General features: G+C 46.0%; 3 protein-coding genes across 4 annotated transcripts; all 3 read right to left on the bottom strand.

Annotated features, from left to right (window-relative positions):
• Positions 1 to 5864: 5864 nt before the first annotated feature.
• EGR1 (early growth response 1) lies at positions 5865 to 9778 on the bottom strand. The gene is made up of 2 exons (XM_007517553.2): positions 9139 to 9778; positions 5865 to 8427 (listed from the first exon to the last, which is right to left on the bottom strand). The coding sequence occupies exons 1-2, from the start codon at positions 9446 to 9448 to the stop codon at positions 7106 to 7108; spliced, it is 1632 nt and encodes a 543-aa protein (XP_007517615.1). The 5' UTR covers positions 9449 to 9778; the 3' UTR covers positions 5865 to 7105.
• A 23175-nt stretch (positions 9779 to 32953) lies between these two features.
• On the bottom strand, positions 32954 to 41185 carry REEP2 (receptor accessory protein 2). Of its 2 annotated transcripts, XM_060184371.1 has the most exons (9): positions 41018 to 41185; positions 39302 to 39374; positions 38948 to 39024; positions 35289 to 35409; positions 35000 to 35113; positions 34511 to 34658; positions 34283 to 34413; positions 34084 to 34192; positions 32954 to 33240 (listed from the first exon to the last, which is right to left on the bottom strand). In XM_060184371.1, the coding sequence occupies exons 1-8, from the start codon at positions 41047 to 41049 to the stop codon at positions 34124 to 34126; spliced, it is 765 nt and encodes a 254-aa protein (XP_060040354.1). In that variant the 5' UTR covers positions 41050 to 41185; the 3' UTR covers positions 32954 to 33240; positions 34084 to 34123. The 2 variants fall into 2 exon arrangements, with proteins under 2 accessions (XP_060040354.1, XP_007517616.1); XM_007517554.3 differs by having other exon boundaries at positions 32954 to 34192.
• Positions 41186 to 43604: 2419 nt separating this feature from the next.
• Positions 43605 to 68882, bottom strand: LOC132536463 (lysine-specific demethylase 3B-like; the record flags this gene model as incomplete). Its single annotated transcript, XM_060184370.1, has 9 exons — positions 43605 to 45064; positions 48537 to 48671; positions 50153 to 50329; positions 50906 to 51045; positions 53814 to 53933; positions 63571 to 63701; positions 63815 to 63905; positions 64599 to 64770; positions 68574 to 68882. Coding segments are annotated over 9 exons (1356 nt in total), but the record flags the coding sequence as incomplete, so codon positions are not given.
• Between the last annotated feature and the right edge of the window lie 2012 nt (positions 68883 to 70894).

The following is a 70894-nucleotide window of genomic DNA, read 5'->3' as shown; positions in this document are numbered from 1 at the left end:
ACATGTCTCAAAGTGCAAGGACTGGCATAAAGATCCCGGTTGCAGCCCCTGGTTCCCCGCCTGCAGGGGGGGTCAATTCACAGGCAGTGAAGCAGGTCTGCAGGTGTCTATCTTTCTCTCCACCTCTCTGTCTTCTCTCTATTTCTCTCTGTCCTATCCAATAAAATGGGAAAAAAATGGTTGCTACGAGCAGTGGATTCATAGACCCAAGACCCAACAATAACCCTGGTGGCAAAATATATATATATATATATATATATATATATATATATATATATATATATATATATATATATTTGAAATTCAGGAAATACTTCTAGCCCTACAGCATCCATTTGTAACCTATTTTCTTAAATGTTTATTTAATAGGACAGAGAGAAATTGAGAGGGGAAAGGGATATAGAGAAGGAGAAAGAAAGACATTTTCAGCATTGCTTCACTGCTGGTGAAGTTTCCCCCCCAGCAAGGTCAAGGATTGGGGGCTTGAACTCAGGGCCCTTGCACACTGTGATATGTGTTCAACCAGGTTCACCACCAGCTGACTCCTTCTAGACTTTATTTGTTCCTAGAAGGACTTGAGTTGGAGGAGGAAAAGAACATACACCTTGGGAGTGGGGCGGTAGTGCAGTGGGGTAAGGGCACGTGGTGCGAAGCACAAGGACGGGTGTAAGGATCCCGGTTCAAGGCCCCGGCTCCCCACCTGCAAAGGCGTTGCTTCACAAGCGGTGTAGCAGGTCTGCAGGTGTCCTTCTCTCCCTCTCTCTGTCTTCCCCTCTTCTCGCCAATTCTCTCTGACCTATCCAACAACAATGGCATCAATAACAACAACAATAATAACTACCACAACAATAAAAAGGGCAACAAAAGGGAAAATAAATAAATAAATAAATAAATAAATAAATAAATAACATACACCTTTAGGGAGTCTGGCTGTAGCGCAGCGGGTTAAGCACAGGTGGCGCAAAGCCCAAGGACCAGTGGAAGGATCCTGGTTCGAGTCTCTGGCTCCCCACCTGCAGGGGAGTCACTTAGCAATCGATGAAGCAGGTCTGTAGGTGTCTGTCTTTCTCTCTCCCTCTTTGTCTTTTGTCTTCCCCTCCTCTCTCATTTCTTTGTCCTATCCAACAACACTGACATCAATAACAACAGCAATAATAACTACAACAATTTTAAAAAAAAGGGCAACTAAAGGGAATAATTAAAAAAAAAAAAAAGAGCATACACCTTTAAACCAGCCTGATGAGCAACTAACTCTGCTTTCCTAAGTGCTTAGGATGTGTCAAGTATCAATAACTGTACTGTAAAGTTAACCCACAATTCAAATAATAATAATAATACTTCAGAATGAACCAGACTGAATACTCCTGAAATTCTAAAGAGCAGAATGACTCTCAGATCTTAAGAGGAAGGACTAAGGGTTCTTCTTAATCTAAATCTGTCCTTAGCTAAGCACCATTCCCCACTCCCTCTTTCCTCTCCTATCCCACTCCTTTGTTCTGCTCCTCATCCCTGAAGCCCTAGACAATGTCCCCAGGTGGCAATCATTTGTTCAACATTATCTGGGTCCCTTCCCAAACCTCAGCCTTTATGATGATGAGAGCTTTTATCAGCACTGCCCTGTGCCCTTGGTTTCAGATTTCCCTCACAGGAGTAGGACTTAAAATGAACACTTTCTTTTTCTATTATACTATAGGAATGTAAAATGGGGCAATTTTTCAGTCTTGTCCTATTTCAGCCTTGCAAAGAAACTTGATTTGGGCTGTCAGGACCTAAAGTAACACTGGTGACAGGTCTAATAAAAAAAAATATCTAGCAGGTTTGGCAGAATTTATTTTTATTTATTTATTTTTTTTATTAATGCTTTACATTCAACAGTAAATACAATAGTTTGTACATGCATAACATTCCCCAGATTCCCATTTAACAATACAACCCCCACTATGTCATTCATCATCTTTCATGGACCTGTATTCTCCCCACCCACCCACCCACCCCAGAGTCTTTTACTTTGGTGCAATACTCCAATTCCATTTCAGGTTCGACTTGTGTTTTCTTTTCTAATCTTGTTTTTCAACTTCTGCCTGAGACTGAGATCATCCCATATTCATCCTTCTGTTTCTGACTTATTTCACTCAACATGATTTTTTCAAGGTCCATCCAAGATCGGCTGAAAACGGTGAAATCACCATTTTTTACAGCTGAGTAGTATTCCATTGTGTATATATACCACAACTTGCTCAGCCACTCATCTGTTGTTGGACACCTGAGTTGCTTCCAGGTTTTGGCTATTACAAATTGTGCTGCCAAGAACATATGTGTACACAGATCTTTTTGGATGAATGTGTTGGGTTCCTTAGGATATATTCCCAGGAGAGGAATTGCAGGGTCATAGGGTAGGTCCATTTTTAGCTTTCTGAGAGTTCTCCAGACTGTTCTCCACAGAGGTTGGACCAACTGACATTCCCACCAGCAGTGCAGTAGGGTTCCTTTGACCCCACACCCTCTCCAGCATTTGCTGCTGTTACCTTTTATGATGTATGACATTCTCACAGGAGTGAAGTGGTATCTCATTGTTGTCTTGATTTGCATTTCTCTGACAATCAGAGACTTGGAGCATTTTTTCATGTGTTTCTCGGCCTTTTGGATCTCTTCTGTGGTGAATATTCTGTCCAAGTCCTCCCCCCATTTTTGGATGGGGTTATTTGTTGTCTTGTTGTTGAGTCTGGGAAGCTCTTTACATATGTTGGTTATTAAACTCTTATCTGATGTATGGCATGTAAAGATCTTCTCCCATTCTGTGAGGGGTCTCTTGGTTTGGGTAGTGGTTTCTTTTGCTGTGAAGAAGCTTTTTAATTTGATGTAGTCCCATAGGTTTATACTTGCCTTAGTCTTCCTTGTAATTGGATTCGTTTCATTGAAAATGTCTTTAAAATTTATGCGGAAAAAAGTTCTGCCAATATTTTCCTCTAAGTATCTGATAGTTTCTGGTCTAACATCCAAGTCCTTGATCCACTTGGAATTTACTTTTGTATTTGGTGAAATACAGTGATTCAGTTTCATTCTTCTGCATGTTTCAACCCATTGTTTCCAACACCATTTGTTGAAGAGACTCTGCTTTCCCCATGTAATAGTCTGGGCCCCTTTGTCAAAGATTAGATGTCCATACGGCAGAATTTCTTATCAAGCCATCTGCAGCAGAATCACCTTGGGTACTTGTTATGAGGTCAGTTCCAGGATAGGGTCCTGGAACTGAAGGATCAGATGCTCTGGGAGTGAGGATTGAGCATCTGATTCTGATGCTTTAGGAGAACAGAACTGTTTTTTGCTCCTTCTTTCATATTTCATTCATACTTTGTTCTTTGGGAGTCAGAGGAAAAACTTAAGAACATGTAACAGGCATAGACTTGTGATCCTGAGCCTAGTGTGGGGTGAGAAGGGGTAGGTAGGGCTGGTGTGAGATGTACCAGCACAAATGTTACCCAATCATGACTTGTTAAAGTTGCCAAGAGGTTTACAGTGATATGGCCTTTGCTGGAGGATGTGTCTTGCTTCCTCCTGCTCCAGGCTGGAATCTAGTATCATGGCAAAGGGCCGAGAGAACAACAGTGTTGGTAGGTGAGGGCAAGAATTCAGAGAAAGACTTGGGTTGTTGTTTGAGGATTACTAGAATTCCTCTGGCCCCAGGAAAAGTGTGGGTCAGTGATCTGGAGATTTTGGGTGTCAGTCAGGGTATAATAACTATTTGAAGTATATGGGATACTTCATTATCATTGATTTGGGGTGAAGGGACCTTCAGAAGTTGGGAAGAACAGCCCAGGAAGTGGAGCAGAGGTAGAGTGCAGGATTTGCAAGTATGAGGTCCCCAGTTCAGTCCTTTGCACTATATATGCCAGAATAATATTCTGGTTCTCTCTTTTGTTAATATTTTTTAAGAGTTAAAACAGGGAGCTAGGTGGTGGCACATCCAGTTAAGCACACATAGTACTAAGTGCAATGACCTGTGCAAGGATCCAGGTTTGAGCCCCTGGTTCCCCACCTGCAGGGAGGAAGCATCACAACCAGTGAAGCAGTCCTGCAGGTGTCTGTCTTTCTCTCTCCGTCTCTATACCCCCTCAATTTATCTGTCCTATCCAAAAAATGGGGAAAAAAATGGCTGCCAGGAGCAGTGGATTTGTAGTGCCAGTACCAAGCCCCAGGGATAACCCTGGAGGCATGGAAAAAAAAAGTTAAAACAAAAATTAGGGAGTCAGGTTTGGGAGCTCCAGGACACCAAACTGACTGCATTCATCTGCCCAGTGAATGGTATTGTCTGACCAGTTCAGAAAAGACACACCTCTGGGTGTAGAGGCAATGTTTCCATTCAGTAATCCATCCACCCATCCATCCATTTTCCTTCCCAGACTCAATGAATACCCTTCTGCCTTATGCAAGTCAATCAAGGTTATGTCTATATACTCTTCCCAGCTTACTTTTTCCATCTTCCCTAAGTTTCTAGGTGGCCTAGGCACCCTCCTTTATCCTCTTATGGAGCCCCATGCTTGTTCATATTATATAATACAATACCAGGTCATCACTTTGTCTTAGTTCTCTGTATTCCCAACTAGCAGTCTGCACTTTTGTTGGAGCCAGTTCAAGACTTCAAATGTAGTAGACAGATGCTCATAAGCTTGCAAGGAATACTACAGCTGAATTCCTCTAAGGCTGGGGCCAGAAGAACCAAGCACCTCAAGTGTCCTACATCATGGGGATAGATTCATTCTAAATGAGAACTTTAGACACTCTGCCCTGTGTTCCAGGAAGCTGCCAAGGATCACAGCTCCAGCTGGCAAGTTAGGAGATTTCTTCCTGGAAGGATTCTTGGCTTGAGAACTGGATCTTGACTTCATTAGACTTCTAGGCCCTCAGGTTTCTGAGGGTAAGAAGGATGAGAAACAGAGGCTGTTAGTTTCACAAAGCCCTTGTGCCCATTCCTTATCTACCCAAGTGCACATGGCAAGGATTCTGAAGAACAGACTTTCTTAAGCTTGGGTAGATAGGAGGCAGGGCTGCTAAACTTTGGGGCCAGAATAACATTTTCTCTGGTCACACATGTTCTTCTCCTACCTCTGGTCTTCTTAAAGCTGTAGCCCACTAGATAAATAACAGACCTGTAGTGTGGTCCGGGAGGTGGTGCAGTGGATAAAGCACTAGGCTCTCAAGCATGAGGTCCTGAATTCAACCCCTGGCAGCACATGCACCCGAGTGATATCTGGTTCTATTACTCTCTCCTAGCTTCTTCATGAATGAATAAAATCTTAAAGAGAGAGAACAGAAAGAAAGGGCCCAGGGTCAAGAAAAGGAGACCCATATCTGGTCCATCTAACTTATTCTGGACTCAGGAGATAGCATAGTGGTTTATGCAACAGATATTCATGCCTAAGGCTTAGAGGTCACAGGTTCACTCCCCAGCACCACCATAAACCAGAGCTGAGCAGTGCTATGATCAAACAAAACAAAAAATCACTTCACTGTCATACAATGAGCATGGCTTTAGCTCAGGGGTGGGCAATATCTGGCCCACAAGTTGTATATGGTTCATAAAACCATTTGGTCTGGCCCTGCCAAGGCAATAGCAGACAGATATATTGAAATTCAATACATCTAAGAGTTTTTATCATGGCCACATGACGTGCTAATCTTTTTGTTGATAATTTTGTATGGTCCTTGAATAATGTTATAAATATCCAAATGGCCCTTGGCAGAGAAAAAGCTCCCCACCCCTGCTCTAGTTGGACTATCCTTGTCTCTGTAAAAGTATCTCACACCCTCCACAGGGAGTACTGCAGAGCCCTTCCCCTAGCCCAGGAAGCACACACCCAACCACAGCCATTTTATTTTCCTTTTAATTTTTCTGAAGGATATACACCACATATCCCATGGGCAATAAAGCGCATTCAATGTGTTTATAAGCCAAACAGTCACTTTGTTTAAACAAACACAAGTACAAAGTAAAATTAAACCACAAAATAATGAACAGCATGTTCATAACATACAAAAATCGCCGCCTACTCAGTAGGTAACTACAACATTCCAACTCCTGAATATATTTATAAATTTACATTTTCAGTTAAAAAAATAGACTTTTGAGAGTTCAGATTTTGTTTTAGATTGTGTTTTCTTACATTCTGAAGAGCCGAGGCTCAGCTCAGCCCTCTTCCTTATTTTGCTCCCAAAGCCTCCCCCCGAATCACCACTCCCTGCCCCCCTTAAGGCTAGAGGTGAGCAAGTCCCTCACAATTGCACATGTCAAGCCATCAGCAAGGCGTGTCACACAAAAGGCACCACGACGTGAAACTTCTTAAACCAAAAGGACAGAAATCAAAAGACTCCAAAAAAAAGAAAAAAGAAAAACCAAACCATATTTTATCACATGTGAGAGTACAGTCTAGCAATATTTACAAAAATGCTAACGGAATATCACTCTGACACATGCTCTGATTAATACCAAGGACTGCTGTTTCAAAAAAAGCTTCAAACTTAATTGTCACAGCATCATCACAAAATAAAGGATCACCATTGGTTAGCTTGGCTTTTCTTTTTTCTTTCTTTTTTTTTTTTTTTGCTTGTTTGTTTCCAAAGTGAGAACCTAACTCCAAATAACACAATATAATATGCAAATTTTCTTCACATCAAGAGTACCCCAATAAAAACAAAATCCATGGCACAGACACTGTACAAGGGTACAGGGTTGGGCTTTAGGGGCCCAGACCCTATTTTGCCAACTCAATTTTCTAGCACTGAAGGGCACAATGGGTCAGGCATACGATGGAGATGATACTGAAAAGATATATCCAAAATCCATGCAAATCAAGTTCTTTGGATAGAGGTGAAGAACTTGGACATGGCTGTTTTTCAGGCAGCTGAATTCAAAGGACTAGGAAAGGGACATGGACAGAAGAGATTGTTGGCCAACAGACCTTCTACTTTGCCCCTGGGGTCAAGTAGAAGGGGAGGATTTGGCTCTGAGAACCTCCATCTGATAGAAGAGGAACTCCCTCCTGTGGCCAGCTCTTCCTTCTATCCTTTAAGTCTCTGTGTTTCTTTTTCTCCATTTTCTTTTTCCCCTTTAGCAAATCTCAATTGTCCTAGGAGAAAAGGTTGTTGTCATGTCCGAGAGCCCTGTGGAGGCGCTGAAGGAGTTGGTGACAGCTGAAGACGGAAAGCTGCTGACTTGAGCTGGAAAAGCCGGAGGAACAGAGGAGTATGTGGTGGCCACTGAGGGTGAGGGGAAGCCACTGTGCACAGGAGATGGGTAGGTGGAGGAGCCAGGGGAGGAGTAGGAGGTGGGTACAGGTGAGGGGTATGAGGTGGTAGCTGGAGATGGGTACGAGGTAGTGACTGGGGATGGATAGGAGGTAGCCACCGGGGATGGATAAGAAGGGAGAGAGGAGGTGGCAGAAGAGGCCACAACACCTTTATCTGCTTTTTTGTCCTTCTGTCGCAAGTGGATCTTGGTGTGCCTCTTGCGCTCATCACTCCTGGCAAACTTTCTCCCACAGATGTCACAGGCAAAGGGCTTCTCGCCTGTGTGGGTGCGGATGTGGGTGGTGAGGTGGTCACTGCGGCTAAAGTTGCGCATGCAAATGCGGCACTGGAAGGGCTTCTGACCCGTGTGAATGCGAATGTGGCGGGTGAGCTCATCTGAGCGGGAGAAGCGTCGGTCACAGGATTCTACTGGGCAGGCATAGGGGCGTTCGTGGGGGGGTGTCTTGCTGGGCCTGTTGGGGTATTTGCGCATGCGGCTAGGTTTGATGAGCTGGGACTGGTAGTTGGTGTTGAGGGCCTTCAAGTCCTGAGAGCCCGACTGTGTGGCAAAAGCCTTGATGGTAGACAGTGGGGTAAGTGAAGGCTGCTGGGTGCGGCTCTCCAGGCCCTGGAAGGGCTTCTGGTCTGGGGTACCCAGGCCCAGGTCCCCCGGCTGTTGTGGAAACAGGTAGTCTGGGATCATGGGGACCTGGAAGCCACCCTTAGCAGTAGGGTAGGCAGGAGGTGGGTATTGGAGGGGGGTGCCTGCTGAGCCTGGGAAAGCTTGGCTCTGTGGCTCAGGGAAGAGGTCAGCATTAGGTGTGGGGAAGGTGGGTGCTGCTGAGTAGATGGGGTTGCTGTCATTGGACTGCACAGCACAGCTCAGGGGTGGGCTCTGGGAGGCAGACGAAGAGGCTGCTGGAGATGGTGCTGAGGATGAGGAGGCTGGTGGGTTGGTCATGCTCACGAGGCCACTGACCAAGCTGAAGAGGGGCTCAGGCCACAAGGTGTTGCCACTGTTGGGTGCAGGCTCCAGAGAGAAACGGCCAGTGTAGGTGATGGGGGGCAGTCGCGTGGTCTGGCTGGGGTAACTAGTCTCCACCAGAACCTTCTCATTATTCAGAGACATGTCAGGAAAAGACTCTGGAAGGAGAGAGAAAAAAGGGAGGCCTGGTTATTGGAGAGCAATCACTGGATGATGAGGAGGACCTGACTGCTAGGCAAGAGGTCAGGCCAGCTACCATTGACTCCAGGGCTGGTTAATAATTGATAGCAGCAGACTGCAATGTTCCTGGACCCGCTCCAGCAGCAGAGCCCATTTCAATAACAATTGACGCAAATACGGAGAATCCCCCTTTACTGCAGCTCCCAACGCTCTGCAGCGGCTGCGCAGGCGGGCGAGGGATTCCCGCCAGCACCCCCTTGGCGGCGGATAGTGTGCGCCCCCTACCCTGGGCAGCCAGGACGTACCCGGTCACAAATCGCAGCCCTTCCTAGGGAAAGGGAGGCAGGCAAGGCAAGCCTTTCTGGAGAGGGAGGTGGGGGTGCATTTCTGCTCATCAAAACAAGCCCTCCTCCTCTCTACCCACCCACGCAGCCCCATGGCTCTCCATCCAAAACAAAAGCTCGCTCCTCTGCGCACCGCTAGGAACCAGGAGTGTGGGGGTGGATGTCCCCAGACATCCATCTAACAGAGGACCCGGGGAATGCGAGCATTCGAAGGGGAACCCCACTTAGATCCCTGAGGTCCAGGAGCACTGCTGCGGTGAAGAGGGCGCTGCAAAGGCGGTGGGGAAGGACTGGAGACCAGGATGGTGGGATGGGGACTAATCCTCGTCGTAGGCCAGCACTTACCTGCGGTCAGGTGTTCGTAAGGCTGCTCGTTTGCTTCCCCCTGAGGGTTGAAGGCGCTGCTGCTGCTGCTGCTGCTGTTGCTGCTGCTGCCGCCCCCTCCTCCTGCACTGCCCCCGCTGCTGTTGCTGCTGCCACCACTACCCTCGGGAGCCCCGGCGGCACCGAGGAACTGGGGAGCCCCGTTGCTCAGCAGCATCATCTCCTCCAGCTTAGGGTAATTGTCCATAGTAGGCGAGTGCGGGAAGGAGCCGAACGGGTCGGAGATCTGCAGTGGGGACATCAGCTGCATTTCGGCCTTGGCTGCGGCCATCCCGAACCGGCGGACTGGAGAGCTGGTGTTGGGGCAGGTGGGCACAGCCTGGGGCCAGAGCTGCAGGGGACACACTATCGGGGGGCCTGGCCGGGTCACATGCGGGGCGCGGGGCACACTGTGGATGGAGAGCGCAGGCGGGGGTCTCCAGGCTCGCCCTCGCCGCCGGGCCGGCCGGTGTGGACGCGGCGCTGCTCCCGAGGCTGGGGCGGGGGCCGGTCCTGCGGTGCCGGAAGCTGGCGGCGGCGGCTGGCGGCGGCGGCGGCGGCGGCTCCCCAAGTTCTGCGCGCTGGGATCTCTCGCGGCTCCCCGGATCCGCCTCTATTTGAAGGGTCTGGCTCGGCCCCGGTCCGCCTCCGTCGTGACGTACATGGCCATATATGGGAAGCAGGAAGCCCTAATATGGCAAGACCTGCCGGGAGGACCCGGAGTGACGTGAAGCCCCCCCTTCCCGAGCGGGGGGCACTGCCTTTGCTCACCCCAGACCCCGCGCCAGCTCGCGCGCCCGGGACGCCGGGACCTCCATGCAGCCCGGGGCCCAGGCCGCAGCCGGGGACTCCCGGACCTGCGTGCACCAGAGTTCCCGCGCTGTCCCCGCCAATGCCCCCGCCCCTGCCCTCCTCCCGCCGCCCTCCTCCCGGAGCCGGAAGCGCCGGCCCATATCAGGCCGCTCCAAATAAGGCGCTGCCCAAATAAGGGCTGTTCCGGCCGGGGATCCTTCCTGCTCCTTATATGGTCTTTCCGGGTCGCGGCTGGCTTGCTCTCTGGCTCCCCCTCCTCCTCTCCCCGCTTTCCAGCCGGGAGCGCAAATGCGGGGGACGCCCGGGCGAGGAGGGCCTGGAGCGCGGAGCGCGGGCCACACGGCAGCTCCAGCGGCTCCCCGGCCGGGTCTGGGCTGGGGAAGCCCCACACCGGGGCGGGGGCGAGGGCGAGTCGGGCTGGGACTATGCCTCCCGTCATTCGGGGCCCGCCCGCCCACCTCTGGGACCGTGGGAGCGGGGAGGGAGCGAGGGGAGGAGCGGCTGGGCTGGCCGGGGCAGAGGCCGCCCAGGAAAGGCGGGGCCCTGACCCCAGGCCTAGATCCACGACCTGGTGCCTTTGCTGGTATCACTGGGAAAGGAGAAGTCAGCGTAGAAGGGCCTGATGGTACCTGCTTCTCCGCCATCGCTCAGCGGGATGGGGCTGTTGGCGCCTGGGGTTCCTTCTGAGCCACCCAGTATCTAAAGGGCTGTTCCCTGGGTGAGGGAACCCGATTGCCTAAGGAGAGACCAGAGTCCTGTCCCCATCAGGAGCTGGTGGTCCGGGGTGGTGCTGGGCCACTATCCGACCTCCATCCATAACAGGTGGAGGTGGGAGAGTAAAGAGGGAATCTGAAAGGGGGTTTCCCTGCGGGGTGTCCCGGGACCCCAGGCTTGTCTCGGAGAGGACCCGCTCGGCAGCTTGGTGCTGCCCCCTGGAGGTCTCGGCTCCAGTTTCATTGCCTGAGCCGCTGGCAGAACGGGCTCTTCCGCCGCCTCCCTGCACCTCCTTCCCGCTCCGGAGCCGGGCGCCGAGCCAGGCCCGGGGAGCCTCAGACGCAGTGAGCGCGAACTGGGCAGGCGCCGCAGCCCGGGCTCCCCCTGCAGTCCCTGGGGGGCTGCCACCGCCAAGGCGCCCGGACTCCGAGCGGGATTACACTTCCTTCCCAGAGTCGGGCCAAGGGCGCGGGGGTGGGGGTGCGGAGGGGTGGCGGGAGGGCCACCCGCGGGTCTTCCCGGAGCGAGCAGCCAGCGGGGAAGCCCTCGCGCCCCTCCCCCAACAGTCAAGTGCGCACCCCAAAGAGAGCAGGGATTCCGCGAGGGAGAAGGCTACGGCTGTAGCTCTGAATCTAAGGGAGGTGCTGTTTTTCTGAAAGTAAAAAAAGAAAGGTGTGGAGCTGGGGAGACAGGGTAATGGTTATGCAAAAGGCTTTCATACCCAGAGCTCTGCGATCCTAAATTCAATCTCCCCCCCGCACCACCATAAGCCAGAGCTAAGCAGTGCTCTGGTCTACTTTACCGATCTTTCATTAAAATAAACAGATTATTATATGAAAAAAACTTTAAAAAATAGAAGGTAAAAGAGAGGGCGGGGGAGGATGCTGACAGCACCGGGAGTGTGGGGGAGGGGCTTCATCTTTCTGTATCCCCTATGGACAGGCGGCTGTGCACACACTTTATAAAAATCTGCTTAAGTTGTTGATTTAAATATATATTTATTTATTATTGGATAGAGACAGAAAATGAGAGGGGAGATAGGGAGAGACAGAGACACAGAGAGACACCTGCAGCACTACTTCACCGCTCATGAAGCTTCCCCCCTGCAGGTGGGGCCTGGGGGGTTGAACCCAGGTCCTTGAGCACTGTTGTGTGTACACTTAACCAGGTGCGTCACTGCCTGGCCTCTCAGAGGCTGACTTTTATGCCTGAGTTTCTGGGTTTGGTCTCCAGCACTACAAGTATGAGAGTGATAATATCTGACTTGGTCATCTCTCTTTCTGTCTCATGTGAAATTCTCTCACATGCACTAAATAAATTTGGGGAAAAAGAAAGACTTCAAAACCATAGTAATGAAACAGGGCTTTCTTAGTCTCTAGCCCTAGCCATTCCACCCTAAGTGCTTCTGGCTGGGTGGACACCTCCTTCTACCACCTTTAGAAACAGGGGTGATAGGAGTCAGGCGGCAGCACAGTGGGTTAAGTGCACTTGGCCGAAGCACAAGGACCTGGTTTGAAGCATAAGGATCCTGGTTTAAACCCCTGGCTCCCCACCTGCAGGGGAGTCCCTTCACAAGCCGTGAAGCAGGTCTGCAGGTGTCTATCTTTCTCTCCCCCTCTCTGTCTTCCCCTCCTCTCTCCATTTCTCTCTGTCCTATCCAACAACAATGGCATCAATAATAACAACAATAATAACCACAACAACAATAAAACAAGGGCAACAAAAGGGAAAAAGCAAACAAACAAAAAGAAACAGGGATGATGCTTCTCCCCATCCTCCTGCTAGGCAAGATGACCAGGCCCTTTAGGGTCAGATAGTACTGTGTCTGAGTACAGGCTCTCTCTTTCCCCCATTCTCTGGTGGAGAACTTTGTATCTGATTTTATTTTATATATTATTTTTGTTTGTTTACTTTTTTCCACCAGGGTTATAGCTAGGCTCGATGCCTGCATGACAAATCTACCACTGCCGGCAGCCATTTATCCCCCCCCCCCTTTTTTATCTTTCTTTTATTTGATAGGACAGAAAGAAATTGAATGGGGAAAGGAAGATAAAGAGGGAGAGAGAGAGAGACACCTGTAGCACTGCTTCACCACTTGGGAAGTTTCCCCCCTGCAGGTGGGGACCAGAGGGCTTGAACCCTTTGTGGCACCACCAGGCCCCATCTGACTTTCTTTAACTGTAAATTGAGTTAATGTTACTCGTATGGAAGAATGATTGTGAAGACTGAAAGTTACAAGAACAGTCCTCTGTGAAGTCCCAAGGCAGTTGGCATTCAATAAACAATGACTATTGTTATTTTGGGGGATTTTGATCCCTAGGGACAACCACAGAACTGTCACCCACCCATCTCCAGTCTCCAAACAAACCCCAGTGTCCCTTTCTGAAAAGCTATACACAGAGAAAGCAGCATTCCAGTTCTAACACAGGGAACATTGTCTGGAAAAGTGTATGTGACCCCTCTTGCTTGCAGTAGGACATCATTTCCTAGAGCAGATTTTTTTGCAACCTTGACTCTGCAGCACCATCACCCATGAAATGCTGAAAAAGAAAAGTTCTACCTTAGACCACGGGAAGCCTATTTTCTCTATGCTTTTGAGTGCTAAAATTGAGCTGGCACCTAGGCCCCTTGTTCTGTCTTTGGGAAACTGCCCAGACTCTGCAATGGAAAAAGCAGATGTAGTTTTACCCTTGTGGAAACTACCATTCTGTGAAATAGATAGAACTAAAAAGCTGGGAGTCCCGCAGTAGCGCAGTGGGTTAAGCGCACATGTCGCTAAGCACAGGGACCGGCCTAAGAATCCGGGTTCGAGCCCCCGGCTCCCCACCTGCAGGGGAGTCGCTTCACAGGCAGTAAAGCAGGTCTGCAGGTGTCTATCTGTCTCTTCCCGTCTCTGTCTTCCCCTCCTCTTTCCATTTCTCTTTCCTATCTAACAACAACATCAATAACAACTGCAATGGTAACTACAACAACAACAACAAAAGGGCAACAAAAGGGAGACTAGATAAATAAATAAATACAAAAAATCTTTAAAAAATAACTTAAAAGCTTCCTAAGTAAATAAAAAGGACAACTTTGGATTCTGGTGAGAGAAACATACTAGAGAGGTGAAGGAAGGCGATGGAGGAGGTGGTGGCTTTGCAGAGTATAAAGGATGAGACAAAACCAATTCCACATACAGGAAAGCGGTGGGGAGAGAATTCCAGGCAAAGGGAACAGCTGTGCAAAGGCCTAGGGGTTGTGGAAGGTATGGTCATGATGGGTCTAGGACCTCAAATTAAGGTGTAGGCAGTGAGAATGTTTAAGGCTGAACCCCTCCACTTTCACCTTCCTGTTTTGCCCTTTATTGCACATGCAAAGGGGAAGGGAGCTTCCTCAGTCCTGTTCACCCTCTATGGTATGTTCCTCTGGCAAGTAGATTCTGTCCAGTGAGGGGAGCTGAGCTCAAAGTCCAAACATGCTGCTGTCTATAGTGGGCACCTACTGAGAAGGCAGGTCCCAAAGCCTCCTCCCCACAGGGTTCCGCTGCTGCTGGCCTGTCTCCTCAGTGGCAGGAATGGGGCTTCTGAGTCATCCCTCTCTCTCCTCTGAGTGTCGTTTGGCCAGTAGCATACTTGCTGTGACCTGGGGTGGGAGTGGGGAAGAGATATGATGAGAATTGTCCCCATGTGGTTTGTGAATGCCCAACTTTGACCAACAGTCTCAATGGAATAAAAGTAAGGTCTAAAGAAAACCAGTTTTGGGAGTTGGGCAGTAGCGCAGCGGGTTAAACGCTCATGGCGAGAAGCTCAAGGACCGAAGTAAGGATCCCGGTTTGAGTCCCAGCTCCCCACCTGCAGGGGAGTCACTTCACAGGGGATGAAGCAGGTCTGCAGGTGTCTGTCTTTCTCTCCTCCTCTCTGTCTTCCTCTCCTCTCTCCGTTTCTCTCTGTCCTATCCAACAACAATGACAGCAATAACAACAATGATGATAAATAACAAGGGCAACAAAAGGAGAAAATTAAAAATAAATAAATAAATAAGAAAACCAGTTTTGGAGTCTGCAAGGTTCTGAGTCCCTCCTGCACTCTGTCTTGAGTATCTATGAGGCCTTACTGGGTGCTTAGGGATGAGTCTGGAACTCTTAAATCATACCAACACCAGAAACCCAGGACAAAGTGAGAGGCCCTCAGTGTCTGCAGTCTGAGCTGCTGTCTGAGAGCACACTTTCCTGACAAATGGCAGAAGTGAGAGAAGTGAGCTCCTCGATGGCAGCCGAGGCTCCAGAAGAAAGCCAACAGAGACCATCTTGTCTCCAACACCTCAGCTAGGGCTGAGCGGGCTGCAGCAGCTCTCAGAGAGAAAACAAACCCCTTTTTCCATTGCTGCTTCCTCTTCCCCAGCCCTGAGCTACGTCAGCACCACATGTGCTGCTGAGAATGTGGTTTGCCAGGGCTGTGGCCGGCCTGGGGCTCAGGAAGTGACTCTTGGGTTCTATCTTGGGTGCCTGTCACACTTTCCAATGACTGGTGAGCTCTGCTGGAAACATGGAGGGTCTGGCCTTCAATGAGTATAGGGACAGCATGGGTCCCGACTCAGGGAAGGTCTTTTATTATTTTTAATATTTTATTTTATTTATTTGCCTCCAGGGCTATTATTGGGGCTCAGCACCGACACTACAAATCCACTGCTCCTGGCAACCATTTTTTCCATGTTATTGGATAGGACAGAGGGAAATTGAGAGAGGAGGGGGAGACAAAGAGGGCTAGAGAAAAACACCTGCAGACATGTTTTGCCGCTTGTGAAGCATTCCCCCTGCAGGTGGGGAGCCAGAGGCTCAAACCAAGATTCTTGTGCAGGTTCTTGCACTTAGTACTATGTGTATTTAACTGGAGTGCACCACCACTCAGCCCCCAATATATTATTTATTTATTTAATAAGAGAGATACAGAGAGAAAGATACACTCAGAAAGATAGAGACCACAGCACTGCTCAGTTCCGGTTTATGGTGGTGCTGGAGGTTGAACTTGGGACCTTGGAGCGTCAGGTATGAAAACCTTTTGCATAACCCTTATGCTGTCTCCTCAGGAAAGGTCTAGAGGGGTGAGAAGAAACCTGAAGAGGTCAGGTATGTGGGTCAACAAGGGACAGAAGGTGCTTAGAGAGGGTGGAAGACACAAAGATGTGGGGAAAGTTAAGAGAGGTAAGAGAAAATTGTCCCAAAGTAGCTGCATAAGAAGTCATCTTCTCTACTCTAGTCACAGATGGGGAGCTGGGGGCCGGAGAGACTTAGATTAGGTGGAACAGGGCAAGTCCTGAGAAGGGCCAGGTGTAGAATGATGCTAAGTACTAAGAGGCCTCAGGTTCCCTGGTGGTTGAAGAGGAGTGTTGCCCTGGTATGTTCTAGACAAGGTCCAAGAGTTGCAGGAAGAAAACATGGAAGATTTGACCTAGGTGGTAGGGTGGGGGGAGCAGGGGAGCAGTATCTCCTTGAGAGAGTTAGGGTCTGGGTTCCTGACCTCAGTCTGCTTGAAAGGTCAAGTGCCTGAGTCAGATTAAGTTTGAGGTGGAAGACACTGGGTCAGAACCTGGGGAGGTGCCACAGAGGGTCTATTAAGGAGACAGTGAGACAGTGGTGGGTGGAGGTAGGCTACTGAGGAAGGATTCTCCTGGTCCTTTCTGCCATAGAGTTCCCTGCTGATTCAGAAAGAGGCTGCAGTCCTTGGACCCTGTGCTGGGCAGCCCTTCTCCCAGGCCTAGAGTTGGATGGGGTATCTGGGGTATGTGGTGGGATGGGGAGTCAGGGAACCATCCAGTCTGTGGTGGCTTATTTGCCTCACCCCCTCCCCACCCCTGCTGTGTATACAGCACAGCCGGTTGCAGAAATCTCTGGAAGCTGGGCTGGCAGAGGGAGGGGAGTGTTACATAAGCAACCACTGATGTGCAGGAAGTGTAGAGCAGCCTTTAGATTAGAAAGGCAGTGTTCCCATCCAGCAGGGGAAGGCAGGAATAGCAACGGCAGTTATTTCTGGCCCCTCACCACCGCCCAGCACCGGGCTGCTCTGCTTCATGGTGGGTGAGCTTAGACTCTGCAGGTGGGGGAGGGAGGTGAGGGTGAGGGAAGGCATCCCCAGGGCTACCCCACTCTAACACTGACCTCACTGCCACCCCTAAACACCAGGAAACACCAAGATGCAGGGGGAAAAAAATGACATCAGTGCTGCTTCTTTCCTCAGATCTTAATTTCCAGATGCATTCTCTACCCCCACCCCCAAGACACATTTACAGTGTGACAGGTTCTGTGCTAAACACTTGACAGGCATTTGTCCTCACAATGCCTTAGGAAAAGTAGGTACCATTCTCACCCCTATTTCATTGATGAAGAAGCAGTCTGAGAGAAGGCAGGTGACTTGCTTAAGGTCAGAGAACCATTCCAGGGAGGCGGGATTCCAATTTAGTTGGAATTCAGAAGACTAGGACTGAACCCCTGAACCCCAGCTTTTACCAAGAACTGTTTTCTGGTCTGGAGAGATAGCTTACTGGATAGAGTGCATGCCTTGTCATGCATGCTGCCCCCTGGGTTTGAATCCTGGCACCATATATGGTAGTGCCACGGCATTGAGGTGGGGAGTGCTGTGGCATCACCTCCTCCCTTTGTCTTTTTCCCTCTGTGTGTCTCTCTCTGAATGACTGGGGTCAGGAGCAGGTGCAGTCTAGGAGCAGTGAATCAGACAAAACTTTTACCCTGCATGGGTTCTTCTTCTTTTCATTATTATTCTCCTTCTTCCTCTTCACCTTCCTCTTCTTTTTTAATTTTTATTTATTTATTATTGGATAGAGACAGAGAGAAATTGAGAGGAAGGGGGAGGTAGAGAGACAGAGAGACAACTGCAGCCCTGCTTCACTACACATGAAGCTTTCCCCCTGCAGGTGGGGACCAGTGGCTCAAACCCGGGTCCTTGTGTGCTCAACCAGGTGCTCCACCACCTGTCCACCCTCTTCTTCTTCTCCTCCCCTTCCCCTCTCTGCCCCCTCCTCTTCCCCCCTCCCCCTCTTCCTCCTTTTTGCCTCCAGGGTTATTGCTGGGGTTCAGAGCCTGCACTACGAATTCACTGCTCCTGGTGGACATTTTTTCGATTTATTGGATAAGATGGAGAGTAATTGATAGGGAAGGGGAAGGCAGAAAGAGAGAGAGAAAGATAGACACCTGCAGACCTGCTTCACCTCTTGTGAAGTGACACCCCTGCAGGTGGGGAGCCAGGGGCTCCAGCTGGGATCCTTGGGCGTGCACTTAGAACTATGTGCGCTTAACCTGGTGTACCACAACCTGCCCCCTGCATACGTTGTTAAGTTTAGGTGGATGGAGGAGAGTGACATGTGAATAGATCATTTTCATCTATTCAATGATTTCTTATCAAGAGCTATTCTGTGGAAGGCATTAAAGAAGCAAAGGGAAGTAAGGAGGGTATTCTCTCTTTTGTAGTTGGCAACCTAGTTGGGGGAAAAGGTAAGTAAACAATTATAGCAGTGTGACACCAGCTATCCTGGGTTAAGCATGGTAATTGTGCAGCCCCAAAATCAGCTGTGGTTTTTAGGCAACCAGAGTCAAGGAGTCATTTAAAAATAACTACTTAGGGGCTGAGCAATGGTACACCCAGCAGAGCACACATATTACAGTGCACAAGGACCCAGCTCCTCCGGTTCCCACCTGTAGGAGGAAGGCTTCAGAAGTGATGAAGCAGGGTTGCAGGTGTCTCTCATTCTCTCTCCCACTCTATCTCCCTCCCCTCTCTCTCTCTGTCTCTGTCCAACAATAAATAAATGAATTCATGAAAACTGCAGTCTGATGAGATACATCATTTGGATAGTGTGCTGCTTTTCTATGTGCATGACTCAGGCTCAAGTCCAGCCTCCACTACATTGAAGAAAGCTTCAGCATTGTGGGCTCTCCCCCTCTCTCTCTACCTCCCTCTCCCACCTAAAAATTTTTGTGGTGTTTCAATGAATAGAACATATAGGACTTGCATGAGGCCTCAAGCCCTGTCCCCAGAACCTCATATGCCAAAGCAGTAGTGTGCTCTGACCTGTCTCCTCCTCCCATTAAAATTATAAACTAAGGGTGAGTTGGGCAGTAGCGCAGCGGGTTAAGCGCTTGTGGTGCAAAGCCCAAGGGCCAGCCCAGTTCGAGTGGTCCGGTAGCTGGCATAGTGATAAAGCTTTGGACTCTCAAGCCTGAGGTCCTGAGCTCAATCCCTGGCAGCACATGTTCCAGAGTGATGTCTGGTTCTTTCTCTCTCCTCCTATATTCCTCATTAATAAATAAATTAAATATTTTTTTAAAAAAAGAATCTCAGTTCGAGTCCCCGGCTCCCCACCTGCAGGGGAGTCGCTTCACAAGCTGTGAAGCAGGTCTGCAGGTGTCTATCTCTCCCCCTCTCTGTCTTCCCCTCCTCTCTCCATTTCTCTCTGTCCTATCCAACAACAACAACATCAATAACAACAATAATAACTACAACAATAAAACAACAAGGGCAACAAAAGGGAATGAATAAATATATAATTTTTTTAAATTATAAACTAAAAAGACTGGAGACACAGCATGCTTGAGGGTCTGAGGTCCCAGGTTCAAACCTCAGCACCACCATAAACCAGAGCTGAGCAGTGCTCTGATTGAAAAAATAAAATAACTGTTTTTTTATATTTATTTATTTCCTTTTGTTGCCCTTGCTGTTTTATTGTTGTAGTTATTATTGTTTCCATCCTTGTTGGAGGAAGAGAGAAGATAGACACCTGCAGAACTGCTTCACCACCTGTGAAGTGACCTCCCTACAGGTGGAGAGCCGGGGGCTTGAACAGGTTTCCTTACGCCCGTCCTGGCGCTTTGTACCACATGCACTTAACCCCCTCCTCTACTGCCTGACTCCCATAACTTTTTTTCAAGAAATTTTTTAAAAAATATTTATTTATTTATTCCTTTTTGTTGCCCTACTAAGTGTTTTTAAAAGTAAAATTTAAAACAACTGTTGGGGTCTGGGTGGGGGAGGGCTGGTGGTGAGAACAATCAGGAAACTATGCTGTAGTCTAGGGGAAGGGAATATATAGGTCTGGACTATCAGCGCTGTCACAAAGATTCTTCTTCTTTTTTTTCCTCCAGGGTTATTGCTGGGGCTCGGTGCCTGCACTAGGAATCCACTGCTACTGGAGACTATTATTTCCCTTTTGTTGCCCTTGTTGTTTATTGTTGTTCTTATTGTTATTATTATTGTTGTTATTTCTGACATTGTTGTTGGATAGGACAGAGAGAAATAGAGAGAGGAGGGGAAGATATAGAGGAGGAGAGAAAGATAGACACCTTATGACTTGCTTCACCGCCTGTGAAGTGACCCCGCTGCAGGTGGGAAGCCAGGGCCCCTGAACTGGAATTCTTATGCGGGTCCTTGCGCTTTGCACCATGTGAGCTTAACTAGCTGTGCCACCACCCAGCCCCCGTCACAAAGATTCTTTAGAAGCCTCCCAGTCAGAGGCAGAAAGCAAGAAAAATAGACACCCAGATTCAGATAGGCAGCATCACCCAAAGGCACATCCATTTGCTGAGGAGCAGTGGGTATTTGAGCAGGTTGTACATAAGGAGCCTAGGGTATCTCTCCTTTTTTTTCTCAAATCATCCCCTGATCTGCTCATGTGGGGACTCTTGTCTGATTCAGGGCAAAGTTAAAATGAATGACTGAAGAGGAAGCTGGCTCCTAGCACCAAGAGGAAGAGCCTGCCCCCAGGATACCACGGTGACTGGTGATCAGAGGAAGGGTTAGCTCTGATCATGCCAGGAACACCAAGGGAGGCATTATACTTTATTCTCAGCAGAGTTAGAACTTCAGGGATCTTTGGAACTTAGATGGCTCAGTTTCACTCTGGTCCACAGAGAGAGCCATCAAAGCAGGATGATGGCCTTGAGGCTGACTTTAGATTCATTGTCTTCTCTCCCTTTCTTTCTCTTTTTTAAAAAACATATTATTCAAATTTTTTAATTATCTTTATTTTTTATTTTTATTCTCTTTATTTATTTATTGGATAGAGACAGCCAGAAATTGAGAAGAGGAAGGAAGCTGGAGAGGGAGAGAAACAGACACCTGCAGACCTGCTTCACCACTTGCAAAGCTTTCCCCCTGCAGGTGGGGACTGGGGCCTCAAACCCAGATCCTTGCATCTCTTTCTTCTTTCCTTCCTTCCTTCCTTCCTTCCTTCCTTCCTTCCTTCCTTCCTTCCTTCTTTCTTTCTCTGTCTCTGTCTCTCTCTTTCTTTCTTTGTTTCTTTCTCTCTTTCTTTCTTATTTTTATTTATTGGATAGAGACAGCCAGAAATCAAGAGGGAAGGAGGTGATAGAGAGGGAGAGACACAGAGAGACACATGCAGCACTACTTCACCACTCATGAAGCTTTCCCCCTGCAGGTGGGGATTGGGGGCTCGAACCTGGGTCCTTGTGCATTTGTGCATTGTAATACAAGCACTCAAGCAGATGCGCCTTCTTTCTTTCTTTCTTTCTTTCTTTCTTTCTTTCTTTCTTTCTTTCTTTCTTTCTTTCTTTCTCTTTGCCACCAGGGTTATTGCTGGGGCTCGGTGCCTGCACTACGAATCCACTGCTCCTGGAGGCTCCTGTTGCCCTTGCTTTTTTTTTTTTTAATCGTTGTTGTGGTTATTATTGTTGTTGTTATTGATGTCCTTGTTGTTGGATAGGACAGAGAGAAATGGAGAGAGGAGACGATAGAGAGGGGGAGAAAAAGATAGGCACCTGCAGACCTGCTTCATCGCCTATGAAGTGACCCCCCTGTAGGTGGGGAGCAGAGGGCTCGAACCGGGATCCTTATGCCAGTCCTTGTACTTCGTGCAATGTACACTTAACTCATTGTGGTACCGCCAACCCCACAATTCAGTAACATTAAATATATTCACAATGTTGTGCAACCATCAGCACGATCCATTTCCTGAAACTTTTCATCATTCCAAACAGATACTTTGTACCTAAGAAATAATAATTCCCTATTCTGCTCCCTCCTCCCCAGGCCCTGGTAACTGCCACTGTAGTTTCTATCTCTGAGTTTATCTCATCGAGGTACCTTATCTAAGTGGAGTCCTAGTGGGTTTTTTTGTGACCAGCTTTTATCATTTCACATAATATTTTCTTCTTCTTCTCCTCCTGCGGCGGGAAAGCCTCACAATTAGTAAAGAAGGGCTTCAGGTATCTTTCTATTTCTCTCCCTCTCTCTCCCTTTTCCTCTTAATTTCTGGCTGTCTCCACCCAATAAATAAAGATAATAAATAAAATTAAAAGAGGGACTTGTGGTGGCACACCTGGCTGAGCGCACATGCTACAGTGCTCAAGGACCTGGGTTTGAGCCCATGGTCCACACCTGCAGAGGGAAAGCTTCGCAGATGGTGAAGCAGGACTGTAGGTGTTTCTCTTTCTCTCTCCCTCTCTTCTCTTCTACCCTCTTGATTTCTGGTTGTCTCCATCCAATAAATAAAGATAATAAAAAAAAAATTTTTTAAAGAAAATTAAAAGAGAAAGAGGAGCACTACTCAGCTTTGGCTTACGGTGGTTCAGAGAATTGAACCTCAGACTTTGGAGCCTCAGACATGAAAGTCCCTTTTGTTATTTTTATTTTTTATTGTCTTTATTGTATATAAACACCCCTTAGTTGGTGGAGCATCTGACTAAGTGCTCACATTACAGTGCACAAGGACTCTGTTTCAAGGCCGAAGTCCCCATCCACAGGGTGAAAGTTTCATGGGTGGTAAAACAGTGTCTCTCTCCCTCTCTATCACCCCTCCCCTCTCAATTACTCTCTTGATTTTTTTTTTTTTTTTTTTTTTTTTGCCACCAGGGTTTTTGCTGGGCCTTGGTGCCTGCACTATGAATCCACTGCTCCTGGTGACCATTTTTCTTTTTCTTTCTTTCTTTCTTTCTTTTTTTTTTCTGTTTTATTGTATAAGACTGAGAGAAATTGAGAGGGGAGGGGAAGATAGAGGGAGGAGAGAAAGACAGACACCTTCAGGCCTTCTTTGCTTGTGGAGTAACCCCCTGCAGGTGCAAAGGTGGGGACTTGAACCATGATCCTTGAGTGGGTCCTTGCTCTTGGTACTATGTGCACTTAACCCCGTGCCCCAAACCTTGCTTTTTATAAAGAGAGAGAAGCTAAAGCACTTTGTTACTTGTGCTGCAGAAATTGAACCACACCTCAGGCATGAGTACAGTGCTTCATCAGTTGAGCTATTAGCCCAACCATCAGTTTTTCACTTTTGAAAAAAGATTTATTTATGTGAGAGAGAAAGAGTGAGGAGGAGAGAGAGAATGAGAGTATCAATCTGTTTTTGTTTGTTTGTTTTAGGCAGGGAGAGTGAAATGGACCACAGCACCAAAGTTTCCTTTAGTGTGGTGGAGGCCAGAGGTGAATGGGGATCAAGCACATAACAAAGCATTACACTATCCAAATAAGCTATTTTGATGACTTTAGAGTATCACTCTGGTACATGTGATGTCAGGGACCAAACAGAAGACCTTATGCTTGAGAATCTGATGATTAATCTATTACACCTCTTGGGCAATGAAATATCATTTCTCGGGAGTCGGGCTGTAGTGCAGTGGGTTAAGCGCACGTGGCTCGAAGCCCAAGGATCGGCGTAAGGATCCCGGTTCGGGCCCCCGGCTCCCCACCTGCAGGGGAGTCGCTTCATAGGCAGTAAAGCAGGTCTGTAGGTGTTTATCTTTATCTCCCCCTCTGTCTTACCCTCCTCTCTCCATTTCTCTCTGTCCTATCCAACAACGATGACATCAATAATAACTACAACAATAAAACAACAAAGGGAAACAAAAGGAAATAAATAAAAATAACAAAAAAATTTACTTGTTAAAAAAAGAAATATCATTTCTCTTTAAGGCTGAACAATATTCTTTTTAAAAATTTTTTCTTAAATTTTTTTATATTTATTTTATTTATTTATTCCCTTTTGTTGCCCTTGTTGTTTTATTGTTGTAGTTATTATTGTTGTTGTCGTTGTTGGATAGGACAGAGAGAAATGGAGAGAGGAGGGGAAGACAGAGAGGAGGAGAGAAAGACAGACACCTGCAGACCTGCTTCACTGCCTGTGAAGCGACTCCCCTGCAGGTGGGGAGCCGGGGTTCGAACAGGGATCCTTATGCCGGTCCTTGTGCTTTGCACCACCTGCGCTTAGTCTGCTGCACTACCGCCCGGCTCCCAAGGCTGAACAATATTCTACATATGTATATGCCACATTCTGTTTATTTATCCATGAATATTTAGATTATTTTTACCTTTTGAATATTATGAACATATAAGTATAGATATTGTAAACTCTGCTTTTTAAAAAATATTTATTTATTCCCTTTTGTTGCCCTTGTTGTAGTTATTATTGTTGATATTCTCATTGTTGGATAGGACAGAAGTGGAGAGAGGAGGGGAAGACAGAGAGGGAGAGAGAAAGACAGACACCTGCAGACCTGCTTCACCATTTATGAAGCAAACCCCCTGCAGGTGGGGAGCCAGGGGCTCTATCTGGGATCCTTACGCCAGTCCTTGCACTTTGCACCACCTGCGCTTAACCCACTCTGCTACCGCTGGACTCCCATAAACTCTGCTTTTATTCAGTCTACCTCAACCATGAGAGTTCAAATTAGATTTAAGGAGGGTTTCCTGGGGCTAGGGAGATATTATAGTGGTTAAGCAAAAGACTTTCATGTCTGAAGCTCTGAGGTCCCAGGTTCAATCCCTAGTTCCACTATTTTGAGAGCTGAGCAGTGCTCTAGTTTATATATATAGAAACAGCTGAGGTGGGCTGGGGAGATAGCAGAATTGTTATGCAAAAAGACTTTCACAGGGGCCAGATGAACCCAGGTCCTTACACATTGTAACATGTGCACTCAACCAGGTACACCACCACCCAGCCCCTTATTTGTTTGTTTATTTTCTACCACCTGGGTTATTGCTGGGGCTCAGTGCTGGCAATGCGAATTCACTGCTTCCAGTGGTCTTTTTTTTTTCTTATATTTTAATAGAGCACACACAGAGATAAATTGAGAGAGGAAGGGGAGAAAGATAGATACCTGCAGACCTGCTTCACAGTTTGTGAAGCATGCCCCTTCAGGTGAACCGTGGAGGTTCAAACCTGGGTCCTTGTGTTTGGTAATATGTGCACTTAAGCAGGTGTGCCACCGTTGCCCAGTCCCCATAGTTTCAGTAAGTAGATTCTTCCTTTTCCTTTAATCCCCACCCCCTGGTGCAGGAAGAGTCTTTAGAAGGGTCACCCTAGGGCTGTAGCCCTGGATGTTCTGCAGGTAGGAATTGAGTGGTAAGGTTTCCTGGTCTTCTCTCAGGCTCTGGGTCCATTTGTCACTTTGCGCCACACCCCCCCCGCCCCAGCCCCCCAACTTTCTCCTTTCCCTGGCAACATCTAGGCTGTCTCCCTTTTTTCTCTCCCAGCTAAATTGGGAGTGTGAAGCTGCTCTTCTTCCCAATTTAGCTTTTGAGTTAAAGTGAGAACTGAATGTGGCTGCAAAGCTGACTCCCATCTGTGTGTGTGAAGGAGAGGAAGGAGAGCAAGTGAGCATGAGCACACACAGGAGATCAGAGCGAGGGAGCTGGAGCAGGCAGACACCCATCCTCAGGTGCAAGCAGGCAGCTCAGCAGAGAGATTCTGAGGCGGGGAGGTTGCTGCTTCCCCCAGAGTAGAAGCATGCTGCAGGGACATCATCACTCCAGTCCAGCCACGCAAAAGATTGCTGTGTGGTGATCATGTCCCAGGCCCCCTTTGCAGAGGCTGAGAAAACTGTGAGCCTTTGGCAATGGCCCCAGGGGAGTAGAGTGATGAGTGCTGTCAGGGAAGAAGAGTAGCATGCCACAAGGGCCTGGAGGTGGTAAGGTGAGGAGTCCCAACTAAGCAGAGACTGGAAGTGCTGACCTGAGCTGACTAGGTAAGGCAAAAGAAGAAAAGCGGTGGGCTGAAGGCACTGCATACTCAAGGGTCAATCCCTTGTAATGTATATGCCTCTTTCTATTTCTTTTCTTTTCTTTCTTAGGTTATAGAAAGCTTGTTGGAATAAACAAATTAAGAAATAGTCACCAAAAGAAGAGGATGGCAGTCAATAAAAAGAAGCCATCTGCCTCTAAGGTGAGACAGAGGGAGGCATGTCAACATAGAGAGAGCCAACTGCCTCCCTCTTTCTCTTTCTTATTAATAAGATGTATTGTGTTTATTTCATGAGCTACAAAGAGATGGAGGAGAGAGAAAGGCCATATGCGATGCCGGGAATCCAACTCAGGACCTCAAGCACACAAGCCCCAAGTTCTGCCACTGTACCACCTACTGAGCTGCTAGACACATTTTAGAAGTAAAATAAAACACATGAATCATGTTTGAGCCTGGATCCTGCTGCATTAAAGGAAGTTTTGTTACTGTGGTCCTCTCTCTGCCTCTATCTAAAAGAAAGTAGCTTCCCTTTCTCCTCGTTTCCTTTTCTCCCCTTCTTCCAGGTGAGAGGGATTTGGGCCAGAGGACTCTAGAAGCACCTGAGTCCTTTCTGCTCAGACTCTAGGTAGTTGAGGTAGGGAAGCTGTGGGTCTTTCGAATCACTCAGAAAGCTAACTCTGGCAAGTCCAAGATGGATCTGGAACCAAGGAAATAGGAGCTTGTCACATCATAAGAGGCAAAGGTATCAGGAAGGGCCTCTGCTTGGAGCAGTTTTCCCCACCCTTGGCTGAGTGAGCCTGCCTACATTGCTTTGTGGGGAAACCCTCCTTACCTCATGGAAGTGAATCATGACTTTGATTGAGCTGGGAACAGGTAGAAATCTTGGCAAATAAAGACCCACTGTTGGCAGAGATAGGAAAGAGGTCTCTGGGGTGTCATGCATTTCTCTGTCAGCTCTTAGGTTCCCCAGTGGCAGGTGCAGCTAGGAGATGTTGGTGTAAAACTCACCATCAATATTTCAGGCAACATTATTTATTGATCACTTATCTGGCTGGGACAAAAAGAAAGGGTAGTTCATTAGGCATGCAAGGTTGGTGGGGGTCAGTTTGGGAAAGAGGTCAGGGAAAGGTGGATCACTGACGAGCTCCACAGGATTCCAGGGTTTGGAGATTAGGGTCTTTGTTTCCTCTTTCCATACCACTGTACCACAGATGAAAATAAGGGAAGAACCAGGGGATGGGGGACCTGGGACAGTTCTTAGGACTGCCATTGCAGCTGTCAGAGGAAGCAGATCCAGGGAATATTGCAGCTGGTGAGCGTTTCTCCTTCCAGATCCAGTGTGCTCCTACCCATTGCTGCCTCTTGAGTCCTTCTCCCAATCCGAGCCTGAGATCAGATCAGATCCAGCAGCTTTTCTTTTCTTTTTTTAAAAAAGATTTTATTTATTTATTCATGAGAAAAGTAGGAAAAGAGAGAGAACCAAACATCACTCTGGTATATGTGATGCCAGGGATTGAACTCAGGACCTCATGCTTGAGAATCCAATGCTTTATCCATTGTGCCACCTCTTGGACCACAGTCTGGCAGGTTTTCTAAGGGCTAATGAGAAGTCCAGGTGGCTGGCGAGCTAGCTCAGTGTGTTAGAGCAGTATGAAGACTTAAATTTGATTGAGACACTGATGTATGATAGATCTGAGCAGTGCTCTGAACTTCCTCTCTTTTTCTCTCATAAAAATAAATGAATGGGGAGTTGGGTGGTTGTGCAGTGGGTTAAGCGCAGGTGGCACAAAGTGCAAGGACCGGCATAAGGATCCCGGTTCGAGCCCCCGGTTCCCCACCTGCAAGGGAGTGCTTCACAGGCGGTGAAGCAGGTCTGCAGGTGTCTTATCTTTCTCTCCCCCTCTGTCTTCCCCTCCTCCCTCAATTTCTCTGTCCTATCCAACAATGACATCAGTAATAACAACAATAAAAACAACAAGGGCATCAAAAGGGAATAAGTAAATAAATATTAAAAAATGAATGAATATGTAAAAATAACAAAGAAGAGGGGGTAAAGGAGGAGGGAAAGAGGAGGAGAAGCTGCTGCTACTGCAGCTGCTCAGATAGGTTTCCTTGAGCTATAGGGCCCCTCAGGATCAGCCTGGCAAATTTCCTGCTCCCAGGAGGATGCCCGACCCTCACTCATAGGCAGTGCCATCCCTCTGGGTCTGATAATCTCCAGAAAAGTGGGCAGGGGACATCGGTTTAGGGAACCATGGTTTGCGGATCCATAGTAGTCCTGTCTACTGGCAAGGACACTTTCTACTTGAACCAGCCTGGAAATTCCAAATTGTCAGGAAGCTGCGCCACCTAGTGGGCTTTAATTTTCTTGCAGGTATTTCTCCCCCTCCCCCGCTCCCCCCAACTCAAACTGAAATGAGCTCTCTGGCAGGAACCAAACATCTCTAAAACTTGAGATGTCCTTCACCTCCAGGCAGTCCTGATGAAGCTCAGAGAGGAAACATCTGGGAGAAGTTGGGAAGGAGATGATCACATACTGACTGAAATTCTAGGCAGCGGGGGATTTTGGCCAGGAAACAGTATCTATTATCCTGGATGCCACCATGGTCCAGAGTCTCCAGAGTCCTCCCTCTTGTACCCTGCACCCCCTTCCTCCAAGGCTGGGCTGAGTGCTGCTAATCAAGGAAGAACTGGCATGGACCGAGCTTCTGACTTTCCTCTGATGTCATGCCTGGAAATCCCATTTGAAGCAGCATCCTTGGGTGAGGGTACCATCAAGAAAAGGAGACAGGGGAGTCGGGCTGTAGTGCAGCGGGTTAAGCGCAGGTGGCGCAAAGCACAAGGACCGGCATAAGGATCCTGGTTCGAACCCCGGCTCCCCACCTGCAGGGGAGTCGCTTCACAGGCGGTGAAGCAGGTCTGCAGGTGTCTATCTTTCTCTCCTCCTCTCTGTCTTCCCCTTCTCTCTCCATTTCTCTCTGTCCTATCCAACAACGACAATAACAATAATAACTACAACAATAAAAAAAACCAAGAGCAACAAAAGGGAATAAATAAATAAAATTTAAAAAAAATTAAAAAAAAAAAAAAGAAGACAGAACTGACTGAAGAGGCTGAAAGCCTGAGGCCATCCATTCAATCCCAAGACTTCAGGCTAGAAGGGTTGCCCAGTGTCCCAGAGCTGAGGTGGATATGAGACACAGGGCTAGACCTCAGCCCCCTCACCAAAACCCTCTCACATTGCCTCCTTGGGGACCCCGGCTGTGACTAAACAGCTGGTTTTAGCCATATGTCTCTGTGGTCACACTGCTTGTCCAGCTCCCTGGTTTAGAGTGATCTGAGGCAGTGGGGAGAGGACAGGAGGTCCCAGGGAGGAAGCAGCAAGGGGTCACCTAGAACCAGATGCATTCTGTTAACCTCTTCTCAGGAGGTTTCCCATCCTTTCTCTTTGTCACCTTGCATCTCTTTTCTGCACCACAGGAGCAGATTTCTAGGAGCTGAGTGTTTCCATGGCAACGGTGCATAGAGCTTGGAAATCTAAGCATGTTCCTGTTGACACAGGGAAACCCAGATGTGCACAGTGAACCAGGCAGTGCAGAATTCTTGTGGTGCATCCGTGAGTACCCATTCATTGGGGAAACTGACGATCCTTCCTAGCCGACTGAATCCACATGGAACCCAGTCACTTTCAAAGCCAGCAACAAGCAGCTCCTGACAGCTTTCAACCTGACGCTGTTGACTGGCTACGGAAGAAGGGCAAATGCTAGAAGAAGAAGAAGAATCTTACTGTGACCTCCTTAGCCACTGAGCACTATGGATGCAAGTGTGTGGTGTGTGTGTGTGTGTGTATGAAGCAAATGGGATTTAGATTAGAGAGGGTCTAACCTGGGCATGTGGAACCTGCTAGCATAATACTACAGTCTTTTGCTTTATGGAGATCTTCCTTTTCTTTTCTTATGTGTGTGTTGCTTTATTTTAATGAGAGAGAGAGATGGACAGAGAGGGATCGGAGCACTATTAGCTTTGGCTTATGGTGGTGGTGGTGGATTAAACCTGGAACTTTGGAGCCTCAGGCATGAAAGTCCTTTTTGCATAACCATTATGCTATCACTCCTCCCATCTTTATTTTTTAATGTTTATTTTATTTTTTATTTATTACTGGATACAGACAGAGAGAAACTGAGAGGGGAGAGGAAGATAAAAGAGAGAAAGGGACAGACACCTGCAGCACTGCTTCACCACTTGTAAAGCTTTCCTCCTGCAGGTGGGGAGCAGGGGCTTGAACCTGGGTTCTTGTGTACTATAATGTGTGTGCTTAAGTGCTTACCCAGGTGTGCCACCGCCTGCCCACCCCCCATCTTTCTACATTTTCTTTCTCTTTTTGAAAGGGGCCAAATGCTTAGAGTTCAGCGGTGATCTTCAGAAGCTGTTGAGTGAAAGATTCCAGAGAAGATGAAAAGGGTACACACTTCACCTCCACTGACACTTCAGTTCAGAAGTCTTTTAAAAATATATATCTTAAGGAGGTCAGGCACACAGCGGGTTAAGCGCAGGTGGTGTGAAGCGCAAGGATTGGCATAAGGATCCTGGTTGGAGCCCCTAGCTCCCCACCTGCAGGGGCGTCACTTCACAGATGGTGAAGCAGGTCTGCAGGTGTCTCTTTCTCTCCCCTTCTGTCTCCCCTCCTCTCTCAATTTCTCTCTATCCTATCCAACAACAACAGCAGCAATGATAATAATAATGATAACAACAAGGGCAACAAAAATGGGAAAAATGGCCTCCAGGAGCAGTGGATTCCTAGTACAGGCACTGAGTCCCAGCAATTACCCTGGAGGCAAGAAAAAAAATCTTATGTACTTTGTTTCAATGAGAGATACAGGGGGAAAAAAAGAGTGACAGTACTGTAGCTCGGCTCTGGTTTATGGTAGTGCTAGTGAGCCTGAGACCTCAGAGCCTAGGCATGAGTCTTTTGCATAACCATTATGCTATCTCCCCAGCCCCAGAAGTTTTTGGTCAGTTTGGCTCAAGTGTGGCAGGAAGACGTATCCCTCTGAAGCCAGGGGAGGGAAGAGGAAAGCCTGGAGAAGGATTACCTGCCAACCTAGGAGGCTAGAGCCTAGGGCCAAGTCCCCCCTCACTACCTCCCTGCCCCAGTCCATGTCTGCTTTCTAATTCATTCTTTCACAAGGCCAAGCCATTTTCTCTGCTCCCCAACCTCCTTTCTTCCTCCCCGGCCTCTCTCCCCTCTCATCCACTCTTCTCATTTGTGTATTTTCTCTGAAGTTCCTCTGTCTTCCTTTCCCTTCTCAGTTACACCTTCTGGATCTCCTCCCCAGCCAGTTGTACCTCTTGGTTCCCGGTGGCCTTGGCTCCACCTCCCCCAAATGGGGCTCTCCCACACCCTGCTATCTCCCTCTTGTTCCCCTCCAACCCCCAGGTGCATTTCATATGAGCATGGCTCCAGGTCTGTGCTCTCATCAGGCATCAGCCCTGGGGCTGGCTCTCCTACGTTCCACCTCTATTCTCACTCCACTAGTCTCCTCTTTTCAGTTTGGGTTCATTGCCTTTTTCCCATATTCCATCCTCTTTTCTGGAGCTCTTGGTGGTGTCTTTGTCCCTAACTAACTCTTGGCATTATCAGAAGGTCCACTGGGGGAAGGAGTCTCTAGGGAAAATTTTGAAGGATAAGACAATCCTTAAAGGACAGTGTTGATATAATCCTTCCATTTCTTTCTTTCCTCCTTTCCCCCCTTCTCCATATATATATAATTTTTTTTTTGCCTCCAGGGTTATTGCTGGGCTCAGTGCCTGCACCATGAATCCACTGCTCCTGGAGGCCATTTTTCTCCCTTTTTTTGCCCTTGTTGTTATAGCCTTGTTGTGGTTATTTTGTTATTGTTGATGTCATTCGTTGTTGGATAGGACAGAGAAAAATGGAGAGAGGAGGGGAAGACAGAGAGGGAGGGGGGAAAGACAGACACCTGTGAAGTGACGCCCCTGCAGGTTGAGAGCCGGGGGCTTGAACCAGGATCCTTACACCGGTCCTTGCGCTTTGTACCATCTGCACTTAACCCACTGCACCACTGCCCAACTCCCCTTTCTTTCTATTTTTACTTGATAGGACAGAAATTGAGATAGGATGGGAAGATAGAGAGAGGGAGAGAAGGATAGACACCTATAGATCTGCTTCATTACTCATGAAATGTGCCCCTTGCAGGTGGGGAGCAGGGGCTCAAACCCCAGGTCCTAGAGGATGGTGATATGTGTGCTTAACCGAGTTTAGCCCTTCTCTTTCTCTTCTTGTGTTTCTGGTGCCTTTCATATAATTTCACTGCTCCTGAGTTAACTTTCCCATCCTTTTTATTTCTGACAGAGACCATACAGCACCAAGTTTCTCCTGGTACCATGGAACTTCCATGTGGTGCTGGGGCTTCAACCCAGCTGGCATGCAAAGCAAAGTAAATACCCTACAGGGTGAGTTATTATCTAACCCTCTGCAAGCCCTATATTTCTTTCTTCTCCTTCTCCATTATTTGCAGTCAGGTCTTTGTATGTGATCTCCCTGGTCCAGAGTGCTTTTACATTTGGGGAGAAAGAATGAGAGAGAAAGGAGCGGAAGGGAGGGGAAGGGAGAGGAGAAGAGAGGAAGGGAGAAGGATGGGAGAGACAGAGCACTGGAGTTTCCTCTGGTGCTGTAACACCTCCCCTGTGATGCTAGACCTTGAACCTGGACTGTTGTATGTGGTACGGTATACACCATCCCCATCCCCAGTGAGCTCTCTCCAGCCCGTGTCCACTGCTCTTGGAGGCTATTTTTTTTTTTTTCTTCCTCTTTAGTTGCCTGTGTTGTTGTAGCCTTGTTGTGGTTATTATTGTTGTTGTTGTTCGTTGTTGGATAGGACAGAGAGAAATGGAGAGAGGAGGGGAAGACAGAGAGGGGGAGAGAAAGACAGACACCTGCAGACCTGCTTCACCGCCTGTGAAGCGACTCCCCTGCAGGTGGGGAGCCCGGGACTCAAACCGGGATCCTTATGCCGGTCCTTGTGCTTTGAGCCAAGTGCGCTACCACCCGACCTCCACCCCACAAGAGCCCTTCTTAAGTCTTAATTCATTCTGATCTCTGGGATCTTGAACTCCCCAAACCATTTTTCCCAAAATGAACCAGCCTCTTATCCTAGAGAATCAAAGCTCCTGGGATTCACTAGCTGTCATTCCCCCACTCCCTTTCATGTCAGGGTTTTGCTTCTCACTAGGGGATCTTTCCCACCTGCAAAGCGCATGGGATAAGGACATAGCACAGGGACCAAAATCATGAGGTGCCAGAGTGTGGTTTATTGGCTCATCCAGTGCCAAAGGTCCAGCAGGACCTTGTCCATAGAATTAGGGGCCCCTGGGCTCCTGAATTTCATTTTCTTCTTCAAACATTCCTCCAAGCCCTGGCTGAAGCTGCAGCAGAAGCTGGGACAGGATGTGGGGCAGAAGCTGGGCTCTGACAGGGGTCTGCTCACATGAGGCCCAGTCGCTTGGCACAGGAAGAGGTTCTGGTGGGGAGCACAGGCCCCCAGGTGAAGAGGAGAGCAGCTGGCCTCTACAGCAGCTCTGAGGTATGGAGGAGATCAGGAGGAATGGGGTGAGGCAAAAGTGGGGAATGAGGACACAGAGGTGGAGGTAAGAGGCCCCTCACAGCCCCATTTTCTCATGGTGTAGGGGCCTCTTGTGTTCAGAGACTAGGAACCAGGGCTGAGAGGGAGGAAGTAAGGCTGAGGATAGGGGAGGTTACTGCTGTAGGGAAAGTCTCTTACCTCAAAAATGTTCAGCCCCAGACCTAGAAACACACACACACACACACGCGCACACACACACACACGCGCATACACACACGCACCCACACCCAGTACCCCACCTTCCCCTACCCACTGTTTCCAGCTGCAGCTCAGCCTGACCATCCTGGTCAGTGAAACCACACTCAGCCCCCACACTTCACACACAGCTGTGGCCAAGAGCCCCTGCCTGCCCAGTTCCCTGAGGCCTTCCACACTCACTCCCTCTCTCCCATGTGCCTTCAGGGCACATCTGTGCTGTGATGGCCTCCTGCCCTTCAACCCAGGGAGGAAAAATGGGGGCATGTTCAGACCTCAGAGAAGCGGATGGCCATGGTCTTCAGCAAGGCACTGGGTGGGTGGGGACAAGGCTGGAGCAGGAGTAGTGGGACAGGCTCTGAGGAGCCCCCACCTCCACGGGTGGCTCAGTCTCAGCTCCTGCTCCAGCCTGTACCCTCACCCCCACAGCAGGGCCCCCTCCTTTTCTCCAAGCCCTTCCAGAGGAGTGGCCATTGGGCAGGCACTGGAAAACAACCGGCAGAGGGGCCCTGGGACCTGAGATGTCTGGGCTACCAACCAACACAGTGTGGAGCAAGGGCTGGGGCTGAGGCATCCTGCTCACTCTGCAGATTGGGGATTGGGGGGGACGGACACATGGGACCTCAAGCTGAGTCGCCCCCGCCAGAGGTCTTCTTCTTAGGCCGGGTTTTCAGTGTCTTGGACGCCAGTGGCTGTGGACACAGGAGGGCAGAGGGCTCAGCCTCTAGTCACAACCCCTTCTTTAGCTCCCCCACCCCCTTGAGCTTCAGCCTGGTTCTCACCTCAGCTTTGGGCATTTTTTTGATGGGTTTGACTTTCTTAGGGGCCTTGTCTCCCATGTCATCCTCAGATGTCTCTGTCCGGGACTCTGCCTGGCTGGTGCTAGTCCTTAAACTCACGGCCGGGTCATCTCCTTGTGATGGGGGAAGGGCAAGCAGGGGTTCAGGGGTCTGTCCCACCTGGCCTCCTTGCCCTCACGTCTCCCCACCCAGCCTTGGCCCTGCCTATACCGAGGTCCTCAATGGTGTCCAGGAGGCTACTGGGGGGCGGTCGGAGGCGGCCATCGGGTCCCTGCAGGTTCATGGAGTCTTCGTCACGGATCAGGGTCAGGTCCTGCATGCTGAAGCTCCGGAGTTTCTCTGACAATACGCCCTGGCCCTAGAATCACCACCACATGCCGGAGGAAGAAATGGGGTGGAGAGAGAGGTCACTGTGCTGTGCTAGATTGTCACAGGGCTCAGTGCCTTCCCCACACTATCCTCACCTGGGGCTATGATAGCACTGAGTAAAGCAAAGGCCACACCTTCCCTTGGGACAATGAGGACAGGAGGCTCAGAGGGTGGAGATCACTTAGAGGGCAAGTGGCAGAGCCAGGGCTAGAACCGCACCAACCCCAGACCTTCACAGCCCCGAGGATAGGGAGGACACAGAGGGACCTGGCCAGGAGAATGAGGGGAGCCAGGTGGAGGCCCTGGGTGCTGAGCCTACCCTCAGCTCACCTTTGCTGCAGCCGTGACTGCCGCGTTGGCGGCCAGGTTCAGACCCCTCTTGCCCACCCTCATCATTGTCTCGTAGCTCTTGTCTCTGGCCTGCGTGATGTACTCGTCGATCTCCTAGGGGTGGAGTAGTCAGAGGGCAAGGAGGAGAGGTAGGGGGCCTGCTGGGCAGACCCTGCCCTGCCCTAGTTTGCACCCCAAGGCATTGCCTGCTCCAGACCACTAGGGCTCTGCTAGGTCACATGTGGGTGTGGGCAACAGGCCGGGAAGCCAGCTGAGAGTGGGGGCAAACCTTCTCCTTGTTGGACAGTGTCGGGTGCACGAACTTGCGGTAGAGCACACTGGAGCCCTTGGTATACGGGGACAGCAGCCATATCACAAAGGCGATCTTCAGCTCAAAGTAGAAGGGGAACCTGTTGGGGGCACCGGGAGTCAGGACATGCAACCCCCTCCCCATTGAGCCTGCTGGCCCCCACCCCTGAATACACTGGGGTCCGCTTGTGGCTCATGGAGACCAGGAGGCTCAGTTGAGATTTCAGGTATAAAGTGACCCCTGCAGGAGTTCCCTCAGTAATAGCTCTCCTCACCTTCTCATTCTGACAGAAGATGCCCCCACCCCAAGCCTATGTCTTGGGGTCAATGTCAAGTGAGCTCTCTGACCATCCAGGTGCATTCACCCCTTCTCTCCCTATCCTTCCTCTGAGGAAGACAGGGAGAGCAGCTGTGCTTTGGCTCCCACCCCTTGTTGCCATGACCTGCCTTGGGCTTTCAAGGATTGTTCTCCACTCCCCACTTCTTTTCTCTCTAGGACACATACTTCTTGCTCCTTTTGGGCAGGTTTCTTATATCCTCACACAGCTCTCACACCTTCTCTCCTGGCCTTTTATCAGGAGGCATCTACACTTGTTGCCCTTGATTTGTATTTATGTGTGAATGAAGAATTGAAGAACTAGACTTTATCTACTCTGTAGTGGATAAAGTGTTGGACTCTTAAATTTTTTTAAAGGTATTTTATTTATTTTATTGGTGAGATACTGAGAAAGATACAGAGAGAAACACCAGAGCACTACTCAGCTCTGGCTTATGGGACTGAACCTGGGACTTCAGAGCCTCAGGCATGAGAGTCTCTTTGCATAACCATTATGCTATCTACCCCTGCCTTAACATTTTTTTTTTTTTTAACTTGTATGAGACAGACTAGAATACCACTCAGTTTTAGTATATATTAGTGCTATCTATCAGTGCCAGTGGTCAAACCTGGGGCATTGGGCATGCAAGTCCTATGCTCTACTACTGAGTTCTCTATCTGGCTATCTGTCCCTTGGGCTTTGCACAAGCATGATTTCATGGTTCTGAACTTTTTGCTCATTTAGAGACAGAGAGAGAGAAAAAGAGGGAGAGAAAAAGAGAGAGAATGGAAGTGACACCCTAGCACTGGTGCTTCTCCAGTGCTACTGAAGCATGTCCCGTGTGGTGTGTCAGGGCCTGAACCTAAGTCATGTGCATGGCAATGCAGACCCCCAATCTGGTAAACTATTTCTCTAACCCTGGCACTCAAAAAAAAAAAAAAAAAAGACTTGGGGCCTAGGACATAGCTCAGCCAGTAAAGCACACATTTTTAAAATAGTTTTTATATTTATTTATTTATTTATTTTCCCTTTTGTTACCCTTGTTTTTTTATTGTTGTTGTAGTTATTGTTGTTATTGATGTCGTTACTGTTAGATAAGAAAGAGAAAAATGGAGAGAAGAGGGGAAGACAGAGAGGGGGAGAGAAAAATAGACACCTGCAGACCTGCTTTACTGCCTGTGAAGCGACTCCCTGCAGGTGGGGAGCCAGGGACTCAAAGCTGGTCCTTATGCTTTGTGCCACATGTGCTTAACCCACTGCACTACTTACTGCTCGACTCCCTAAAGCACACATTTTACCATGCACAAAGAACCTCAAGCCCCCAGCCACCACATGGGAGCACCTGCAGAGGGAATGCTTCACAAGTGGTAGAGTAGTGCTGTGTTATCTCTCATCTCCATCTCTACTCCTCTTATTCTCCCTTTTTCTCTGAAAAAAATAAGGTAGCCTGGGTTGTGGTTCAGTGGATACAATTAAAAAAATTTTTTAAATTAAAATTTTTTTCTCTCTCTCTGTCTTCCTCTCTTCTATTTCTCTCTGTCCTATCCAACAACAACAACAACAATAATTGCAACAACAATAAAACAACAAGGGCAACAAAAGGGAATAAATAAATTAAATAAAATATTTAAAAAAATTTTTAAGTATGGGACCAGGTGGTGGCACACTTGGTTGAGCATACACATTACAGTGCATAAGGACCCAAGTTCAAGCCCCCAGACCCTATCTGCAGGGGGAAAGCTTCATAAGCAGTGGATTGGTGCTACAGGTATGTGTGTGTGTGTCTCTCTCTCCCCTCCAAGTTCTGTCTCTCTCCAAAATAAATAAAAAATAAGGTCTAAAACTATGTATTTATATGAGAGAGACTAGAATATCACTCAGTTTTTGTGTGTAGCAGTATTGGTGATCTAACTTCGGGCTTTTGCTATGCAAGTTCTATGCTCTACTACTGAGATCTCTATCTGGCTCCTGCTCTTAATTTTTCTTCTGCTGCCAGGGTTATTGCTGGGGCTCAGTGCAAGCACACAAATCCACTGCTCCCTGCAGCCATTTTTCCTTTACCTTTTCTTTTTTATTTGCTAGGACAGAGAGAAATTGAGAGGAGAGGGAGATAAAGAGGGAGAAAGAAAAACAAGACACCTGCTTCTGTTGTAGTTATACAGATGACTAAGACCTTCCTGTCTTCAAAATGATCACACTTAGGCCAGCAGTACCTGGAAAATGTCTTTGACAGGCAAGCACTAGTGTTTATAGGATTGAATCATACTCCTATTTTACAAATAGGGAATCTGAAGCCTACAGAGCTGTGATCTACCCAAGGTGACAGTGAATCTGGCAGAAGTGGGTTTTTGAAATTCTACAGTAATGCATTGGCTGTCATCAGAAATGTGAGGGCTATGGGGCTATGTGTCTGTCTACTGGTTTATTTACTTATTGGTCATCTCTAGGGTTTCACCGATCTGGGCTGAAGTTTTCAGACAAAGGGAGAGCAAGAGTGAGAGAGCAAGAGAGCGAGAGAGTGAGAGAGAGAGAGACACACCACAGCATGAAAGCTTCCTTCAATGCAGTGGGGGATGCATTGTGCATATGGCAAAACAGTGCACTATTAAAGTGAGGTGTTTTTGTCAGTCCTATGCCTGTTCTTTTTACTTTTTTGTCCTTGTCAGAATTTTACCTCTCTGGGTTAACTTTCTCAGACAGAAAGAGAGCAACAGAAAGAGGGAGAGATCACAGCACTAAAATTTTTCAGTGCCATAGTGCTGCCATGTGGTGTACTGGGGGGTTGAACCTGGATCTTGTGCATGGCAACAAGGACACCTACACAGCCGAACCATCTTGCCAGCCCTGTCTGCTCTTATTTATTTATTTTGTTTTTTGTTTGTTTTGCCTCCAGGGTTATTGCTGGGGCTGGTGCCTGCACTATGAATCCACAGCTCCTGGAGGCCACTTTTCCCATTTTTTGTTGTCCTTGTTATTGTTATTATTTTTATTGTTGCCAATGCTGTTGTTGTTGCTAGATAGGACAGAGAGAAGTCGAGAGAGAAGGGGAAGACAGAGAGGGGTAGAGAAAGACAGACACCTGCAGACCTGCTTCACCACTTGTGAAGCGACCCCCCTGCAGGTGGGGAGCTGGGGGCTAGTACTGGGATCCTTACGCCGGTCTGCTCAGCCCCATCTGCTCTTATTTTGATGATCACACCAAGCCTGGTGATGGGGTGTATGTGCATCTAGACCCTCATGGGACTGTGAGGGACCTCCACCCTGGGTTTCACACTTCCATTTGACAGACTAGGAAGGGCAAGTCAGAGATACAGAGCCTTACCAAGAGAGCACGATATCTGTGAGGGTCTCAGCCGTGGTAAAGAAAGCAAAGACGATCCAGTACATCATCCATTTCACCTGTGGGGTACAGAGGGAAGCACTAGCAGGGCCTGGGGTGGGGGGCTAGGGCTCCACCTTTGCCTGCCAACTATGCTGGAGGTGCTATATGGACAGGCACAGGCAGGACCTGTTTTGCCTGCAGATCACCCAGGGCTGGGGGAAAGGCACTCTATTGAAATAAGGTCTCAGTGCTGACAACCTTGATACAAAGTCAACCCCATCTGTAACATGACCCATCGTCACCCTTTATCTCTGCCATGTGGTTTGGGTGGGAGATGAAGGACCAAACACTCACATATTCCTTCACGTTTTTTGTCTTCACGGCCTTGTATGAAGAATAGGCTGGGTACAGAGTGCCAAAGACGAGCCTAGGGAGGCAGGCTAGTTATTGAGTGGTTATGAGCCCCTTGGCCAAGTGGCCTTCCCCTCCCAGCTCAGCCTCAGTCCTGGGTAGGTAAGGGGAGAAGGGACAGAACTTCAAAGTGCCACATCAGCTGAGTCCAGCTGGACTCAGGTCAGGGGTTAAGGTCAAAGCTGTCCATCTGCAGGCTTAGCCCAAAGAGCAATAGCCTTGCCTGCTCCACCATCAACTTCTCCTGAGAGACCAAGGTTCACTGAGGTCCCTTTGGTTGTGATCCTGGGTTCAACACAAACATATCATGAGGAATCTGGCCAATGGCACAGGGTATCTCTAGGCACCACACGGTCATTCATACTCATCTGTTCTTACATTCTACTTTCTCATCTCAGGGTCAGGCTGGGCAGCACCAAGTGTGAGAGGGAACCTAATACTGCCTACAGGGGGCAGGAGGCCCCAAAAGGGGCACAGAAGTTTATTCTCTCAAATAAACACTCTTGGGACTCAGCTCAGGGAAGGGCCTTAGGCTTGAGGCGGGGCTTGAGTGGGAACCTGGAATTAATCCTGTTAGAGAGATCACACACAGGGCACGAGAGGGAATGAGAAAGCCAAAATGAGAAAGCCGAGGTCCCTCCAGCAGCTGCTCTAGATGAGAGAGAAGCAGCTGCCCTGAGGACTACATGGACGATGAGGTTCCTGGATGCCCTCTGGTGCAAAGTGGGGGATTTTGGTGGGTTAGAGGAAGTTAGGAACACTACATGGCAGCATAGAGTGGAAAGATGGCAGTGAGGAGGGACTGAGTGGCAGAGTCCTGAACTGGGGCAGGAGTTGGCTGCCAGCCCCATGGGGAACCCCTGCCAGCCTCAGCCCCTTGACAGTTTGTTGGTATTGTCTGTTCTCACATGCCTGCTTGAGGCAAGATACTTCCGATGTGGGGAGTGTAATCCTCAAGGACAAATTCTGGGGTTGTGAGAATCTGCGGGAGTAGGGTTCCTTCCTGGTGCCTAGGGGAGGAGGCAGGAACAGAGCTGTGGCTGGCAGCCTGGTATGAAGGCCACCTAATGTCCTCTCATCTATGGTTTCCACAGTTTCAGGCCCACACCTTGTCCTCTGAGCATCTCTGCTTCGCTGATACCCAAACATGCTCTCTGGGGGGCCCTCATGGCATGCGCTCCTGCAGAAGATGGAGGACTTTGGGGAGGCCAGGTGCAGGCTCCAGCCCTAAACTATGGAATTATGAGGTCCTGCCTTGCCCCCCCCCCCCCACTCTTTTCTATTAGCTTTCCCCACCCCGCCTGCCCGGGGAGATGACAACCCAGGTCCCAGGAGCTGCTGGGTGGGGGAGGGGACCGCCTCCCCTCATAAATCAAACCCTGCCGCTCAGCCCCTGGGATGAGGCCGGGGATTAGAAAGACCAAAGGAGTGTAAAGCCAGGCCTGCGGCGCTCCAATCTATGTCACCTCCCTCCAGATGGGTCTCCCACCACCATGTCTCTGGAGGAAACCCCCGCCACCCCCAACCCCAGCTGGAAAGCCGCGCCTTGGGGTGACACTGCCGGAGGAAGCCCGGGGGTGGTCCATCCCTGGCGCGGATGCCCCTCTTCCCCGCCATCCCTGTCCCCTCCCCCCGGCCGCGCCCGGCCGCCGCACTCACACCACCAAGCGAGAGATGATCCAGGACACCATGGCTGGGCCGGGCGGGGCGCGGGGCGGGGACCCGGCCCGACCACAGAGGCAGCTGCCTGAGGCCGAGCGGCCGCAGCAGCAGAAGCCGCAGGAGCAGCAACAGCCGCCGCGGGGCAGCGGAGTAGAGCCGCCGCCGTTAAAGGGGAGGTCCTTGCCGCAGCGGCGGGCTGTGGGCGGCGGCGGCTCTTAAAGGGGAGGTCGAGGCGGCGCAGGGGCGCGCCCCCAGCACCTGCTGCGGTTGGGCATGCGCTTCTCACCCTCGCGGCCCCGCCCGCCTTCACCTTTCCTAGGCTGGGTTACCAGCCCTGGGTTTTGGGGTGGGGGGGTGTCCTCTGGGGCAGGGGGCTTTAAGGTTCCATCCCGACTTCCCTGTCCGCATCCTGTGTGCTGCCCTGCCTACAGCAGGCTGGGGGCTTAAGACAGCCTACAAAGAATAATAGCTCTGATTAACTGAGTGCTTACTATATGCTGGGCTCTGTGTCAAGAACTTTACGTGCATTGTTTCAGTGAATCCTCCCCATCATCCTATAAGGGAGATGTTATCATTTATTGTTATTTAAGATTTTATTTAATTAATGAGAAAGATAGGAGGAGAAAGAACCAGACATCACTCTGGCACATGTGCTGCCGGGAATCGAACTCAGAACCTCATGCTTGAGAGCCCAAAACTTTATCACTGCGCCACCTCCCGGACCACATCATTTATTATTATTATTTTAACAGAACACTGCTCAATTCTGGCTATGATGATGTTGGCTACTGAACCTGGGACCTCCAGGCCTCAGGCGTAAAAGTCGGTTGTGAAAAACAGCTGTGCTACTTTCCCTGCTCGGCACAGGTTATAATTATCCTCATTTTTGTAGATAACGGAATTGGGAAGCTTAGGGAGGTTTGATAATTTGCCAAGGGTTACAGAAACACAAAGTCATGCTGCTAAGATATGAACTCAGGAACTCCTTGTCAAACAGGCTTCTCCCAACTGCTGAGCAACCCTCCTCCTCCCTTCATCACAGACCTTGCAGAGACCCCAAGAAATACAAGTCAAACGTTTGGTTGCACCTGTCCACTCCTTTTCCTTCCAGTCTATCCTAAACCACTCGAGTGGGGAGAGGACACACTCACTTCCCCTTCCTACCCCCATCCGCTATGATTTAGATGTCAGTCTAAGTTTTACAGGGGAGCAGTCCTGTGTTCTAAAGATGGTTGAGAGACCATTGCTTTACCCACTGTGCCACCTCCTGGATCACCTGTGTTCTAAAGATGGATACCCCACATTGAGGCAGGGGGAGTCAGACTTTTTTTTTTCAGACAGGCTGGGAGAGAGGCCTGCTGTCTAGGTTGGAGATGGATCCAGGCGTTCCAGTTCCACCCCCATCATCAAACACTGCCAGGCAGTGGATGCCCTAATTTTGAGGACATTTATATCCAGAATGTAGGCTAGTCTGCCTCCTGTTTTTCACCAAAGCAACAAAGTTCTAACTTCCACAACTCCCCTTCCTCCCGTTACTTTACTTTCGTGTCCAATTTCAAAGCTTTTGCATTCATCTGCCCTTTCATATTGGGGTGTAATTCTGGTGATTACAGCATCAAACAGTGGCCATAAAGGCTGAAAGGACATGCTCAGAGTCCTGTATCTGAGCTACAGTCCTACCTAAGCTCAGTATCCTTGAACCACACAATGGTCTGTTTTCATCCTGATAAGTGTATTTCCAGGCTCTAATGTTTTGAAATATATATTTTAATTTCTTATATTTATTCCCTTTTGTTGCCCATGTTGTTTTATTGTTGTAGTTACTGTTGTTATTGTTGTTGGATATGACAGAGAGAAATGGAGAGAGGAGGGGAAGACACAGAGGGGGAGAGACAGACAACTGCAGATCTGCTTCACCGCTTGTGAAGCGACTCCCCTGCAAGTGGGGAGCCGGGGGCTCGAACGGGGATCCTTCCGCCGGTCCTTGCACTTTGTGCCACCTGTGGTTAACCCGCTGGGCTACTGCCCAACTCCCTGAAGTATTTTTATAAAATAGGTTCTAGAGAAGCAACCTCTGATGACCTATTGCTATTCTTTACAACTTCTTCTCTACAACATTTTTTCAAATTGGAATAGTCTGTTCTCACCTATCAAGTCACTTTACTGCTAGGTAAGCAAAAAATAAATGCCATTTAGATCTTCTCTCACTAACTCTCAGGTGGATCTAGGACTATTTGTTTCCCATGAGGATAGCCAGGACTCGTATTCTGAGGAATCTTACCACTGAGTGCCACACATTAGTGGCCCTTTTCCCCCACCAAGTGTCCTAGGATCCATCTTTTTCACTCCACTCACAGAGCATACACTAACAGAAAACTTGCTTTCTTCCCACTTTCTAACTCATATGGGCCCTCCCCTCTAAACCCTCAAACCATAATGACCACATTGTGCCACTTCTGTCCTTAAAATGAGCACAAATTCATGAAGCAAGAGTAATAATTGGATGTAGCAGTGTAATGAAGATTTACCTCTAACTTGCCCTCAACCAGACTGCTGGCAAAGAAAGAATTTAGTCGACTCCAAATAGATGTTAGATTTTTAATAAGAACATGGAAATCCCAATCAGCCCTTCAACAAAATTAAAATACAGAAAGTGAAATTAAAAGTATTCTACAATAAATGACTTTTATTAAAAAAAAAAAAAAGTAACTGTGAACATATAAACAAGCCTGCAGGGCACTACAGTACAGCTGGAAAGAAGATAGATACATTTCCCAATGTACCTATGGGCCAATAAATTTCATTATTTTCAAATAAATTCTTAATAAAACTCCATTGAGTTGGAAAGTTTTCTTGAAAATATTTCTGGACAAAAAAACCCCAAAACCAAAAAGCCTCATGTAGGAAATCAGACTTTCCTTTGTATTTGGAACTGTAAGAAGAGTCCAAAGGGAACGCTGGTACTAGGTGAAAAACAGTTCCTGGAGTCACCAGTGTGTGTGTGTGTGTGTGTGTGTGTGTGTGTGTTCTCATTCATGTACACACAGCTCAGACATGACAAAGTTTTTTCTCAGATGGCTGTTCCCTCAAGATAGGACTGAGATGGGAGGGGGGAAACTAAAATATCCTAAAAAGCCAATTATTTTAAATTTTGCTTTGGCTAATTTTGTGCTATAACGGGCAGTTGACTTCTAAAAATCATATTTCTTCAAAGAGTTTTATCGAAAGGAAGACTAAATGTAATGTGCCTCTCCTCATAATCCAGGAAAACAACTGTGGTATTTCAAAAATTCTAAAAATATCTACTTTCATGAAATAGTAACTATTTCACTACAAACCTATTTTTCACTAAATACACACATTTCCTAATCCTGGAGCCTCCTGGGAGAAGCAATGGGTTCTCCTTGGGTCAAGACTCCAGTGTTTGTGGAGGGGTGAGGGGAGGTTGTGGGGAATGGATTCACCCCGTCTCCTGGGATGGGCTGTATTGGAGGTCATGTGCAGAGACACTGTCAGGCTTCCACCAGGCATATTTAAGCAATTAGCCCCTATTTGTACCAGTTATGTGATTCCCCCTATCTCCAAGCACATTCCCATTAACTAGGCACAAGAGAAGAAAAGAAAGGTGTGCCTGTGTTCCTGGTTCCACGAATCTCAAATCATGAGAATATGCAGGAATGGCCAGTGATGTTCAGGCATTTATAAAGAGTCCCAGAAGGCCACAGAATGGGAATGTGGCACCCTTGGCTTAAGAGTCTGAAACTGTGTGTGTGAACTGTGCGACTTTCCTGTGTCAACCTTCAGTGTTGAGGCAGCATAGAGAGGAGTGGCTGGAGAGTTTGTAATACTGACCACACTGGCTCCAAGTGAGGGTCTCTGCTCCAGCAGAGAACCCTGCCGTTCCCTGTATGTGTTGTGAGTGAAAGACCTGCTTCACAGGAGAGTTTGGAATTTCTTCCACACCTAAGACCTTGCCAGTTTGGATTCATGAGCCTTGAGGGTGCCAACAGCATCTTTTACTGCATGATAAATGATGTTCTTCACCTGCAGAGAGCAATCAGCACAATTAGTTCACTGCAGCCCCATGCTGTGTTCCACACATCATAATGTATGTTCTACACCATAAGCCATTGGTTATTGAGGAAATCCCTTAACTGAAACTATGGATCCCAAATCAATGCCAGGGAAAATTTCTAAGTCACATAGGATATAGTCTGTATTCAAATTATCATCTATGTATGTACTATGTGCTGGGGACTACTGCTCTATGTGCACTTCCATTTAATCTCTACCATAATCCTATGAGATAGAACCTTTCCTGAGATCCAACAGTAACAAGAATGCCTAAAATAATAGTGGGTATAAAAAGGAACACAGTTTACATGTGAATACAGAGATATAGTAGTGGTCTGGGAGATGGTGCAGTGGGTAATGCACTGGACTCTCAAGCATGAGGTCCCAAGTTCAACACCCAGCAGCACATGTACCAGAGTAAAGTCTGTTTATTTATCTCTCTCTCCCTCCTATCTTTCTTATTAATAAATAAAATTTTAAAAAAGATACAGTAAAAGACATCAAAGTAAAGTGAACAAATTAAGATAGTTTTTAACCAAAACTATGATTTTTTAAAATAATTTTTTTATTATTCTTTATTTATTGATTGGATAGAGACAGTCAGAAATCGAGAGGGAAGGGAGGGATAGAGAGGGTGAGAGACAGAGAGACACCTGCAGCCCTGCTTCACCACTTGTGAAGCTTTCCCCCTACAGGTGGGGTAGGGGGCTTGAACCCAGGTCCTTGCGCGTTGTAACATGTGCATTCAGCCAGGTGCACCACCACCTGGTCCTAAAACTGTGATTTTTAAACTGAAGAGATGGGCACACAAGCCACCTTACTTACTGAGTATCTACTATGTATCACATATTGTTCTAGGGAAAAGGAATGCATGAAACAATAAAAATTCCTGTGGCCTGGCTTGGTGTCTACACCATGCCATTGCTCCTTGTGGCCATTCATTCCCTCCCCCTTCCTTCTCCTTTCTTGACAGAGGGTGAGAGACAGACAGACAGAGGGGAGATACCTTCAAAACTGCCTCACTGCTTGTGAAGCTTTCCCACTGCAGATGGGGACTTGTGGCTCAAGCCTGTGCCCTTTGAGTATGGTAATGTATGTTCTCCAATGGGAGTACCATTGCTTGGCTTCTACATTCTTTTAAAGACTATTTCATTTATTTATATAAATATATTTATATAAATAAATATTTATATAGAGGGTGAGAGAACCAAAGCCATCACCCTGGCACTTGCAATGCCAGAGATTGAACCTAGGCTCTCATGCTTGAGAGTCCAATGCTCTAGCTCTACCTACTGAACCTCTGGCCACAACATTAATTTCTTTTCTTTTTCTTTCTCTCTCTCTCTCTCTCTTTTTTTTTTGCCTCTAGGGTTATTGCTGGGGCTCGGTGCACCACGAATCCTCTGCTCCTGGAGGCTATTCCCCCCCCTCTGCTTTTGTTGCCCTTGTTGTTTTATCGTTGTTGCAGTTATTACTGATGTTGATATTGTTAGATAGGATAGAGAGAGGTGGGGAGCCAGGGGCTTGAAATGGGATCCTTATGCCAGTACTTGTGCTTAGCACCATGTGCGCTTAACCCGAGGTACTACTGACCAAACCCCCAACACTTATTTTCTTTGTATTATTATCTATAATATCAAATTTTCTACTCAGCATAATACTTTATATAAAAACTTCAAGGTTAAGCTGTTCTACAATTTTGAAGGAAAAAAGCATATTAGACGCAGGCTGAAGGTAATTGAATTCACCAGTATCCAAGAAAAATCTCCAACCTCTTCAGTCACTGACCAAAGAAGACATACCCGAGGGAATCGGGGAGGTAGCACAGTGGGTTAAGTGCACATGGTGCCAAGCGCAAGGACCAGCGCTAAGGATCCTGGTTCAAGCCCCCAGCTCCCCACCTGCAGGGGAGTCCCTTCACAGGTGGGTGAAGCAGGTCTGCAGGCGTCTATCTTTCTCTCCCCCTGTCTTCCCCTCCTCTCTCCATTTCTCTCTGTCCTATCTGACAGTGATGACATCAATAACAACAGTAATAACTACAACAACAATAAAAAAACCCAAGTGCAACAAAAGGGAAAATAAATAAATATGTAAACAAAAAAAGAAGACATAGCTGAACCACAGCCATGACAAGAAAAACAAAGGAAGGGAGGGTGGGAGCAAGAGAGAGAGAGAGAGAGAAAAGGAAGGAAGGAAGAAAGAGGGGGCCAGGTGTTAGTGCACTGGGTTAGGTGTACATAGTGTGAAGCGCAGGTACACCACTTTGAGCCCCGGCTCCCCACCTGCAGGGGAGTCACTTCACAAGCGGTGAAGCAGTTCTCCAGGTGTCTTTCTCTCCCTCTCTCTGTCTTCCCCTCCCCTCTCAATTTCAGTAACAGCAGCAACAACAATGAAAAAAAGATTGCCTCCAGGAGCAGTGGATTCCTCTGAGCCCCCATGATAACCCTGGAGGCAAAAAAAAAAAAATATTGGGGGGAGGAGAAAGAAGCAGGGTACAAGTGAGAAGCTGGAAAGTGTTCATGCAGACTGCTGATTCTGCCTGAGGAATTTGCTTCCTTGTTCCGCCCCTTCATTTTTTTGCCTCCAGGGTTATCACTGGGACTGGGTGCCTGCACTAAGAATCCACTGCTCCTGGAGGCTTCCCCCCCTCTTTTGTTGCCCTTGTTCTTTATTGTTGTTGTTGGATCAGACAGAGAGAAATCGAGAGAAGAAGGGAGGGACAGAGAGGGGGGAGAAAGATAGACACCTGCAGACCCGCTTCACCTCCTGTGAAGTGACCTCCCTGTAGGTATGGAGCCGGGGGCTCGAACTGGGATCCTTGGTCCTTGCGCTTCGCACCATGTGTGCTTAACCCAATGCTCCACTGCCCCCCCCCCCAAACTACTAAAGTATCCAAATGTACTAAAAAGAAAATTATGTCCTTAGAGTTCAATCATAAGAGAAAAACCTAATCTGATTAACTAGTTTTGTTTGGTCTACAAAGGGAAGACAATCCTTACCTCTGTGAATATAATTCTTAGGGACACAAACTGCAGCCCTAGTGGGGGGGGCTAAGGAATTGAGCTGGCACTGAAATTTATTTCAAAGCAGCTCTGGGGTAATGCCCCTCCACAGAAACATGTTAGAGCTTTGCCCACATGACTGAGGTTTGTCTGGTAAACTACTACACTAACTCACTGTATTTCCCCCTGGAAAAGAAGACTGTTGCATGGAAATGACTAGGTTAAAGGCAAGTGTTCTCTAACAGCAAACCTGAAGACAATTAAGTTTTAAAATTAAGTATTTCCTGGGGAGAGCACCCCAAAATTCAAAGACAAGTCATCCCTCCTCCATAGCTTTGTCTCCCAGAGAATACCTTCAGGAGGCAGATTGGAGCCTCTTGTGGATGTGGGCAAGTAGGAGATGAAAAGATAAGAGTGGGGACAAAGGAGAAATTATTTACCTGCAGTTTATCCTCATGGTTGGTGTGAGTGTTAGAGAGATGCCTAAATTCCTGGGTCAGGCGGAAACAGTGCTTTACATGTTCCGGAGATACAAAGTCTTCTGCTACTTTTATGCAACTGTATAGATTGTGAACCTGCAAAAGTGGAAAAGAAAAATTTTAGGCTTTAGAGATTCAACAACAGAAGAATCTTCATGATACAGTTTCTAGAAAGTATGAAAACATTATATTTTATTTTTAAAATTCTAAGAAATTTATTATAGAGAAATAGCTCAATTGATAGAGTACTGGCTTTCATGTCTGAGATTTCATGTCTGGCTTGTCTCCTCCTCAACCTCCCCTGTGAAATTTTCTCTCATTCATTTGTAATAAAATAAATCTTAAAAAAAAAAAAAAAACAGTAACAAAGAGCAGCCCAGGAGGTGGTGATGTCACAGGTAAAGCTTTGGATGCAAAAGTATGATGTTCCAAGTTCAATCCTCAACACTGCATGCGCCACAGTGATATTATTGTCCTCTCTCTCTCACACACAAATTTATAATTAAAAATGTCAGCATTTGTAGATAAAACATTCTGAAGAAATAGGGTACAGGGGCTGGATGGTGGTGCACTTGGTTGAGTGTACATGTTACAATGTACAAAGACCTGAGTTTGAGCTCCTGGTCCCCAACTGTAGGGGGTAAGCTTCGTAAGTGGTAAAGCAAGGCTGTTGGTGTTTCTCTGTTTCTCTCCCTCTCTATGTTCCTCCTTCCTTCTCGATTTCTGGCTGTCTCTATCCAATAAATAATTTTAAAAAAGAAAAAGAAATAAGCCCAAAGTATGGGACAGGCTAGAACTTTAATTTTTTCTTTTACAAGGCTTCCTTACCATTAAAAATAATAATAATAATAAATAAGTCCCAGGAAGTAAAGTAGCTAGAGTATTGGACTTACAAGTATAATGTCCCAAGCTCAGTTCCTGGCATCACATGTGCCAGAGGGATATTCTGGTTCTCTTATTCTTCCCTCTTTATCATAAATAAATATGTGATTTGTTGAAAAAAAATGTAATGGACTTTTAAAATTATAAAGAAAACTGTGGTGTACACCTATGTTCATAGCAACACAATTTATAATAGCCAACACCTGGAAGCAATCTAGGTGTCCGACAACAGATGAGTAGCTAAGAAAGTTGTGATATATACACAATGGAATACTACTCAGCTATTAAGAATAAGAATGATGAAGTGAAGTCACCTTCACCTCATCTTGGATAAAGCTTGAAGGAATCATGTTAAGTGAGAGAAGACAGAAGGATGAATATGGGATAGATGATCTCACTCATGGAAAGGAGGTGAGAAATAAGGACAGAAAGGGGAAACTTCACAAAGTAGAACTTGGACTGTTTGGTGGATTGCACCAACGTAAAGAGCTCAGGGTAAGGTGGGGGCAGGGGGAGGGTGCATTTCAGGTTCTGGTGCATCGTGGTGGAGGACCTGGGCTGCGAATCAGAGTTTTGCAGAAAACTGAGAAATTTTACACATGTACCAACAACTGTATTTACTGTAAACCATTAGACCCCCTCCCCCAACAAAACAAAATACAACTTTGGAGGCCAACTTTCAAGTATGAATCTACCTGGTGTGGGGCTCCAGCAGGTATGAAGACGGCATCACCCAGGAACTGCACAATGGCCCAACCCTGCACACCATACTCTTCATAGAGCCGCTTTCGGAGGGTCTGGTCCAGGTACCAACTTTGGTCATGAATTGGGTCATGATCAGGGGGATTCTCTTGGCCTTGTTCTTCTCCAACCTGAAGCCATGAGCAATATCCAAAGATGAAAAAAAATCAGAAAGTGTACACAAAGCATTAATAGTACCAATCCATCTTGCTGCAGCTATGTCCTTAGTGGGCCAAAGTTTTTGCTTTGTTCTTTACAAATTCTCCCTTAACCCCTCTCTTCTATAGAGACACAGAGAAATTGAAAGGCAAGGGGGAGATAGAGTGGCAGAGAGAAAGAGACACTAGCAGCACTGCTTTGCCAATCATAAAGCTTCCCCTTTGCAGGTGGGGAGTGGGGGCTTGTACTTAGGGTCCTAGTACATGGTAATGTGAGCACTCAACCAGCTGGGACCTCTTCCCACCCCACACCTTTCACCAGAGCACCTCAAATCTGGTTACAAGTGAGAAATGCAAGTACTGAGCACTACTGCTATACTAATTCCCCAGCCCTAGCTTCTGCTTTATTCTTTTCAACATCCTTGAGGTGTGGATTCAGACCTTTAGAGTATTTTTCCAGGAGGTAAAAGACCATTAGTGCCAAGAAACTCCAAATGAGAAACCCTAGACAGAGCATTAAAATACTCCCAGGCCTACTTGGGAGCATACCTTTCGGAGAAGTTCCCGAATCTTTTCTGCATCCTTGGCTGCATAGATGTGCCACAAAGCACCAGGCTTCTCTTTCCCATCGTGAATCCTCTGCTTTGTCACCTCATCAGCATCTCCCTCATCAATAGTCTTGAGTACCTCTGAGAAGAGCAAAATGAAACTTTTCAATGTAGCAAACTATTTTAGTATCTGAATAAAACAAAATGGTTAACAATTTCAGCCTTGGGTAGGGGGGAAATAGCATAATGGTAATAAATCAAAACTCTGATTGGGCTAAACTTCCAATACAGAGGATGGGTGACCCTAAGTCTTACTTAGTAGACTCAGTTTGTTTGTTTTTTCTTTTTTTTTTTTTTTGTCTGAGGTACATTTTCCCTCTAAGACACATGTGTGTGTATTTTTATTTTATTAAAGACTTATTTACTTACTAATGAAAGAGATGAGGTGAGAGAACCAGAGCATCACTCTGGCATGTGCGAAGTTCAAACTCTGGCACTTTAAGCTTCAAAGTCTGACACTGTATCCACTGTGTCATTTCTGGGTAGGCATATGCCAGAGTGACACTCTGGTTCTCTCTCCTCTCATATTTCTCACTCAAATTGTGTAGCCAGAAGTTTATTTTAAATTGTAGTTTATTTCCTACTGTAACTAGAAGGATTTTTTTCTGTTTGCTCAAGATCTCATCAAACTCTTAAGATTCTGTGGATTTAACACCATGAAGTATAATTTCTTTGGCAACAGGGTTGGCTTCTAATGCTTCTTTATTATAATCCTTAGAAAGAAAAGATGGGGGCAGGTGGTGGCATACTTGATTGAGCGCACATGTCACAATGTGCAAGGACCCAGGTTGGAGCCTCTGGACCCCACCTGCAGGGTGAAAGCTCTGCAAGTAGTAAAGCAGTGCTGCAGGTGTCTCTCTTTTCTCTCTCCCTACCTTCCCCTACCCGCTTGATTTCTGGCTGTCTCTATCTAATTATAAAAATAATTAAAAAATGGAAAAAAAAAGATAAATGGGACGATCCATAGGTTTTTAGTATCAAAAGCAAATGTATGGCACAAAATGTAATGACATTGATTATGTTTGAATCTTGACATCAGATTATTCAATTTCTTTTGCATTATGTTTTCTTAACTTCCAAAAATGAACATGTCAATTTGACACTCAGAAGGCAGAGAGCACAAAATGCAGCAAAATATTACTTTTTTTCTGAGGGTTGGAGGCTGGTAGGGGAAGACGCACCTCAGCTCTGAAACATTCTCCAGTGTGGTAGTACTCCCCTGTGGTATGCTGGGTGTTTAAACCCAATTTATCACATGGCAAAACAGGCATTCCACTAGGTGAGTTTTACCTGAGAGCTCAGAGCCTCAGGTATGAGAGTCTGTTTGCATAACTATTATTTTAAAATTGATTTAGGGAGTCCAGCTGTAGCGCAGAGGGTTAAGCACACATGGTGTGAAGCACAAGGACAAGCAAGGATCCCAGTTCAAGCCCCGGGCTCCCCACCTGCATAGAAGTCACTTCACAGGGGGTGAAGCAGGTCTGCAGGTGTCTGTCTTTCTCTCCCCCTCTGTATTTCCCTCCTCCATTTCTCTCTGTCCTATCCAACAACAACGACATCAATAGCAACAATAAAAAACAAGGGTAAAAGGGAAAATAAATAAATATTAAAAAATTGTTTTAATGAGAGATTGACTAGAACACTGTTCAGCTGACTTAATAGGGTGCTAGAGACTGAATCTGGGACCTCCAAGCCAGAGGCATTTACTGTGCTCTCTTCTCAACCCAAAGTATCACTTTTTTTTTGCCCTCAGGGTTACTGTTGGGGCTTGGTGCCTGCACCACGAATCCACTCCTCCTGGAGGCCATTTTCTCCCTTTTGTTGCCCTTCTTGTCCATCAGTGGTGTAGTTACTATTATTGTTGTCATTGTTGTTGGATAGGACAGAGAGAAATTGAGAGAGGAAGGGAAGACAGAGGGGGAGAGAAAGATAGACACCTGCAGACCTGCTTTACCTCCTGTGAAGCGACTCCCTTGTAGGCGGGGAGCCGGGGACTTGAACAGGGATCCCTATGCTGGTTCCTGTGCTTTGCGCCATGTGTGTTCAACCCACTGCACTACCACCTGGCCCCCCAAAGTATCACTTTTATACTTCACTTTCATCTAAGTGACCCACCTTTATCCCTAGTCACTCTTGTGATCAGGCTCAATGGAGATTTAAGGAAAAAAAATCACTGGTGCGGGGAGTTGGGCGGTAGTGCAGTGGGTTAAGCACACATGGCGCAAAGCACAAGGACCAGTGTAAGGATCCTGGTTGAAGCCCCCAGCTCCCCACCTGCAGGGGAGTCGCTTCACAAGCAGTGAAGCAGGTTTGCAGGTGTCTGTCTTTCCCTCCTCTCTCCATTTCTGTCCTATCCAAGAATAACATCAATAATAACTACAACAATAAAACAACAAGGGCAACAAAAGGAAATAAATAAATAAATAAATAAATAAGTATTTTTTTTAAAAAAGTCATTGGTGCTCACAGAGGAGAAAGATTCAACTTTACGGCCCCCTTTTGGTTTCAATTATTAACATGAGAATAAAAAGGAGAGAAAGAACCAGAACCTAACACATTCTAGAATATGCGATAGATCAGGGAGAGAACCTGTAAAGCTCTAGCTATAGTGTCACCTCCAGGACTACTAGATATATTGTTTATTTATATACGAGAATGAGAGAGAAGAGGGAAAGGGGGGGTACTAAGTAGGAGAGAGAGAAGTAATTAGAGCATCACTCTGGCATATGTGGTTCTGGGCACTGGACTAGGGACCTCATGCATGAAAATCAAGTGCTCTACCTAGTGCACTACCTCTCAGGCAACCAATTCTACTTCTGAAGCTAAACTTCACCATCTAGAAATCATACCTTCATCATGAGCACCCTCCCCGATAGGGATTCCAACATACACCATCACATTAACTGCATCAGACACATCTAAGTGAAGATTTGTTGTGCCAACTCTTCTGTCTTCTGCTGTAATCAAGCCTAAAGGTAAAAAGATTTGTAAGGTTAAAAGTCAATATTCTGAGAGTCCATATAAACCACTCTTCAAGCAAAAATAGACTCAAAGATGTTCTTAAATAATGAGTGAAGAATACCTGTTTATCAAGAAATTTATTCTATCTCTCATCTAGTATTTAAAATACTATTTATCTATTTATTACTGGATACAGAGAGAAATTGAGAAGTAAAGGGGAGATAGAGAGGAAGAGAGACAGAGAGACACCTACAGTACTGCTTTATCACTTGTGAACCTTTCCCCCTGTAGATGGGGACCAGGTCTTAAACCTTGTGCGCTTAAGCAGGTGCGCCACCACCTGGCCCCTCTTACTGAGTATTTTAAGACTGAGTTATAGTTTGGATAGCATTAGCTTTGGCCAAGGAATTTCAGCAACTCCCTAATGATCACTCTACTCAAATGAAAACATCTCAGGAAATTATTAACTTAGGACTTTATAAAGTAAGTGCTGGTTGGGTAGTATGTTATTTACACTACTGTTAAGTTTCTTTGTTTTTTTTTATATTTATTTATTTTCCCTTTTGTTGCCCTTGTTTTTTATTGTTGTTGTATTTATTATTTGTGTTACTGATGTCATAGTCATTGTTATATAGGGCAGAGAGAAATGAAGAGAGGAGGGGAAGACAGAGAGGAGGACAGAAAAACAGACACCTGCAGACTTGCTTCACCGTCTGTGAAGTGACTCCCTTGTAGGTGAGGAGCCGAGGGCTTGAACTGGGATCCTTATGCTGGTCCTTGCACTTTGTACCATGTGCGCTTAACCTGCTGCGCTACCGCCCAACTCCCACTATTGTTAAGTTTATCAAGTCTCTTAAAAACCAAGAATCAATGGAACTTCTGAGAGAAAACTTTCAATACTGGAGATACACCAGCTTATGGGTGGGATCCACACAGGTGTTATACAAGTCAATATAATAAAAGCAAACATACTCAAAATCATCATTCTGGGAACTTATCACTTCTTTAACATATTATCATCTACCTTTTTGCTGTCAGGGAGTATTTTCCCCCTATTAATTACATGTAGAAATAGAGAGGGACCAGGGCCAGGCAGTGGTGCACCTGGTTAAGCATAAACATTACAGTGCACAAGAACACAGGTGCAAACTCCTGGTCCCCACTTGCTGGGGAAAGTTTCACAATTGGTGCAGCAGGACTGTAAGTGTCTCTCTCTGTCTCTTTCCCTCTCTACCTCCTCCTCTCTTCTTAATTTGTCTCTACCAATAATAAATAAATACAAGACAAAAGGCAATAGGGAGGAACCCACACCTATATACATCTAATTTTTGTCAAGGGGGCCCAAACTATTAAACAGAGAAAGGAAAGTCTCTTCAAAAAATAGTGTTGGAAAAATTGGGTTGAAACGTGCAGAAGAATGAAACTGAACATTTTACCACACAAAAAAGTAAACTCAAGGGGGTCAGGTGGTAGCACAGTGGGTTAAGTACACATGGCGCAAAGCTCAAGGACCAGAGCAAGGATCCTGGTTCCAGCCCCCGGCTCTCCACCTGTAGGGGGGTTGCTTCACAAGTGGCTGAAGCAACTCTGCAAATGTTTATCTTTCTCTCCCCCTCTCTGTCTTCCCCTCCTTTCTCCATTTCTCTCTGTCCTATCTAGCAACAACAGCAATAACAACAATAAAAATAAGAACAACAAGGGCAACAAAATGGGAAAAATGGCCCCCAGGAGCATAATGCAGGCACTGAGCCCCAGCAATAACCCTGGAGGCAAAAAAAAAAAAAAAAGTAAACTCCAAATTGATGAAGGACTTAGATACTATACTTAAGAGGAAAAAATTGGCAGAATTCTTTTCCATCTAAATTTTATAGGCATCTTCAGTGACACAAGTCCAATTGTAACAAAAACAAAAACAAAATTAAACTAATGAAATCATATCAAATTGAAAAGCTTCTGTACAGCAAGAAAGTCACCGAACAAACAGACTCCTTACAGAATGAGAGAAGATCTTTACATTGCATACATCAGACAAAAGGCTAATAACCAAAATATATAAAGAGCTCATCAAACGCAGCAACAAAAAAACAAATGGACCCCATCCAAAAATGGGAAGATATATGAACAGAATATTCACTTTGTTATCAAAAAGGCCAACAGATATTGGTCCAACATCAGTGGGGAGCAGTCTGGAGAACTCACAGAAGGCTAGAAATGGACCTACTCTACAACCCAGCAATTCCTCTCCTAGGTATATATCCTAAAGAATCAAGCACACCATCCAAAAAGATCTGTGTACACCTATGTTCATAGGAGCACAATTTGTAATACTCCACAACAGATGAGTAGCTAAGAAAGTTGTGATATATACACAATGGAACACTGTCAGGCATTAAGCCAGCTCCCCCAGCATTCCTGGTACTATGGCCTATTTACATAATCATTGGTTTGCCTGAAAGATTCCCCACCCATTCCATTCTTTTGATCTATCTTTAAGACCCTCCCTGCCTGCAGGATAATATTAACCCTACCAGTTAAAACCCTCATAACAGTTGCTAAGGAAGTTTCTACCTTCCCAGCCACTTTTGCCTTTCTCCACCCCCTTTCCTAGCCATTTCTGTTTCTGACTTGCCACTTCCGGTTCTATCCTATAAAAGCATTGTCTCTCTGATCAATAGAGACATTGCATTACCACTCCGCCACGAGTTTAAGACTCTCTCTCCTGAGTCACTGAGTGAGTAACAGCCCAGGCTGGTGCCGGTCGAGTTCTCTCCAACACAGAGAGCACGCGCCCAGGAAGAGGCACCCCCACGCTAGCCCAGCAGAACACTACTCAGCTGTTAAGAATAAGAATGATGAAGTCGACTTCCGGAGGCGGAGCTACGAGCAGATCGCTTTCTCTCCTCTCCTCTCCTCTCCTCTCCTCTCCTCCCCTCCCCTCCCCTCCCCTCCCCTCCCCTCCCCTCCCCTCCCCTCTCCTTTCCCGGATCAACTAGGAATACCAAAGGAGACCACCCGGACCGAAACAAGACAGGACTAGAATGACCACAGGAACCCAGTAAATCACCCGTGAGTACAAACACGCGTGGCTGGTGACAGACAGGAGAGAGGGGCCTAAGGAGAGATTAAGTGACTGCTAACAGTTCAACAGTTTATCAGTGGAGACACCACCTCCAGTCTGCTCCACAACAAGGGGACAGCTGAAGGGAAGAAAGGACTCCCCAGAGACTCACCAAGTGCAACTCTGAGTCTCCATTGCTACTACCCTCAGAATCTGGAGCAGCAACAGGGAGGGACACCAGGGGACAGAGATCTAACCGGGGAAACTCAGGAGAAGACCTATACCTCAGTGGCATAGCTGAGGGGCTGTGAAAGTCTCTTTGCATAACCAATGGATTATCTCTGCCACACCCTCCTTTATCTCTTGGTCAGGAGTCAGTGATTAAGCTAAGAAGCCTATTGATAGTTTAAAAGCTCTCAGGCTCCCATAGCCTACAGGGAAGAAAAAAAAAAAAAAAGAGGCTTTTACACCACTGAGCTCCAACTCAGGGATTGAAAAAACTGTTAACTCCCACCACGGTAAACCCTTTAATTAAATTACTTGGACACAAGTCAATCCAGGCAATAGTGATCAATAATTTGAAAAGTACTGATAAAGGGAACTCATAACATAATATATAAAATGGTTAAAACAACAAGAAAAAATATTGGAGATTCGAACCAGGACAAGAGTCCAGCTAAAAGTCCTCCAGAGGGTGAAGCACAAAACAACGAGTTCAACATCCAAACATTAGCTAAGGAAATAATAACAGGAGTGAGTAAAGAATTTGAAAAAAAATTGTAATCAGAAATGCAGGAACAACAAATGAGAATATGGAAGAAAATTCTAATTATCTCATGGTTATTAGAGAGCTGAAAGCTGAAATCGCTGAGCTAAGAAGGCAACTAGCTGAACAAGCTAAAACAGTATCAGAGCAGGGCAACAAAATAGATGAACTCCAGAAAGCAGTAGAGGGCAGAGAGAATAGAATCTATGAGGCTGAAGACAGAATTAGCAAGATTGAGGATGAATTAGAGACAACTAAAAAAGAAGTAAGAGATCTCAAAAAGAGATTAAGAGATGCTGAAAACAACAACAGAGTCCTATGGGATGACTTCAAAAGAAACAATATACGCATTATTGGCTTACCAGAGGAAGAAAGAGAAGGAGAGGAAGAAAGCATTCTCCAGGCCATAATAGCTGAAAATTTCTCTAGTCTAGACAACACCAAAGACATAAAGATTCAAGAAGCCCAGAGGGTCCCAAACAGAATTAACCCAGACCTAAAGACACCAAGACATGTCATACTTAGAATGGAAAGGAATAAGGACAAAGAAAGGATCCTCAAGGCTGCAAGAGAAAAACAAAGAGTCACCTACAAAGGAAAACCCATAAGATTAGCAGCAGACTTACAAACATACAAACACTACAGGCCAGAAGAGAATGGCAAGATATCTATCGAGTGCTCAATGAGAAAGGCTTTCAGCCAAGAATACTATATCCTGCTAGACTGTCATTCAGACTAGATGGAAGCATCAAAACCTTCTCAGACAAGCAACAGTTGATGGAAGCAACCATCACCAAGCTTGCCCTGAAAGAAGTTCTGAAAGGTCTCCTATAAACAACCAGACCACCACAAATAGGACATATATCAAAACACTCTAAAACTCTACAAGAATGGCGTTAAAATATCTTCAATCTTTGATATCAATAAATGTCAATGGCCTGAATTCAACTGTTAAAAGACACAGAGTAGGAAGATGGATCAGAAAACACAACCCAACAATATGTTGTCTACAGGAAACTCACCTAACTCAACAAGACAAACACAGACTTAAAGTGAAAGGATGGAAAACTATCATACAAGCCAATGGCCCACAAAAAAGGGCAGGAACAGCTATTCTCATATCTGACATGATAGACTTTAAAATAGATAAGATTAAAAGAGATAGGAATGGACACTACTTAATGCTCAGAGGATCAGTCAATCAAGAGGACTTAACAATTATTAATATCTATGCACCCAATGAGAAGCCATCTAAATACATCAAACTTCTACTGAAAGCAATATATTAACAGTAACACAATCATAGTAGGGGACTTCAACACCCCACTATCTCAACTTGATAGATCATCAGGAAGAAAATCAATAAAGACATAAGGGAGCTAAATGAGGAGATAGATAAACTAGAACTATTGGACATTTTCAGAGTCATTCATCCCAAGAAACTGGAATATACATTTTACTCAAATCCACATTCTCAAGGATAGACCGACCATATGTTAGGCCACAAAGACAGCATCAGCAAATTCAAGAGCACTGAAATCATCCCAAGCATCTTCTCAGACCACAGTGGAATTAAACTAACACTTAACAATCAACAAAAGATTAGTAACAGTGCCAAAATGTGGAAGCTCAACAGTACACTTCTTAACAACTTCTGGGTCAAAGAGGAAATCAAGGAAGAAATCAAAATGTTTCGAGAGTTCAATGAAAATGAAGACACAAGCTATCAAAATATTTGGGACACAGCTAAAGCAGTCCTAAGAGGGAAGTTCATAGCTATACAAGCACACATTAGGAAACAAGAAAAGGCACAAATAAACAGCCTGATTGCACATCTTAAAGACCTAGAAGAAGAACAACAAATGAATCCTAAAGCAACCAGAAGGACAGAAATCACTAAAGTTAGGGCAGAAATAAATAACATTGAGAATAGGAAAACCATACAAAAGATCAACAAAAGTAAATGTTGGTTCTTCGAAAGAGTAAACAAAATCGACAAACCTTTAGCCAGACTCACAAAACAAAAAAGGGAGAAGACCCAAATAAATCGGATAGTAAATGAAAGAGGAGATATCACAACAGACACTGCAGAAATTCAACATATCATGCGAGGCTTCTATGAACAACTATATGCCACCAAGCTAGAGAACCTGGAAGAAATGGACGATTTCCTAGATACCTACCAACTTCCAAAACTAAGTCAAGAGGAAGTGGATAACATGAACAGGCCCATCACAGCTAATGAAATTGAAACAGTTATCAAAAATCTTCCCAAAAATAAAAGTCCTGGACCAGATGGTTTTACAAATGAATTCTACAAAACTTTCAAAGAAGAATACCTCTACTTTTAAAAGTCTTCCAGAAGATTGAAGACACTGGAATACTCCCTGCCAGCTTCTATGAAGCCAACATCACCCTGATACCAAAAGCAGACAGGGACACAACCAAAAAAAGAAAACTACAGACCAATATCTCTGATGAACATAGATGCAAAAATATTGAACAAAAATTCTAGCCAACCGGATACAACAGTATATCAAAAAGATTGTTCATCATGACCAAGTGGGGTTTATCCCAGGCATGCAAGGTTGGTTTAATATACGTAAATCAGTCAATGTGATCCACCACATCAACAAAAGCAAGACCAAAAACCACATGGTCATATCAATAGATGCAGAGAAAGCCTTTGACAAAATACAACATCCCTTTATGATCAAAACACTACAAAAAATGGGAATAGATGGAAAATTCCTGAAGATAGTGGAGTCTATATATAACAAACCTACAGCCAACATCATACTCAATGGTGAAAAACTGGAAGCATTTCCCCTCAGATCAGGTACTAGACAGGGCTGCCCACTATCACCATTACTATTCAACATAGTGTTGGAAGTTCTTGCCATAGCAATCAGGCAGGAGCAAGGAATTAAAGGGATATAGATTGGAAGAGAAGAAGTCAAACTCTCCTTATTTGCAGATGACATGATAGTATACATGGAAACACCTAAGGAATCCAGCAAGAAGCTTTTGGAAATCATCAGGCAATACAGTAAGGTGTCAGGCTATAAAATTAACATTCAAAAGTTAGTGGCATTCCTCTATGCAAACACTAAGTTAGAAGAAATTGAAATCCAGAAATCAGTTCCTTTTTCTATAGCAACAAAAACAATAAAATATCTAGGAGTAAACCTAACCAAAGAAGTGAAAGACTTGTATACTGAAAATTATGAGTCACTACTCAAAGAAATTGAAAAAGACACAAAGAAGTGGAAAGATATTCCATGTTCATGGGCTGGAAGAATTAACATCATCAAAATGAATATATTACCCAGAGCCATCTACAAATTTAATGCTATCCCCATCAAGATCCCAAGCACATTTTTTAGGAGAATAGAACAAATGCTACAAATGTTTATCTGGAACCAGAAAAGACCTAGAATTGCCAAAACAATCTTGAGAAAAAAGAACAGAACCGGAGGCATCACACTCCCAGATCTCAAACTGTATTATAGGGCCATTGTCATCAAAACTGCTTGGTACTGGAACATGAACAGACACACTGACCAGTGGAATAGAATTGAGAACCCAGAAATGAGGCCCCACACCTATGGACATCTAATCTTTGACAAAGGGGCCCAGACTATTACATGGGGAAAGCAGAGTCTCTTCAACAAATGGTGTTGGAAACAATGGGTTGAAACATGCAGAAGAATGAAACTGAATCACTGTATTTCACTAAATACAAAAGTAAATTCCAAGTGGATCAAGGACTTGGATGTTAGACCAGAAACTATCAGATACTTAGAGGAAAATATTGGCAGAACTTTTTTCTGCATAAATTTTAAAGACATTTTCAATGAAACAAATCCAATTACAAGAAGACTAAGGCAAGTATAAACCTATGGGACTACATCAAATTAAAAAGCTTCTTCACAGCAAAAGAAACCACTACCCAAACCAAGAGACCCCTCACAGAACGGGAGAAGATCTTTACATGCCATACATCAGATAAGAGTTTAATAACCAACATATATAAAGAGCTTGCCAGACTCAACAACAAGACAACAAATAACCCCATCCAAAAATGGGGGGAGGACATGGACTGAATATTCACCACAGAAGAGATCCAAAAGGCCGAGAAACACATGAAAAAATGCTCCAAGTCTCTGATTGTCAGAGAAATGCAAATCAAGACAACAATGAGATATCACTTCACTCCTGTGAGAATGTCATACATCAGAAAAGGTAACAGCAGCAAATGCTGGAGAGGGTGTGGGGTCAAAGGAACCCTACTGCACTGCTGGTGGGAATGTAAAATTCTCCAACCTCTGTGGAGAACAGTCTGGAGAACTCTCAGAAGGCTAGAAATGGACCTACCCTATGACCCTGCAATTCCCCTCCTGGGGATATATCCTAAGGAACCCAACACATCCATCCAAAAAGATCTGTGTACACATATGTTCTTGGCGGCACAATTTGTAATAGCCAAAACCTGGAAGCAACCCAGGTGTCCAACAACAGATGAGTGGCTGAGCAAGTTGTGGTCTATATACACAATGGAATACTACTCAGCTGTAAAAAATGGTGACTTCACCGTTTTCAGCCGATCTTGGACGGACCTTAAAAAAATCATGTTGAGTGAAATAAGTCAGAAACAGAAGGATGAATATGGGATGATCTCACTCTCAGGCCGAAGTTGAAAAACAAGATTAGAAAAGAAAACACAAGTCGAACCTGAAATGGAATTGGAGTATTACACCAATGTAAAAGACTCTGGGGTGGGTGGGTAGGTGGGGAGAATACAGGTCCATGAAAGATGATGAATGACATAGTGGGGGTTGTACTGTTAAATGGGAATCTGGGGAATGTTATGCATGTACAAACTATTGTATTTATTGTTGAATGTAAAACATTAATTCCCCAATAAAGAAATAAATTATTAAAAAAAAAAACAAGGGCAACAAAAAGGGAATAAATAAATAAATATTTAAATAATAAAAAAAAAATAATAAAATAAGTAAATAATAGTGCAGGTTGTACTGTTATGTGAAAAACTAAAAAATGGTATGCATATACAAACTACTGTATTTACTGTTGACTATAAAACATTAATCCCCCAATAAAGAAAATTTTTAAAATTAAAAAAGAATGATGAAGTCACCTTCACCTCATCTTGGATAAAGCTTAAAGGAATCATATTAAGTGAGAGAAGACAGAAAGAAGGATGAATATGGGATAGATGATCTCACTCAAGGAAAAGAGGTGAGAAATAAGGACAGAAAGGGGAAACTTCACAAAGTAGAACTTGGACTGTTTGGTGGATTGCACCAAAGTAAAGAGCTCAGGGTAAGGTGAGGGCAGGGGGAGGGTGCATTTCAGGTTCTGGTGCATCGTGGTGGAGGACCTGGGCTGCGAATCAGAGTTTTGCAGAAAACTGAGAAATCTTACACATGTACCAACAACTATATTTACTGTAACCCAGTAATCCCAATTATAAACAAAAAACAGAAATGGAGGGAGGGAGAGAGAGGAAGAGAGAAAAGGAGGAAACACTAGAGTTTTACCCTACTACTTGTGAAGCTTCTTCTTGTACATGGTGCTGGAAGTTCAAATCCAGGTTCTCTATCAGGTGAACTATCCTCTGGGCCCTTCTCTTCCCCTTCCCCTCTTTCTGATTTAACACTGGTTTACAGTAAGATTTTAGGGCTACAATTTCATACCTATATATCATCTTTGCACATGACCTTGATTACAAATCTCTGTATATAAGAAATATGGACAATAAACATACAGAAGAGGCACTTATGGCCTTTCCTCATACCATAGGCATTGTACATCTTGGGGCCCAAATCAGGCCTTACAAAGTAGCTGGGTAGCCTAGAGGCCAAATTGAGCCTGCCATCTCTTTTGGTATATTCTGGTAGTGGAAGGTTCTCCATTAGATCTTCAAACCTACAAAAGGGAAGGAGTGATGAAGAAAAAAGCAACAAGGTCAAGTTCATTTTTCTGTGATTGCTTAAGAAAAAGCATAAGTCTCTGAAGATGACCCACTGCAGTTCACTAACCTTGTTGGCATCATGTCCCGGAAGTCTTCCCCAGGAGGCCAGTCCTTAAGCTTGAGCACCATCGGTTGCCCATCTTCTGACCTTAATCGCTCTGAAAGACAGAAAGTGCACTCACAAACAGCTGCTAGACTGACCACTGCCAACTTTGCAGTGATTAGGAGTTTCAGAAAACTGAGCTTTTATTTTCAGACTTGCAAACCCCCATAATGAACTAAGTGGAATCTGTTTTTCTCACCCCGTTTTAGTACTTGTAATATTCTTCCATCTCACAGGGATTCTATCCCCCTTCTTCTGAATGAAATCCTTTGGGGACATTATGGTCACACCCTGTCATGCCATGAGAGTCATATGATTGCCAGTGAGCTACATGGATGACCAGAACATAATGTTCTTCCACTAACACGAGAGATAATTTACTAGCTATATAAATGCTATTTCTTTTTTTAAAATGTTTATTTATTTATTCTCTTTTGTTGCCCTTGTTGTTTTATTGTTGTAGTTATTATTGTTGTTGTTATTGATGATGTTGTTGTTGGATAGGACAGAGAGAAATGGAGAGAGGAGGGGAAGACAGAGGGGGAGAGAAAGACAGACACCTGCAGATCTGCTTCACCGCCTGTGAAGCAACCCCCTACAGGTGGGGAGCCGGGGGCTTGAACAGGGATCCTTAGGCCGGTCCTTGCACTTTGCGCCACGTGCGCTTAACCTGCTGCGCTACCACCCGACTCCCTATAAATGCTACTTCTCAGGCTGCTATTATTGAACTAGATGTCCAGCTACTTACTGCATATGATCTCAAAGCCATCCCAGAAATCCCGAACTTTCACATCAGAAATTATAGCACAGTTCCTGCAGTTCACCAAATCCACATCCTGGTCTCCAAATTCCTGGCTAAAGGCTTCTGGCTTCCAGAGTTCAGATTTGAGTTTTTTATGTACCCCTGAAACCAGCACTGGCTGTGGAAACAAAAATATCCTGATGAGCGTCAACTTGCAAATTCATTTAACTCAGAATTAAGGGACAAATAGGAGATGGCCTCTTCTAGTGATTTAATGATTGACAAGACTGTGATGTAAGAGGGGTACAATTCCATACAATTTTTACAACCTGAGTTCTATGTCCCCTCCCCTCCATTGGAAGTTTCTCTATCCCTCTAGGAGCATGGACCAAAGATCCTCCCACCTCTAGGAGGTTATGTCTGGGGCTCAGTGCCTGCACTACAAATCCACTCCTCCTGGAGGCCATTTTTTCCCATTTTTGTTGCACTTCTTGTTGTTGTTGTTGGATAGGACAGAGAGAATCAAGAGAGGAGGAGAGGACAGAGATGGGGAGAAAAAGACACCTGCAGAACTGCTTCACCACCTGTGAAGTGACACCCCTGCAGGTGGGGAGCTGGGGGCCTCAAACCGGGATCCTTACACCAGTCCTTGTGCTTTGCACCATGTGCATTTAACCTGGTCCACTACCACCCAGCCCCCTGGACCAAAGACCTTTATGGAGAGTAGAAGCTGGAAAGTCTGGCTTCTCCACTGGACATGGGTATTGAGAGGTCAATCCATACCCCTAACCTATTTCTACTTTTCCTTATTGGGGTAGATGACCTCTTCTCCGTGATGGCTTATTATTCATTAATAATCTATGAATATCATTATGTCAGCTAAAACAGATGGAAATATTTCTATCCTATTACTATACTTTATTTATTTACTTATTTGCCTCCAGGGTTATCACCTGGACTCAGTGCCTGCACTATGACTCCACTGCTTCTGAAGGCCATTTTTCACATTTTGTTGTCCTTGTTGTAGTTGTTATTGTTATTGTTGCCATAGCTATTGTTGCTGTTGGATAGGACAGATAGAAATAAAGAGAGGAGGGAAAGACAGAGAGGGGGAGAGAAAGACAGAAACCTGCAAACTTGCTTCACCACTTGCAAAGGGATCCCCTGCAGGTGGGGAACTGGGGGCTCCTTACGCTGGTCCCTGCACTTTGCACCATGTGCGCTTAACCCATTGCGCTACCACCCAGCCTGTTCAATTACTATATTTTACTCTTACCCTGAGGCATGAAAAAGAAGTCTTTTTAAAAAAATATTTTATTTATTTAATTTTGAGAGAGATGCAGAGAGAGAGAGAGAAACACCAGAGCACTGCCCAGCTCTGGCTTCTGGTGGCACGGGGATTGAACCTGGGACTTCTGAGCCTCAGGCATGAGAGTCTCTTACATAACCATTATGCTATCTACCCCTGCCAAGAAGTCATTTCTTTGCACGTCCCTCAATCACTCCAAAGCTAACCTTGTCAGACAAAGTAAGGACTGAAAAAGCTGAATAAGGGCAAGAGACTGGTATACTTTAATGATGACTCTTTAGTAACTACCAGGTCAACCCATCACCTGGGGTCCTAGTCAGGGAATCCTGGGATTCCCACACAGATATGAGCCTAGACCTCTAACAGATCCCTCTCACTACTATCACTGGTCATCTCCATCAGGAACAACATAATGGACCCCTCTGTGGGCCCCTATCAGACCTGGCCCTCAATGTTAATCACCAATGGAGGGAATGTTCCATTCTCCAAAGGGAGGTTGGATAGCATACTCTAACTACCACTCGAGGAAGATGGGTCCTGAAATTGGCGCAGCCTGGAATGTTCCTAGCCATGACCACAGAATATGAGCTCATACCTACAGGGATGCAGATGTTACATATGCACCTGTGCTGAACATGGGCCCCAGATCAGATCGATGGGGTTTACAGTTAACAATATTCACATACTTTTCCCATATTTGGGAGCTACTCTCTTCCCTGATCCAGCTTTCTAGTCCTTTTTCCAACTATGATACCATCCCCCCAGACAATAGCTTAGGTCACCTGCACATTAGATGTCAGGCACAGGCAAAAACTAGTGAGTCATGGGCCCCTTGGGATATACCTAAGATAGAGCTACTAGTTATTTCCAAAATGGAGACCCCAAATCTCCACCTGCAATATTCTTGCCTTTAGGTTCATGATTAGTCAATGATTTGTTCGGCTTTCTACCTTAAATCTTTTTCAGCCACTAGGTTCCAGATGCTACCATGATGCCAACCGGACTTCCCAGGGCAGATGACCCAACCATGTGTCCTGGAGCCTTGCCTCCCCAGAGCCCTGCCCCATTAGGGCTCACCACCTCTCCAGATTCAAAGGAGGTCTCAAAACTTTACATCAGGCTCAACCTGACGCTGTTGACTGGCTACGGAAGAAGGGCAAACGCTAGAAGAAGAAGGGGGAGAGAGAGAGAGACAGGCTGGGAGTATGGATTGACCTGTAAATGCCCATGTTCAGCAAAGAAGCAATTACAGAAGCCAGACCTTCCACTTTGTGCACCCCATAATGACCCTAGGTCCATGCTCCCAGAATAAAATAAAAAATAATAAAGAATAGGGAAGTTAATAGGGGAGGGAATGGGATATGGAGTTCCGGTGGTGGGAACTGTGTGGAATTGTACCTCTCTTGTCCTATGGTCTTGTCAGTGTTTCCATTTTATAAAGAAAAACTTAAAAAAAAACAAAAACATTTCTATTGTACTAGAATCTACCATTATTTTGAGGTGAGAGGACAAAAAGCTAACAAATACACCTTGAGACTACCTCCTGACAATGAGAATGAAAAACTATACAATTTCATCATCTCATTCCTCACGTATTTGCTAAAGGATGAAAATCAGTGAGTATTATCACAATATCACACAAACTTGTGTGACCCTGAAACATCTACTTAGGAAAGTACCACATACTTCTACCCACCTTTGCTTCACTCATACCACATTTAAGGATTTCTTCTAGAGGTGTCACTGATGCCAAATCATCACTGAACAGGAATTTTAACTGCGTTTTCACACACTCTCAGACACACACACACACACACACACACACACACACACACACATCTTAGAAATCAGAGAATTTACAAAATGCATTTTTAATAATCTTCTGATTTTTTGTTGTTGCCAGAGTTCTACTATCCTGGGCCAACTTTTTTTTAAACAGAAAGACACAGAGAGAGGCACAGGGAGAGAAGAAAAAATACCATATACATGACAAAGTAGGTGCACTATCCAGGTAAGGTATTTTGCTGACATAAAAAACCTAAGAGGGGAGTTGAGCAGTAGAGCAACAGGTTAAGCGCACGTGGCGCTAAATGCACAGACTAGCGTAAGGATCCCGGTTCAAGCCCCTGGCTCCCCACCTGCAGGGGGTTCGCCTCACAGGCAGTGAAGCAGGTCTGCAGGTGTCTTTCCTCCTCTCTGTCTTCCCCTCCTCTCTCCATTTTCTCTCTGTCCTAACAATGACGACATCAATAACAACAACAATAAAAAAGGGGGGGGCAACAAAAGAGGGGGAAAAGCCCAAGAAGGGGCTGGGTAGTGATGCACGTGATTATATAATGTGCAAGGACTAAGCTTCAAGTCCCGTCCCCACCTGCAGAGGAAAGCTTCGCAAGTGGTGAAGCGGCACTGCAAGAGTCTCCCTTCCCACACTATTTCCCCTTCCCTTTCAATTTGTCTCTATCCAATACATATAAAATAAATAAATAAATAAAATGAAACAAACACCTCAAGAAAAGTTGAAGGAGCAAAAAAATGTCTATAGCAAACTTACTATGTCTAAGTCTTGGTGACTAAAGACCTCCCAGACAGAATTTCAACTATCCTGGTAACTGTGCTGGCCATCAAGAAAGATGACCCCCATTGAGTTCTGGGAATCGATTATTCTTGCTTACCTGGCCTTGCTTCCAACACTCCCGGAAGATCTTCCAATTATTTTTGTTGCTGGGGTCATGGAGACATAGGAGTCTTCCATCACAGAGCCAGGAGTGAGAGGTATGGGGATCTAGCACATTTAACCCCATTACCATCTCTTTCACTTCCTTTTGGGTATCAGTCAAGTTACAGGTCCGCTTTGCAGCATCTGAAGTTTTTTTATTTTCCACCACGGAGGCAATGATGTGGTCAAGGAAGTTGGGTAGGCTGGCCTTGTTTTTTATTCCCTGCCAGACACAAATTTGATAGGCAAGTTTGACTGAGGCATCCTAACAAGAGTATTTAAAACCCTGTCTTACAGTGGTAGTTATAAGGAGTTCTGATTTACTCGATTATGTTTCATAAAGATTACTGAAAGGTCCAAACTGCCCCTGCGGCTCCAGACAGATATGACCCACATAGTCAACGACTGCCACCTCTCCAGATTCAAAGGAGGTCTCGAAACTTTACATCAGGCTCAACCTGACGCTGTTGACTGGCTACGGAAGAAGGGCAAACGCTAGAAGAAGAACTGAAAGGTCTTGTAATTGAAAAGCAAGCTATGAATCAGTATCTTTTTGTTGTTGTTGTTGTTGTTGTTGTTACCAGGACATCACAGGATGATTTTTACAGAGACAGAGAGAGAAAGGGTAAAACACATAACACCAAAAAACTTTTCCTCAGTGCAGTGGGAGTTGGGCTCACCTGAGTCATATGCATGACAAAGCAGGCACCCTTCCAGGAAAGCTATCCTGCTGCACCTCAAATTCTTAAAAAATGAGAGAGAATTCAGAAAGAAATGTGGCCTATCCAGGGACTCACTCTAGATTGTCCTTTGGTTTTTTTCTCATACAGTATCTATTCTGACAGAGAGTAAATTTTAACTTGACAAAAGCTTCCCCTTTAATATACTGACTGCAACTTAATTCTTAGTAACACTTACTTCAAGCTCAAGTAAAATTTACTTTTTTTTTTTTTTGCCTCCAGGGCTATTGCTGGGGATTGGTGCCTGTACCACGAATCTACTGCTTCTGGAGACTGTTTTTTCCCCTTTTGTTGCCCTTGTTATTTTATCATTGTTGTGAAAAAGAGACACCTGCAGACCTGCTTCACCGCCTGTGAAACGACTCCCCTGCAGCTGGGGAGCTGGGGGCTTGAACCGGGGTCCTTACACCGGTCCTTGCACTTTGTGCCACATGCACTTAACCCACTACGCTACCACCCGACTCCCAATTTACTTCTTTTTTAACCAGAGAACCGATCAATCCTGGTTTATGGTGGTGTGTGGGGGATTGAACCTAGGACTTTGGAGCCTCAGGCATGAGAGTCTGTTTGCATAACCATTATGCAAACAGACTCTGCCTGATAAACCACATTTGTACTAAGGACCATTTCTTTCCTAGTGGTGAGAGACTACCATATTCAGTCCATTAAATTTCAGCTATTAAATATAAAACAGAATGAGAAACATGTTTCTGTATTTGTTTGATATGATCTCCAAGGTGTGTGTATATATATAATGTTTAGAACATCTGACTATCAAAAAAAAAGAAAAATTATATACAATTATATGATGAACGTTCATGAAACAACCACAGATGGAGGTTGGGATACAGGTGACTGTGAGACAATAGCAGGAAGGAAACCCCTCCCCCCTTTTTAATTTTTTTTAAATTTCCTTTTTGTTTTTTTTATTGTTGTAGTTATTACTGTCGTTGTTGGATAGGACAGAGAGAAATGGAGAGAGGAGGGGAAGACAGACGCGGGAGAGGAAGACAGACACCTGCAGACCTGCTTCACCGCTTGTGAAGCGACTCCCCTGCAGGTGGGGAACCAGGGACTCAAACTGGGATCCTTAGGCCGGTCCTTGTGCTTCGCGCCACTTGCGCTTAACCCACTGCGTTACTGCTCAACTCCCCCACCTCCCTTTAAACACAGCATCATTGGGGCAGGGAGATAACATAGAGGTTATGCAAAAGATTTTCATCCCTGAGGCTCTGATGTCCCAGGTTCAAACCCCTGCACCACCATAAGCCAGAGATGAATAGTGCTCTGGTTTAAAAAAAAAAAGTAAGAAAAAAAATAGAAATAAAAAAGTAAACCTGGTGTGAAGCCTCAGAAATGGCCAAAACAAACAAACAGGGTGAGGGTAGATAGGATAATAAAAATGCAGAGACTCTCATGCCTGAGGCTCCAAAGTCCCAGATTCAATCTCCCCACCAGCATAAGCCAGAGCTGAGCAGTGCTCTGGTTAAAAAGAGCTACACCTGCAGCTCTCCTTCACACTTGTGAAGCATTCCCC

The sequence above is a fragment of the Erinaceus europaeus genome, unplaced genomic scaffold (assembly GCF_950295315.1).
Source record: "Erinaceus europaeus unplaced genomic scaffold, mEriEur2.1 scaffold_479, whole genome shotgun sequence".
Lineage (NCBI taxonomy): Eukaryota > Metazoa > Chordata > Mammalia > Eulipotyphla > Erinaceidae > Erinaceus > Erinaceus europaeus.
The sequence above is the reverse complement of the archived record's forward strand: the minus strand, read 5'-3'. Positions and strand labels throughout refer to the sequence as shown.

Bases quoted from the DNA above. Each gene is read 5' to 3' on its own strand.
- EGR1 (XM_007517553.2), bottom strand. From the start codon at position 9,448: ATGGCCGCAGCCAAGGCCGAAATGCAGCTGATGTCCCCACTGCAGATC. The intron at 8,428-9,138 runs GTAAGTGCTGGC...CTCTCCTTCCAG, and splicing joins TTACGAACACCTGACCGCAG to AGTCTTTTCCTGACATGTCT.
- REEP2 (XM_007517554.3), bottom strand. From the start codon at position 41,049: ATGGTGTCCTGGATCATCTCTCGCTTGGTGGT. The intron at 34,659-34,999 runs GTGAGCTGAGGG...TGGTGATTCTAG, and splicing joins CAGTCACGGCTGCAGCAAAG to GGCCAGGGCGTATTGTCAGA. The intron at 34,193-34,282 runs GTGAGAACCAGG...CTGTGTCCACAG, and splicing joins AAAAAATGCCCAAAGCTGAG to CCACTGGCGTCCAAGACACT.